This window comes from Topomyia yanbarensis, chromosome 2, assembly GCF_030247195.1.
Source record: "Topomyia yanbarensis strain Yona2022 chromosome 2, ASM3024719v1, whole genome shotgun sequence".
Classification (NCBI taxonomy): Eukaryota; Metazoa; Arthropoda; class Insecta; order Diptera; family Culicidae; genus Topomyia; species Topomyia yanbarensis.
In genome coordinates this window covers 1016888-1088976 of record NC_080671.1, presented here as the reverse complement: position 1 = coordinate 1088976, position 72089 = coordinate 1016888, and positions in this window count along the sequence as shown.

The following is a 72089-nucleotide window of genomic DNA, read 5'->3' as shown; positions in this document are numbered from 1 at the left end:
TAGTAATTTTTGAAAATCTACTATTTATTGCATATATTTACAAGTCTAGAAGCTCTAAGGATTGCATTGGTGTAAGGAAAATTGAAATTGGTTGACAAACGGTCGTGATACGATTGTTTGAACAGAAAAAGTAATTTCGTCTGTACTGACTCTCAATTACTGTTTTTACAATTACTTCAGATATACAAATTTGATTTCCATCATTCTTTGTTCACTATTTTTATAAAAGATTTACCTATCCAATGGTGAAGAAAAAATTAAAATTGGTGAGCAAACAGCTAAGATATGGCAAGTCAAAGAAGCGTTCCCATTTTTTTCTCACTGACTTTGTTATACTCTTTTTACTGTAACTTACGGTAGACAACTCTATTCTTCTATTTTTTTAATTCGACGTGTTCACAAAAGACATACCTTTATATTGGTGAAGACAGATTTAAAATCGATTATGTAACAGCTGAGATATGACCGGTCAAAGTAAGCGTTCCCATTTTTTTTACCCCCTTGGTATTCCGAGTGTTAAAAGTCGATATTTGTATGTATATGATTTATGGACTCCCAAACGGCTTAACCAATTGCCGTAAAAATTTATGCATAGTAGGAATGTGTTATGGAGCGTGGTCGTATGCTATTGGTGGGGATAATCTGCCTACAAGATGGCGCTTCGGAACAAATTGTGGTTTCCTCTTATTTCGTTGAAAGTCGCATCAACGCGCGATGGGTATTAGCTAGTATTTTATAAAGTTCAAAAACTCATAACTTGAAAAAAAAAATCAAATTCAGCCAAAGTAAAAAAAAATCGTGTCTATAATTTTCAGCTAAAGAATGCAAAAAATTGGAGAAAACTAAAATTATAGTTGTAAATCGTGGAATGACTCGCATTCTGCAAATTTAAGACTTTTTTGGGGGTATGCTAATGTTAAAAGCAAATATTTTTTTAAAGTCCCCCGAAATCAAATTTATTTTGATTACATAACTATATTAAGAAGATTATGTGAAAATTTTAGAATGGAACTCGAAGTGTTTTACGAGATATTTCAGTTATAACAGGCCTTTCACTGGGCGTTTAGTGTAAAATTGCCTTGTTTTATGTTTACAATTGTAATATCTTGCAAAAAATTCCACTGCCAAATCTTTACACCATCTTTTTAACATGATTTTTAATACTTACAGAAAATAATAAATAAAAAATTTGGTCCAACCTTAAAAAAATTCAATTTGTTTCAAGTAAAGTTTCATAAGTTATAAAACAAAAAAAAATTGTGATTTTTTTGGTAAGCTTATTTGAAAACGCAACTTTTTTATTTAATATTTTTTTCCATATATCGAGTCGTTTCCGAGTTATCAGTGATTGAAAAATGTTCAATTTATTAGACTTCAAAAGTTCAAAAGCGAAAAACGAAAAAAATAATATTTAGCCAAACCAAAAAATACGAGTTAATTATTTTTAGCTAAAGAATGTAAGAAAACATTTTGGAAGGAATTGAAATTTTGGTTGTAAAACTTATGACTTATGTATTTCAATGATTTAATCAACTAAAGGTAACTGCCCGGAATTTAATCTATTCAAGAAAATTGTCCACAAATCGAATGAAAATCACTTAACACTGCACAGTGGTCCAGGAAGCGAAATTAGCGGGAAACAATTGTTAACGCATTCATCTTTAGGTTTAGAGATTTGGTGTCTTAAAGACATTTATTGTGCGTGACAAACTGCATCTTTTGGTTGAAACAATTTTAGGGTGGTCCTTAAAATATCAAAGTTGTAGACATTATTTCGAATTATAGTTCAGAGAGAATGATACTTTCTTCTGCAATATTCTAGAACAATCAATTCTGAGCAACTTTGTTGAAGATGCTAACTTTGTATCTTAAACCGTTTTCATTTTATATTGAGTTCCATATCATAACTTAGGGTGTCTCTCAAAAATGCAGTTTTCTCCGTACAGTTTTTTAATATGATTTTTCTCACAAAAGTACTCTTCAGTGTACTTTTAGAGCATAATTAGAGGCAACTTTTGCTGAAGAAAGAAAAATTTTATCTTGTCTGGTTCAAAAGCTATACATAATTTTCACATAAAAATACGCCCTTTTCAAATGTCGATATCTCAAAAGGGGGCAAACAAAAATTGATAATTTTGATTGCATTTGAAAGGTTGTACTTTTGCCTACAATATATTGAAAAATTGGAGAACGCTTTTTTGAATTTCTCAAATAAATCAAATTTAAGTAAAAGCATTTTTGCGTATAATCCTACAGCGCTCATATTAAAAAAAATATTTGTTTTACGCTGATTCTGTGAATTCTTCTAAAGACTTTTCAAGGATCACATACATTTGCAGGCTTTTCATAATGCAGATAGGGTAAAGACCACCAATCACCAATGACGACCTATAATTTGCTTCCAATTATTGCCAAGATTTCCCAAAATCTACACAAATTTTCAATCGATTTCGTTCATTTGCAGGAACGGTTTTAGCAGGTAGCAGTATCAAAATCTGCAATCTAACCTCAAACCAAAAAACAAAATTGAACTTCATATAACAGTATTGTTCAAGTAAAAAGAAATCTGATATCCTTCTGTTATATAAACGCAACATTTTTTTTTTATTTCGATTATAGAGGTTTTAACCTTAAGGTCATTCGCCTCTTCGGGTTTGAAAAATCTCTTATGAAAAATTTCTAACCCTATGTGCGGGGTCGGGACTCGAACCCAGGTGCGCTGCGTACAAGGCAATCAATTTACCAACTACGCTACGCCCACCCCCCCACGCAACAAATTATTCAACATAGTTTTAAATATTTTTAAAAGAAATAATTAGAATCATTCAAGTACTTTAAAACGACGGTCGTAGATTTGGTGGACCACTCTGCAAAGCGCTTAATTGAGTACATCAAGTGCAATACTGAAACCCACAAACTAAGCATGATTTTGATTATCAAATGGGGAACTGATGAGAGTTCGACTCATTGCAGCTAAAGTGTTTGGTAACGATTTCCAGTATTACAAACACTAGCAGTAATCTTTAAAAGACGCGCTTATTGTGGTTTTTAAATCATCAAACTAATCTTCTACAACAAAATCAATGGGTATGATCAAAGATTCATCGACGAAGATGAAAACAGAGAATTGCGCGAATGCAACAATTCCTATATACAGATGTAAAAAATTAAAGACACCCCTTTATCGTTTCAGTAGTTTTGGTCATAGGAAAGGTTTGTTGTATTGTACGATGAGCATTCATTTAAAATTTTTGATTTATCGTTTCACAGCCAACAAATAAAACACTGAATAAGTTAGTCGTCGTAATAAAGTGTGGCAGTCTAGTAGTGGTAATGGGATTAAATAGAAAAGAACGAGGGTGTCTTTAATTATTTTACATACTGTACACTTAGGCTGCGCGCATAAAAACCGCCTAAAAAGACTTCAGTGTATATTTGCATTTTCGATAGCTTCATTATGTTTGTTGGTGGTATGGTAGGGTGGAAGTAAGAGGAAAGCTATTCTAGTTTCTATTGCATTCGTATACAAGTTATTTAATATACTGGTTCTCAGGAATAAAGCAAATATATTGACCCTAACGCATTGATCATAATTTATATGCATTTCAACGATTGTACATAGGTCGAGTAATTAATAATAGAGTGCGCCACCTTAACGAGTGAGCCCAAAATAGGGTCATCACCCTATTTGTAATATGAAAAGCCTGCAAATGTATGTGATCCTTGAAAAGTCTTGACAAGAATTCACAGAATCCGCGTAAAACAAATATTTTTTAATATTAGCGCTGTAGGATTATACGCAAAAATGCTTTTACTTAAATTTGATTTATTTGAGAAAGACAAAAAAGCGTTCTCCAATTTTTCAATATATTGTAGGCAAAAGTATAGCCTTTCAAATGCAATCAAAATTATCAATTTTTGTTTGCCCCCTTTTGAGATATCGACATTTGAAAAGGGCGTATTTTTAAGTGAAAATTAAGTATAACTTTTGAACCAGACAAGATAAATTTTTTATTTCTTCAGCAAAAGTTGCCTCTAATTATGCTTTAAAAGTACACTGAAGAGTACTTTTGTGAAAAAAATCATATTAAAAAACTGTACGGAGAAAACTGCTTTTTTGAGAGACACCCTAAGTTATGATATGGAACTCAATATAAAATGAAAACGGTTTAAGATGCAAAGTTAGTATCTTCAACAAAGTTGCTCAGAATTGATTGTTCTAGAATATTGCAGAAGAAAGTATCATTCTCTCTGAACTATAATTTGAAATAATGTCTACAACTTTGACATTTTAAGGACCACCCTAAAATCGTTTCAACCAAAAGATGCAGTTTGTCACGAACAATAAATGTTTCTAAGACACCAAATCTCTAAACCTAAAGATGAATGCGTTAACAATTGTTTCCCGCTAATTTCGCTTCCTGGACCACTGTGCACTGTTACTACTATCATCTAATTTACGTAAAATTTTACTAAATGCTTTATTTCTGACAACATAATTAGAAACTATTAATGTGAACAAGCTCAATAATTTCAGCATCTCTTAATTTCAACACATAGAAGGGAATACATCGCACTTACTTCCCCTCGATTTAAATTTGTTGATTCCTTTTCGCTTTTTTTTCTCCGTGATGTCTCATCATCTTATTCCATAAAGACCAAAAATAAAACGAAAGACTGTAATATAATGAAAACATGAAATCGAAACAATAATCCCACCTTATTGACTTATAGACTCGACTAGTTACAACATTTTAGTCGCTGTCCGTGATAACCTACTGATGTCTGATCAATCTATCGACACGTCGCACAGTGGGACGGAATCAAAAAAAGCCGGACATTGATATTTGCGACGAAACTATTGGTTATAGCACTTTGATGTCTTCGGAAAGGTTTCTTCATTTTTTAAGTAGTTTAATATAATGTTGGAAAATTTTTATTTAAGGGGGTATATACGCAGATAAAAAAAATAACTTCGCAAGTTGTTGCCAAAATTGACAGTCATGTATGGAAAGTTTGTAGACGAAATGATTTTATGAAACTTTGTTCAAGTAGCGAAATGGCTATCTGTTAAGCGAAAAAAGTTATTGGGTGAAATTGAAGTACATGTCGGAATACCCCCTTAAAAAGTGTTTTTTCATTGTAACTTTTTTATTTGATTTTTTACAATTTCTCGATGTACTAGAAAGTTGTAGATGCTTTCGAAACACACCTTTTTGCGGAATCCACCAACTCGCTATCTCTTCGTTTTTAGGGTGTATGTCTGTTTTTTTTTGGTTTTTCTGGGCTAACTTTAAGGGGCTATGGTTTGTAGAGTAGCAGGTAGTAGCAGTTATATTTATTTTTTTGATGTTCAGAAAGAAATACCCTATTGATACATATATAAATCATGGCGGGATCTAATAGGATCCTTGGAATAATGTGGGGTAAAATAGACTAGCGTTTCAATAAGTTATTGGTATTATGAAGCATGAAAAATAAACTATTATGCGAAATTAATAAACATTTGAAATATTACAGTTCATTTCATATATTCCGACATTCAAAGTTAATTGTTAAATAACATAAGTACTGAATGCCTGACAAGGTAGAACTCGTTAAAGGCGAAGTTCGTAAGCATAACCTCTATTTTCACCTTCAGCAAAAATTTCCCATCATGAAATTCGGTTATGCAAAAATTCCGGAAGTCAATAGCCTCCACGTTTGGCTGGAGCACCACTTCTTGCTTCTGCGATTCAATCATCCGATGGATCACCCCAGCAAGAATTAAAGTAACAGTTTCTTTTGTTCTTCCGACGAGTCACACAATATGAAAGGAAGTGAGTTATCAGACTTGGCATACTGAGTAGATATCGTGACCGATGTCTTCGGTGGCTCGAAATAGCAATCTTCCTCACCATTCTCCCATTAATTTGTCGAAACCAAACAAGATACAATTTTTTTACGAGTTACCGAAAAACATGTTCCTTCTTAAATTTATTTTTGAAAAATTTCGGGGGGGGGGGGCTTTAGCCCCCTAGTCCCCCCTCTGGCTACGTGCCTGTTTGATGCGATGTGATTACAAATTCGATAATAATTGAACAAGTGATGAAATCAATGAAATGAGATTACTTAATTTTTTTTTTCCAAAAATCGTTACAACCTAATAGATCAATCATTTTCTCTAAAATGTTATGCAACAAAGATTTTGATTTATCAGAATCAGAAGGCTTATTTTCAGAATCATTTTTAGGGAAACCTGGAATATCATCAGATGATGTAGGTTTAAGTGGAGGGATTTATTTAGGATTAAAATTGATCGATTTATGAGAGTTGTGGTTTTTCTTTGGTTCACGGTGAATATTACTTCTTCTTTGTTTAATTGAAGGATGATAACTACAGTGAGGTTGAGGATCAGAAGAATTAGTATCATCATCATTAGAAAGTAAATCAAAAGTATTTTCAGTAGGGATAATTAAGAAAGAAGATTTAAGTAATGCAGCATACGACATTGTACTTTTAGTTAATTCCTTTTGATGCAATTTAGTTTGGCAATTAATATAAGCAGAGCATTCTTTCAATTGAGAATGAATACCTTTGCATAAAATACATTTTTCATCAGAAGAATTGCAAGAAGAAGTAATACAAAATACTTATCCGTTTATAGTTCCTTTTCAGAAACTAAATGAACTTTTGAGTCCTTTTTCCAAAAGGAACACAATAGACCTTTCTTGTCAGACCTAACCCCTATTTTTCTTAATTTTTATCAAAAGAGTTCACATTTTTAAGAACAAATCCGTTGAAAAGATATTTTTAAAACTTTTCCTGATTTTGTTATGGTTTTTTAAAAATTAAAGAATGCAAGAATGTTGAATATTTTTTTCACCAATGCAAGAATGGTGGGACACGAAATATTCGTTTCGGCAGCACTGTTTAACATATTTCAGATTAAGTTATCGGCAACACTGCAAACGAAGTGGTGAATTGCGGTATAACGTTCATTAATGAATTCAATGAAACTGAGTGAATTTCAACTGTCAAATTGTATAGAGCAATGCATGAAAATGCTTAACCTCACTTTTTTGACAGTTTAGAGAGCTTGTTTACACGGACTTGGATTTTTCATTTGACCACAATGCGAGAAACTTGGTTCGAATCGCTTTTAAATGTTAATACCATGTAAACCGTAATTTTTCCTTCTATATCGTCGCGGTGCAGTATTCAATTATTGATTTTTTTTTTCTAGTTTTCAGTTTTATTTTGAATATTTTGCGGGCGATTAATCAGTTCCCATAATTCGGCGACGTGCAGAACGGGAACTATTTGTCTCCTCCGCAAATGCTCACATGTCAAATGGTGTAATTCCGGCAAATGCATTGCCTAAAGCCACGATTTCTTACCTTTCCAGATCGGACGCACCCTGTAACCATTTTTCAATCAAACCATTCAGAATATTATTCGGAATCCTGAATGGAGTCAGTACACCGAAAAAAAAAATCCAAACGCTAATTCTATTTGCTTCAAACCACTTAAAACCTATATGAAGAAGAAATGCTAATGTTATCACGCGCACACATACCTTCTATGTGTCAACTGTATAAACTATGCACACACCTAAGTTACGTATTTAGCTGTATAGTATGTGCGTATTGTTATAGAATTGAGTTTTATGTATCTTATAGTTATGAAATGTGAATATAAGATTAATATTTCCTGTAAATACACATTAGGTTTATGTGCCAGCAAATAGTGTCTATCTGCCTCCGCTAATTGCAAAAATCTATGTGTAAAATCAATAGGCATAACGTTTACATTTTTTTGAGTGCATGGATTCCAGTTCAAATGCAACAACCGATTATGAATCCGATTGAGTTGGAATTGGTTGTTGCATTTGAGCTGGAATCCATTCAGAATTCCGAACCGCTGTTCCTGAATAAACACTGTACACCAGCGGTTCTCAACCTTTTTCGTATCACGGACTCCTTAGAAATCACCCTATCAATATGTTATTTTCAGTTTGTTGGGAAACAAGACTTCAAACTTCAATATGCACTTGGAAAATATATTTTTCTATCCGGACGCCCAACAACGACATAACGGCCCCCTAGGAGTCCGCGGACCTCAGGTTGAGAATCACTGCTGTACACTATATCGAACCTCGATATGTATACATTGTTGAAGTATATTTTATACCCACAAAATTTTCATTTCTATGTACAGTTCCTTTGGGTACGTTGTCTGGTAGAATAGTTTGTTAATTAGTTAATATTCCTTTACACACTTCTAGACAAACATGCCTAAATGGCTTTAAATGAAAATGATGTACTGTTTACATTCTCCATCGATTATCACGGCGTCATCATAAAACTTTTACATTGTTTCAGTATATATTAAAGATATTGAAAGTCGTTGATTTCGACTAGCATGCGGAATTAAGTGATACATGAAATAGGTCTAGAACTGACGAGAAAGTAAACAGAGGCACTTGAACTTAGGACCTCTTGAATAAGTGTGCTAGATTCATAATTTTGATTTTTTGAACAATCAGATTCAAAATTATTGCACCAATTATGAATCATCAGGAAGATTTTCGGAGGTACAACAAAACCAATCTGAAGCAGAATCTTCGGTGACAAATAATCCCAAGCTAGTTCGTCACATCCTTGGTGAATCATTCGTCAGGGAGTTTTCCGAGCCAATCTACAACAAATCCGCTTGGTGATTATATCTCTTATATTACTTAATGCAGTGTAACAACAAAACTCATTAAAATTCAGAATACACCCATTTATTTGATAACGTTCATTGCCATAATATTCAAAATACAGAATTCAGCCCTTTCGTTTGAAAGTTCTTTTCTGCTTTTTTCTTCGTTTCCAAATAGCGAATTTTTCAGTTTCTGACATTTCAGGTCTGTCGGGAGCGTTTGCAATAGCAGCAAGCGGAGTAACAAATTTCGGTTTCCATTTCGATGCGCGGCCAGTACATTCTCAGTTAGATTCGGTTGAGCGTTCTCATTCTCAAGATAGAAAATCAAACACCTACTAGCAAACTTCTCACACATCATTTTTTTGATGTTTCTTAATCTTTCCTTTATTAAGTATCGAATATCTCGAAACCTTTTTTTGCGGCATTTTTCGGGATGCTCTCTCCGATATAGAGCAACACACATTCCGTCGTCGCTTTCGGTAGCCGCCGAGACTTGGTAGATAATAATGTAAGTTTGATCGGTGTCACCGAGAAACGACAAAGCTTTGATTCGCTATTTAAAGTTATCCACGGCAATACAACGGCCAATTTACGCAGCAGAATCTTACTTTATTTGCTTACACTTCGAGAGAATTTATCAGGACAAGACAAGGCGTAGTATACAGAAGGTGGAAACATTTCTCTACGCCTGAGTGCGGTTGTCATTTTTCGAATTATAAGGAAAATTAGTGAAAGGAAATACAGTCGTGATTCGTTGGTTGGGCCACAGCCTATGTCCAACTAACGAATTTAATTCGCTAGTTGGACGACTGACAAATGTTAAAAACTCTCCAAAGAAGACATTAGTAGTGTATAAGATTGTTAGATAGATTGTCAAAGTCAATTTGACATGAGATTTTGACGTTCAGATGCTTTTTGGTCCAACTAGAATCATATGACTGCATAATGATTTCTCGACAAACTTATGATTACGACGTAAAAGCCAACTGTCAAAATTTGCTTTGAGCGAAAATTCTGGACAAACCATTACTCGCCAATCACAGAGGTTGGTAGTAAACAAAAGACAAAAGTTTTCTCTCATTAACTGCTATGAACAGTTGGTCCGGAATTTAATTTCAAAGAGGCTTTTACGCCGTAATCATATGTTTGTCCAGATTTGTAGTACCCTGTCTCGTTATAGAACATTGCATGAAAATGTTTAATCTCGCCCTTTTAATAGATCAGAGAATTCATCTCACTCACATTCATCGAATAAATCCATGTAAACAAATGTTTACTAAAGGCCCTAGTATAAAGGTACGCAAAGAGCGTGCAGAAAGTGAAGCCGAAAAAAGTCTACCTATCGAGCAAAATTAGAATCCAACTTTGCTGCAGAGGTATCAGAGATGGATTCCAATTGTGCTCGATAGGGTTGATTTCACTCTTTGCGTAACTGTTCTCTATAGACTGTGATGTTTACCGCATGCGTTTATTTTATTGATGTTATACTCTGTTCTCAAAAGCAATCAAATACGACAAAATATTATGTTCACACCTTTCTTTTTCTACTTCTTGTTTCAATTTGACAGGGTTTGGATGAATTATTTTAGCATCAGGGATTCCAGGTCGATAAAAAGTAGTAGAAATCGAAAAAGTCTGCAGATTGTCACAAAACTCTGCAATATATTTGACACAGAAAAGTGATGCGATGATATTTAAAATATTTAAAAAATGCTAAAGACTAGTTGAACTGGTTTTCTTCCGTGAAATATCCGTAATCTGCAAGAATCTGCAACTTATATGAAAAATCTTAAGTTTTACTGATATATTAACAGAGCTGGCATCCTTGCCACATTTCCCCACTCTGAATTAATTTTAATGGTGAGAAAATATGGGGAATCGAAGCAAGATAGGTCATTAGTATATGGGGTTAAGTGGGCAGTTCGAAATATATTTGATTTTTTCAATAGTTAGAGGCCCCAAATCATCGCCCCAATATGCAATATCGAATCACGGATAAAAAACCAAGCTTTTGGCAATATAATTTTTTTTTGCAAGAAAGGTCTATTCGCAATAGTCTTCGTACACCGCTTGTCTTGTCCTGTTCAGAATATAATTCAGCGCTTCTTTCTTCTTCACGGCAGTCTTTCGTATTGGTCCTGGAAGGACAATCTCCGCTTTCTTGAAACTTTCTGCAGCTTTTCCCTTGATTTAACACTGTTATAAAAGAAAATTTTAGGTTAGCAGCAAAATGTTCAATATAACGCCACTTCCTTTCGAAGGCTTTCTGAGCATTGTAAGTAGAGTAGTTATGCAGAAAATATGAATTTCAAGAATGAGCGTCCTTAGTTTCCCAACTTTTAGGTGGTGCTAAACTTTTTGAGGTGTTGCAATATTTGACGTAGGTTTTACAATACTTATTGATATAATTCCAAACTTTCGACGGGTAGTGTATATACACAACTTCGCTGAGGACACAAATCTTCTAGGAAATCGAGATCACCAGATAAAACGTATTCAAAAGGTATTATTTTGCATGTATACTAGCGCCACGTCGTGACAGAGCTCCAAATAAAAACGATTGTTATGTGCATGGTCATGACCATTTGAATGAAATATCAGAAAATACGAACCTTCCAGGTCGTTAGAATGAAATTAAATGAAATAAGTTGAAGTGCACAGCTTCACATGTACACTAGCGCAATGCAGTGACATAATTCCAAACTAAAATGTCCCTGAAGAGTGCAAATATGTAAGTTATCCGGAATTCGAGCTACAACCCTATGAATTGGCCCTTCTTAGGTAATGCCAAACTTTTCGAGGTGTTGCAATATTTACTGAAGCGATTCCAAACTTTTGACGGGTAGTGTATATGCAGAGTTTGAAGTATATTTGTAGCTTCAAATTTAAATGAAACTGAAAATATTCCAGAACATTACGGGTGGCTATAGCCTCCTCCTCCTGGCACTCTCTTGCATACGCCAGTAAAAGTCTTAAACCACACTTCTCTGAATATTTGGGTCCCAAGTTCCAGCTATCTTTTTACTTCAAATTGCTTTTACTACGATCTCTTGGGGTGTTCAATTATTAAAGCATTCAAATATCTTAAACTAATTAGCAAAGCTGAGAGCGCCAATCTCCCCTTTTCTAGCCAAACCACTAATTCTGTATGATTATAACTTTTGAGTGTTCACTCTGCTCTCCGGGTAAATCTCCCCAAGCTCGAAGGGTTCGCCCAGAGGCAACTTTTCTGCCAAGGTCATAATTTATTCAAAACTCCCCAACCCTGTCATCCGTCGGTACACTGATTAATAGTCTCCAATGATTATCAAAGAGTTTGAGTTTTGCTAAAGATGGCAGTGTGTCCTGCTAAATATTTCGACCGTCTTGAGCCGAACCCCAGCAGGCTGTGCCCTGGTACCCGTACAAGCGTACAAGCGAACCGCAAACAACTCGTGCTTTGCGACTGAAAGTTTCCGATTAAAGCAAAGTTCAGCGAGGACCCGCCTGCTGCTGTGTGTCGCGTCTTTACTGATTCTTTCGTAGTGGCACATTCGGATTCATGGCCAACTTTTGATGTGAGACAGAATCAATTAAACGCTGTGCATAAATTAGAAAGTTTTGCTTGTAGTTACACCCGAAAAATTGTAATGGAAGATATGCTTCGTTCGGGGGGCTAAGTCACTTGTTACGCTCTGATTGATTTCTATATGTATTGAGGGAATTGATTAGAACAGAAAACTACGATAAATGATAAAATTATACTCTTAGGACGACTGTTTTTTAGTTTAATTCTTCAGAATTGATAAACGGAATCAACAAATCTACCAATAAACTGATAATAAACATGTCAAGTAGCCGCTCTGAAGGAAGTTTTTTGGTCACTAGGTTCTATTCTGGAAACGTATTCCTTATTGATATGTCATTATTCATTCATACTTCTGCTCGAAAATGCAACACCACTGCAATTCCGGTATTTATCAATGAAAAACGACAAAACTAAGCTCGTTTCGATATTATTTTGCTAATCCCAGAGAAGACTGTGTTGTTGTTGTTTATTTGAGCAATAAACAAATCAAAACTTTATAATGCTAGCACAAATCGATTCGGGTCGACTTGCCCATCTCGGCTGCCAGTATTATGGAAGCCATCGGTGCATCGACACTGGTCGCATTCAGTTATTGTTTTACGGCTGCCAGATTACTGCTGTTGGGTGCCGTACCGGTGAAGCGAGTGGGAGTCTGTAGAGCATTTCTGGATGCAGCAGCTCCCGAATCATACATATATTCCGGGAAAAGTTTCAAACACTAGAGTGCGAGAAACTTTTCCCCTGTCGGTTTGCTGAGACAGGCTAAAGTTTATTGTTTGTGTTTGATAAATTGATTATAGTTTTGCAGTCGATTCGAAACTTTGATGCATTTGCGAGGCAGGTGGTATATTGTTTTGACTATTGTTTTTTTTAGATTGCTCTTGATATTTTTAAAATTTTATGCAGACTATTAGAATTTATTGCTTTAAACCAGTTTAGGTACCTTGGGAGGAACACCATTGAAGTTTTGTCGGATAATTAAGTGCGATCTGGTTCGCTAATGTAATTTTATAATTCAAAATTTTACTTCAGAATGATTACCTCATTAAACTTTGCACCCCTACTCACGGTTTTTCATCTTGCAGTGATAATAATGGTTAAATATTTGATATTTTGTTTACAGTCTACATTAATTGTTTTAAATAGACTTGTTACAAGGGTGACCAAACTTCCAAACAGCAACTTCTAAACCGATCCAATGTACCAACCGAACCATGCCGGAATTACCATAATTTGCAACCTATTGTGTCACATCGAGAGTAGCAATCTGCAGAACCCATGCATTGTCTATTCATTAAACACAATAAATCTCCCGGGTCCTGCTTCCAGGATGTCCGTTCGAAGATTTTCAATTTAGATCTCGGCCCTACTCATCTCTGGTAGTCCGAGAAATGCGCCGCAAGCCTGCCGGAGGCTAACAACAAAGACATCGGTCGCTCGGTAGGCCCGGTAATCTATTCAATTTTGCCCTTCGAGACGTAAGATTTATGGCTATTTACAGCAGAGATGGACACACTGTCCACTGTTAATGCAAAGCAGCTGTATATTTTATTACTTCCGAACGGGGTAGGCTGTGAACTATCGAGGTTGAACCGTGCGTTCGGTGTGTTTGCCGTTCATTTTGAAACACTAATCACAGTATGCTTTGGTAATTCGGTTAAAGAAACTGCAACATACCCCTAAAACACAAATTAATGTAACTGTTTGACATTTCCACTCTCTTCTTTTAGGAAAATAGTTTGTATAAGAACAGATGCACATTGCAACAACTGTGATTCACATAATCGTACAAAACTTTCGAGCGCGACGGAAAAATAGAGACAAAACTTGACAAGTCGAACAAAAGGATAAAACTTCGTTCCGTCACTCCTCTCCAGAGGGGGAAAATGCATTGCTTCGGGAAACAGAGAAGAACAAAAACACGCAGAAACGGGAACAACTTTTCATTTCAACTGTTCCATTTTTCATCATCCTGCCAAAGGTGTTCATTCCCATTGGCAAGTGCAACTGAATGCCATCGCCAGTAGCAGCAGCAGTAGCATCATCATCAGCATCATCAGCGTGGAAGCTTTCCCAGCTCCGCTCATTCCGCCATACGGGTGGAGATGCTTGTCAAAGCGGAACACGATCGGATTGCGCATTCCGTTGCCACCGGCAGGTGGGGTTGCCCTGCAATTGAATGGTCTCTGTAGAGGGAAACGGGTGGTCTCGTGATGCAACAACAAAAAAAAATAAAAGTGAAACGCCTTTTGTCTCCGGGTTTTACGTACACAATTGACGCCCGGATCCGAAGCGTCTTTTTTTTGCCTTACATCCGCTTCTCGTCGCCAACATGCCGGAAAGTTTTGCCATTAATACGAAACTTTCGACAAAAGAGTCTCGGGCAAAGTTGGTTCATACGGGTGTTCGGGAAGTTTTTCCTTCTTCAGCGATTGTTGCTATTGTTCTTATTGTCGACTTTTGCGCTCAGAAGGTTTCTCGAATAAACTCCTATGTGAAATATCCATCAATTCGAAATGGGGGAATAAGGTTGAGAAACTGCACTCAATGTCAAATGGTAATATTCTCGTAGAGCTATAGAAATTTTAAAAGCAAGGAAAATCCAGATTTTTTTTTCAAACGGAACCAACGTGCCTAATGGGTTATTTCAGTGATTGAACCTTCACCAATAAGAAGCAAGTTGGTATGCGACGGTTCGCATCAAATATGCAAAACAATCCACCCTGTCCCTCAGTAAACAATTCTCAAACCCTGCAAACATCGGAGATGGTACAGCAGAGCGCAAATAAACCGCCCATAATACCTCATCGATAATAGCATGGTAAACAGCTCTGCTATTGACGGGGATCTCATGCCGAACGCGAGAACGAGGTGGAAAAAATCACAGCTCATCACTCAGTAGGCGGCTACCGCGGAAAGCAACGAAACGCCAGGAACAATAAAAAATATCACACTTCGTGATCCTGAATGATTTTAATTTAATCACGATACCCACTGAGCAATTTAATGGGTAAACATGCAGCACACCCTGTCCGCAATCGGCCGTGATTGGTGAGCGGCTGGTGGATGCTGTCGCATGTTGTACACTGTGTAAAAGTGTTGCTTCTTCGACGGTCAGCTCAAACTTGCAGCATGAATGTTTTATTTTTTCCCAGTGCATGAAATCGGCGCCCATTACCACAACGGTCGGTGGGCTTTGTTGGAGAGTGGCTGAGAACCGTACCATGTGCGCTTAATATCGGTGGCGGCACCATTCCCTATCACGTAGCTGCAGCGGTAGTAGGCCAGGAAAAGCTTGCCACCCAAAACACAACAGCAAATCACCTGCAATGAGAAGCATCGTCCAGCGTCGGTAGCGTGGTAGTGTCATGTCGTAAAATCTAGTTAATACGGGCGCGCGTGTGTGTATATAGTAGTAGCCACCAGTGTGCTTATTTTCGGACCGAGTGTGCACATGGCAACATTTGTTTCGCGCGCTGCTAGGGCAACCGTGGATAAGCAAAAACTTCCACTGCTACTGCGACGTTCCGTGTGGCTTTGAACTGACACACTGCAGTTAGTTTGTGTACCCTACGCTGTCCGTCCCTGTCGGTGATTGCTTGCATCGGGCTGCCAGGGCTTTGGTGGCAATAGCTTTCGACGTGGTGATGATAGGTGCCCAACGAGCAAGTGTATACATTTTGGCAGGCTTGTTGTACTATTATGACATGCAGTATTAAATTCGAATAATCTGTTTGTTGTGATGTTTCGGTTTATCCATCAAACTAAAAATAACCTTTATTCATATAACACAAAATTTTCAGAAATTTCTCATAGGTGACGTCAACAACCATACGTTCCTATTTATAATGAAACTGAAACCTCAAACAGCAATCATGTATAATAAGGATATGTGCAGAGCTTCTCGGAAAAATCAACATCACTCATATCGTAGCACTGATTTGTTCGTTATACACTTGGGTTTCTGTTGATTAATTTTCTTGGAATTCTTCGTCATTCACCGGAAAACTTTTTCGTTTACCACATGGGTTCATTGAAAGATGTGAATTATAATTGAATATTTTTCACCTATGCACCATACAAGGTCAGCAAACTAGACCGTTTGGCGAACGAACTCGGGGAACTTTCTACAGTCTAAAAAAGACTCGTTTTAGTCATTTACCTAACTTTTGTATTGGTTTGAAAACTGTTGGTAGCTGCATATTAAATCGCTAACAAAAATTTTAAAAAAATGTCTGCGGATGTCCTCAAGGTGGTGTGCTGTCACCACTTCTATGAAACCTTGTCGCGGATGACTTGTTGAGGAAACTTAATGAGCTTGGGTTTCCGACGTATGGTTTCGCCGATGATTATCATATAATGATCACCGGTATTTGCATTAACACACTTTTTGATTTGATGCAACAAGCCTTATGTGTTGTTGAGCAATGGTGTCTTCATGTTGGACTATCAGTTAATCCTAATAAAACATCAATGGTGCTTTTTACGCAACGAAGGATCACAACCGGAGCTCGTCCATTGCAGTTTTTGACGCTGAAATTGGGGTAATTCTTGACTCAAAACTTAATTGGACAGCTCACATCGATTTCAGGATCAACAAAGCTTGCATGGCCTTCGGCCAATGTGGACGGGCTTTCGGCAAATCTTGGGGACTCAACTCCAAGTACATTCAGTGGATCTACACAACAAATTGTTAGACCAATACTGGCATACGGGTGCCTTGTTTAGTGGCAGAAGGGAGAAGTCATGACAATCCAATCAAAGTTAAACCATCTTCAGAGGATGGTCTTGATGGCGATGACTGGTGCGTTCTCGACAACACCTACTGCTCACTCTTGAACATAAAACGACTACATGTATCTCTGAAACAAGAAGCACTTTCTTGTGCATACCGTCTTAAGGTTACTGGGTTTTGGAACAGTAACCTAATAAATGGTGCAACTAGTCACACAAGACTGTGGTCTCAAATGGTTACTTGGGATGAGTATACACTTGCTCCCAGTGACTTTACACTCACATGTAGTTTTCCTTTTAAAATTTTCAATGTGAGAATTCCTCTTCGCGAGGAATGGCTGTCTGGCTGGATGGAGCGACAACTTGAACAATACGTAGTTTGTTATACTGACGGTTCTTTGTTGGAGAGCCGAGACGGTGCTGGTGTCTATTGTCATGAAATGAGATTAAACCAATCTCATTCGCTTGGTAGACACTGTACTCTTTCAAGCAGATTTTTTTGCGATTCTGTGTGGCGTAGAATCGGCACTTCAACAGGGAATTTGCGGTAAGAGAATCTACTTTTGATCTGATAATCAGGCTGCCCTGAAAGCACTTATTTCGGCATATTCGAGATCGAAATTAGTAATCGCATGTCGAACTCAAATCGAAGAACTTAGACTTTCAAATGCTATCTACCTTCTATGGATACCTAGTCATTCCGGTATTTCTGGAAATGAATGGGTGGACGAATTGGCTAGAGCTGGTGCTGAGACTGACTTCGTTTGTCCATAACCAGTTCTACCACTGTCGATAAGTTGGATAAAGCACAAAATTCGCTCTTGGGCTGCTTCCGAACATTCCAACCATTGACGCAGCTTGCAAACTTGCGTTCAAACAAAGAAAAGTCCGGATGTGAGTCCGAAAATGTCAAAAAATTGTTGCATTTTTCCAAGCACAACTGCAGTATTCTAGTCAGGGCACTGACTGGACATTGAAAACTCAATTATCACATGGCTACTATTCAGCACGCTGAGTATTATTCATATGATCTTTGTGAATCCGACTACGAAACACCACATAATTTGATATGCAACTGCCCTGTGGTAATTCAATTACGTATCCGTATATTTAGTTCTCCATACATAGATAGGTACAGAAAGCTGAAACTGAAGGATATACTAATGTTTCTAACCCAGTTTGGTCAAGAGCTATAGTTTTAGCCGTATTTGAATAACGATATCCCCTCGGGGGTGTTCAGTGGTGTAGCCAGAAATTTGATTGTAGGGGGGGGGGGGGTGATGAAAAATACTAAAATTTAATATTAGTTTGATAAACTATTGAAAATCCAGAAACATAAGTAGTCTAACACATGTCGTTCGAGGCTGCAAACAAGGAGAATCAACAGTTTTCAAACATCTATAGACACATTCTTTCGTGGCGTTTACAACGATTTGACGATCGTCGTAACGTCACGAAAGAATGTGTCTATAGATTATTTTCTTGCACAATATGTCAATAATTTAATTTCAACGTTCAAGATCACCTAATTTAAAAATCCTTAACTTTGAAGGTTTGACACGTGCGAGAAGTTTTCCAACATAAAATAGCGCATACTTTGATATAAACATTTTAGTGATTAATTCGCATAGAGGTAATTATGGAGAAGTAACTCTTCAAAAATAGCAAGAGACTTGGCGCCTTCAGTAAAGTTAATGATCTTGTCATTTTAAGCAATTTTGTTGAGAATATGAAGGCTACATAAATGCAGCATATCGAGATATAAACAACATGCTATATTTCTACTTAGTGGAGTGAAATTCAGGCGAAAACTATTTTTTCTGAACTTTTAAGAATTTTTGCCTTTCTCATATAAAGAAAGGCTATGCAATCACTGTAAAAATCGACTTTTTAACGGAGGCCCGGAGGGCCGAGTGTCATACACCATTCGATTCAGTTCGTCGAGATCGGCAAATGTTTGTGTGTGTATGTGTGTGTGTCTGTATGTGTGTGTGTCATTTAAACTCACACAATTTTCTCAGAGATGGCTGAACCGATTTTCGCAAACTTAGTTTCATATGAAAGGGATAACGCTCCCATAAGCTGCTATTGAATTTGTAGTTGATCTGACTTCCGGTTCCGGAGTTACGGGTTGAAGAGTGCGGTCACCCAGCAAATTCCCATATAAACTGGTACCACCATGATGTTCAAATGATGTAAAACATATTAAAATTGATGTAACATTACTCTAGTTTGCGGGTCTGGATCACTAATGATCAATCAAAGCAGCTTTGACCACATTGGCCACCTATGACGGTTCATGACGCCCCCGGGGAACCCGCCAAGTTCCTAAGCTAATATCACACCCATTCCCCAACGAATTCTCTACCGATTTTTACAAACTTGATTTGAAATGAAAGATACAGTAATACCATTGACTGCTGCTGAATTTCATTCGGTTCTGACTCTTGCTTCCGGAGTTACAGGGGTGTAAGTAAGGATATACTGGAATTTCCCATATAAATCGGTACAATCGTAATACCTCAGAGGCTAAAATGGTCACCAAATTACTTCTAATCGCAGATCTAGATCACTGATTGCCAATCAAACATTCTTTGAATATATTGTCCACTATCGACGATTCCGGAAGTCCGGAATTCCGGGCATATTCCCCATTTAAAGTCACATCGGTTCTTCGGTGATGACTGAACCGATTTTCTCAAACCAAGTCTCAAATGGAAGGCAAAATATGCAGCTGAGTATTGCATCAGAGCCCCTCCGCCCCCCCCCCCCGCCTTGCCCTTACATCTCCCTCCTTCATCACTACCGTCCCCTTGGACCACCCTCACGCCCGCATTTCCTTCATCCACCCCGTATACCAAAATAAGATGAAGGATTTCTGACGCATCCTCCACTCCCACTCTACTAACCCCCCATTCCCTCCACTTTTATACCCATTCCACCAACATTTCAAAATATAATCACATGAAGATAACATTGAACTCATGCTGATTAAGCTAATTAAATACTATTCTTTTGCCTTTCTCATATAGAAAGGTTACGCAATTGCTCCAAAAACCGACTTTCTAACCGAGGCCCGGAGGGCCGAGTCTCATATAACATTCGACTCAGTTCGCCGAGATCGCAAAATATCTGTGTGTATGTGTGTATGTATATATGTATGTATGTATGTATGTATGTATGTCTGTATGTCTGTGTGTGTATGTGTGTGTATGTGACCAAAAATGTCACTCATTTTTCTCAGAGATGGCTGAACCGATTTTGACAAACTTAGTCTCAAATGAAAGGTGCAACGTTCCCATAGGCTACTATTGAATTTCTAATGGATCCGACTTCCGGTTCCGGAATTACAGAGTGATAAGTACAAACACGCAGAAAATATCGATTTTAATAAATTCTGCAATGAATGTATAAAGGTGAAAATTTTTCCAAAATATGACCACAACTGCTTCGATTTGTAGTATTCAAAGTCCATTCAAAGTCTATTTGGCCACATTGGCCACCATCATCGGTTCCGGGAGCCCCAGCGGAAGTATCTAAATTCAGAATAACAGTCACATCGGTTTCTCGGAGATGGCTAGACCGATTTGACTAAACTTGGCCTCAAATGAAAGGTATTGCGTCCCCGTAAATGGCTATTCAATTTCACCCCGATCCGACTTCCGGTTCGGGAGTTACGGGTTGTGGCGTGCGATCACATAGCAAATTGTGATTCAAACCGATACTCCGATGAAAGCAAAAAAGGTAAAAATTTCGCTAAAATGTCTCTCAAACAACTTAAATTTGCTGTTCTCGGTCACCGACGGCCAACCAAATTTTCGTTGACTACATTGACCACCATAGATGGTTCCGGAAGTGCCCGGGAAAAGCGGCCACCTTTCAAAATTGACGAACTCACATAAATTTCCCGGAAATGGTTGGGCCGATTTTCACAATGATAGCTATAATATCCCCACAGATGTCTATAAAATTTCGTACGGATCGCTTATATGGGTCCGGAAATATAGACTAAATCGTCCGGTCACATATGAAATTCCCATATAAGTCGGAACTCTATTTTTTTTTTCAAAGGGGGGACCATGAAATTTCAGAAATCGAATTCGTATTTTGATGCCAAACATCTTTAAAATGCATGAAACGTCGAGATTTTATGTTATCTCGAAATTATTTTTTTTTTATAAAAATCGACTTTTTGGGACTTTGCCGATTTCGCACCTTTTTTCAGTTCAATATTACCATGGCTGTTTTTTCTTTTTCAAAATTTTAGAACTCGAATAATGATTTATTTTCCTGTATATAGTTGTCATGTGATGTATAATAATAAAATGTAATATATGCATTTAAAAGTTTTTAATGAATATAAACAACGCACACATTCTCGTGATTCATGATTGAGAAAGGCACAATTGCACCGCTAGGTGGATTAAAATAGGTTTTTTTTAAACCACCATTGCGGGTTGGGAAGACAAAACCTATAACTAAATTAGTTATAGAATTTGCGTTTCGACGGACTTTTCATGAAAAACCGACACTAACTTGGTGACAGGACTAAGCTAGCGTCGAATTGATGCTATCTTCAAAATACAGAAACACTCTTTTTGTTTCTGGGCAAACCCCTAATTAATATTTGGGATTTTTTAAAGCTAGTTCACTTAAATATATCTTCTTTGTAAGCTTCAGAGACTCATACCTTGAATGCAATGTGAATTTTATTCTTTATAAACCGCAGAAGAGATTTTTCAAATACAGTTATATCAGAATAACTTGTTGTAAAGGTTTTCTACCAATATATTTCGATACTCTGAATGTATTTGGTATTCATGTCTTCAACAAAGTTGTTTGAAATAGCATTTTCAAAAACTTTGCTGGAGACATTAAATCTCGACCTAAATTTGCTAGAAGAGTAAATTCTCTTTAACTACTTCTAGGAGGATTAACCGCCAAAATTATTTTATTAGAAAATGGGCAGTTTTACGTTTTGAAGTTCTTCAATGTAACTTATCATTTAAATTTGACAGTTTCGAATGAATGTGATCGTGACCGTTAAAAATTTATCGAGCATTTATTTTACTTTTCTTCATTATTCAAGCTCACAACTTGACAACGAGTCCTAGTACCTAATTTACGAAATTTTAGTACGACATTCAATTCAATTCAAATTTCATATAATTGATAATACAACAAAAATCAAATGCTCATAAAAACCGAGCCTAACCTAACAAACTATAAACGTCATTTTTCAGCATGTTCCAACTAGTTTCCGTTTTTCTTGTTATTATTATTGTTATTCTTGTTATTAATCATTAAATTTTGTCTGAGCTCTACGCAATCTCAAAAAAATAACACATTTTTAGCAAATGTTTAAATGTATGCAAATTTTCGGTGAGCAAGTTTATATATTTCATAGATAATCAACCTTTTCAAACTTAGCTAAGTCCCATTCGAAAAATTTTCTCTAATCCATATTTTGCAGTATCTTTCTAAAAATGAACTCATGATAATTCAGGGAGTTATTTTATTTTATTTTGAAGTAAATTGATAACTATGGGATTTCGGCTAAGAGATAAGTTGCATGATCCCCTTCCTACAATTTTCCAAAAGTCCTCATGACAATTTTTTTTAATTCAATTAATTTTGGTTTAAGGGGGGGGGGGGGTGTTTAACCCTTGGCAAGGCATAAATCTCCGATCAGCATGGGTAACGTGCCATTTGAGCCAGATGCTACTGCTTCCTTGTTGTAGCTTGTTTGCAGGACAAGAAGTTAGATTATGTGGTCTCCCTCCGTGAAAAGGCAAAGAATCAGTCTTGGACGTGTTGTAAAATTCATATTTGAATCCTTCAGTGAAAAAACTGTACATAACGTTAGATGATGCATTATTATCAGAATATATTGGCTCAAATGGCAAAAATAATGAAACGTCAAAAGAAACTTTATTTTTTCCTGTTTACGAATCCTCCCAGTCTCAAACTCGTCCAACTTTTAGTTTTTCGATACAATCGTTTCGAACTCAATTATTTATTTTGGGTTAAACATGTGTAATCCTCGGCGGCGGCAGAAACTCGGCGGAAAATCGGCAGCGATTTAATCATTAAAAAATGGTAAGTGTTTCAGAAACTTTTTTCACATCTTTATTTCAAAAGTGAAATATCCGGGATTTTTAGGATTTTGATTTTGAAAAATACACCGAAAAGATTGCCATGTATAAGATCCTTTGAAAATTAAAACATCAGTAATTGATGTTCGGTTCAGTTACTACCAGTTCATGGTGCTGGACCCGAATCCATTCACTGGGCATGCAAAGGATTCTGTAAAAGGAATGGAGGCTATTTTGTACTTCAAAAATGGTTTGGTTAAAAATGTGGCTGGGAAGAAAATTCAGAATGTCTTCATTATCCACGGAACAGTACATCACTCATTTTCGTTGAATGAGCCTCCCGTGGATAGTCGTTGAGGAAAAACGGACGATATTGGCCGCACATTGTACATGCGCTATAGGCATTCTCGATTCTTGCAGCCATGTTGGAGCTACGTTTTTTGCCTTAGATGGTATTAGAACCGCAGTTTTAGAAAAAAAGGGTAGGTGAAGTAAAGATGCGTTTGTAAGTTTGCTTTGTAATTTGTTTACTCTTTGCACTTTATAACAAGGGCGATCGTGCCTAGTATAGAATATTAATATACTAGACAATAGGCGTGTTTCGAAATTCAACATTGCTCAACAATTGGTCATCGATGACCAAATTGTTGAGTTAAACATGGCCGCCGCGATTTTTTTCGGTGAGCAAAAGAGAAAGTTTTGCTCTGTTGTGATACAAAACTTCGGATGCAACATTGCACGTTGGAGAGCTGCGACATCCATTTCCCTCTCGCTGCTGAGCAGCAAAGAGAAACTAAAATAAGCTGGTACCAGTGATGCCACATTTTATATTATTTACCGGGAATAAAAAAATCGCACTACTTTTTCAGAAAATTTGTACCGAAATTTACAGCAATAAGTTAATGCAAACGTTTTGCTAGTTGAATAATATTTCGTTAATTTGGGTGTTTTATACACCAACCCTTCCAATCTCGCTTTATTTTTCCGTCAATAATAAATAAAAAAACACTGAGTTTTTAGTGCAAAAATCATTTGTTCTATTGATAAGGTTTCAATAATAAGTTCATTCGCCAGCAAATCATTTGTTTGGAGTAGTCAAATTACAAAATATATTTGTATTACACACCAAAGAAAAACAGTTTCCGTAAATTTATATATCCTATATACACTTTCTCAATATTACTAGGTATTAGAAATGTCAAATAAAACTATTGTTTTACCATTTTATCTCCAAAAATATGTACCATGCTGTAGTTTGCTTAGACATCATTTTAATCTGTACCTATACAATTCAAAGAATCTGCAGCTTTATAGAAACATCTGTACTTTTGGTAGCACTGCGCGGTACGCATACAGATCTGTCAACCGCGCTTCTCATTCGTTCTTGAAATGATGGTGGGGGCCACGGCTCACAGAAAGGAGGCTTGCTATTCCGAGAATTGACAGTTTTCGGTGACGTCAGAGAAATCGTTGAGATAAACAAACGGATTTCTCGAAAGTTGTTAATTGACAATATTCGAGCTCTTACGGTGGAAAAAATAGCGTGGAATGGATTTTTGACGTAAATTACGCCATAATTACACTAGACACAGTGGATAATCAGTGTATCTATGTGATTATTAGCGTAAATCGGGAATTTGGATGCATGCCATAGAAAACATATCCCACCGTAATTTTCTGATCATAGCAAAGGTTTTGGACATCCGCATAGCTTCCTTGTGATTTACCAGGTGCCAATCATTCGTTAGCAGCAAACAATATATGAATTTCATGTAATTGTTTTCGCCGACGATTTCTATGACGCGCTCTCGTCAAATGTTTACACTCTAACGAGCTAGCCTAATATATCTAAGCCGTGGGTGGGGGCATGCAGTCGGCCGAAATAAATTCCCATTCTCACAACATGTGGTCGGCACCCAGCATGCTATCTCTTTCGCTTCTTTTACCTGTTGTATAACCTTCTTTCAAGAATGCGTGTACCACCGTCAACAAAGTTTTGTCGTCAATGTGCTCTTGGACTCGCATCTGGTAGGATGGTTGATGTGCGCAGTTGTATGATAAATAGGGCATTCAAGTTTTCATTGCGCTCAAATACAGTTTTTCACTATTCTCGGGTTATTTTTGCTATTATCAGTTTCTCGGTGATGGTTTGGCCGATTATCACAAATGCCTCAAATTAAAGGTATGTTTTCCTGCTATAAAATTTCGTACGGATCCGTTGTATGGTTCCGGAAATATAAACGGTTAATCGTCCGGTCACATGAAATTCCCATAGAAGGAACTAAAAAATTCTAAGAAATCGAATTTGAATTTGGGATGACAAATATCTTTAAAATGCATGAAACATCGAGATTTTAACCAAACCATTTTTGGTGTTTAGATCATATGGGCATCCTTCCTATACATTATGCGAACATTATCCTGTTTCTCCTACCAGCTGATCAAGACGACCAAACGCAAACCGCTGATTACTGGTTCAAGTTATCGATTTGATCGGTCTTTTCTTTTACAAAATTTTAGAACTCGAATATTAATTTCTTGTATATAGTTGTCATGTCATGATAATGAAAATGTATTACACTCAGGTTTTTTTACGCGGGGGATACGTACCGCGTTAATTGGAAAATCCGCGTTAATTCGAAAATCCTCGTAAAAAACCACGTTAATTCTTAGAATATTAGAATATTTTTAGAATATATTTAGACTTAGAATATTTTTAAAAGTTTTTTTTTGCACGGATTTCGCAATTAATACGGTTTTTGCAAAAATAAGTCCTTTTGAATGCAAAAGACTTAGACTTTTTCCTACAAAAATGCTGAGTTCTTTTAAATCCAAAGAACTTAGAAGAGTTTTGGCAGTTTTTTTGCGCGGATTTCGCAATTATCTCGTTTTTTGCAAAAAAAATATGCCTAGTCCTTTTGAATGCAACAGACTTAGAAGATTTTCGGAAAGATGGAAGAGACGGCTCTGGATTCCTTATGTCCCGCACCTCAACAATATGGGTATTTTCTGAATGGTCTTGACGAGTAGGTGGCAGAAATTGATTTTTGGTGTCATTTTGAAATCCAAGATGGCAACTTCCGGTTTAGCGAAATTCGCTGTAACCCAATCAATATAGGTATTTTCGGAATGGTGTTAATGAGCAGGTGCCAGGAATAAATAAATAAATAAATCAGCATCTTCAGCCCAAGGTTGTCCATGAAAAATTGATTTTGGAAGCCATTTTGAAATCCAAGATGGTGATTTCCGGCTTAGCGAGATTCTCTACAACTTAACTAATATGAATATTTTCGGAATGGTTTTTGACGAGCAGGAGACAAATGTCGATGTTTGACGTCATTTTGAAATTCTAGATGGCGACTTCCGGTTAACCGAAATTCCTGAATGGAAAATCTGGGCGATCATCCAAAACATCCTCGAATATAAGATCTAATCATAAACCAGCGAAATGTAAAATATTTTTATGTGTGCATCCTGAAGAGTGCGGTGAGAATGGAAATGAGAGAAGAAAGAGATGTAAGTAATGTGAGTTGGGGGTTTTAATTGATTCAAATTAAACACATTGCTAAAATTCAAGTAAATTCAACTGCTTAATTAAAGCTATTTGTACATCTCATACTGATTGGGTTATAGCGAATTTCGCTAAACCGGAAGTCGCTATCTTAGATTTAAAAATGGCGTCAAAATCAATACTTCAAGACCATTCCGAAAATATCCATATTGTTGAGGTGCGGGCCATATGGAATCTTCCAGACCCGCGTCTTCCAGCTTTCTGAAAATCTTCTAAGTCTTTTGCATTCAAAAGGACTCAGAATATTTTTTTGAAAAAAAACCGTGTTAATTTCGAAATCCACGCAAAAAATAAACTGCCAAAATTCTTCTAAGTTCTTTGCATTTCAAAGGACTTAGAATTTTTTTTTCAGAAAAACATCTAAGTCTTTTGCATTAAAAAAAGGAAATTTATTCATTTCAACTACCATCAAAGGCATTTTGAACATCATTCTTCATTAGATGCACAATATATGTACCTATGTGAAAAACTGGTGCAAGTATTACGTACTACTATTGCACTGGCGGATCGCATTCATTGCAATTGAGTGAGTTTCAGGCAACCTATATTTTAACTAAAGATTAGGACAAATCAGACTTAAGTCCACGCTGGCACGTAGCCAGAGGGAAGGAGGGGGAGTCTAAATGGTAACTCCGCTCCCCCACCACATTTTCGGGAATAATGATAAATGATCACAAATAAAAAAAATAATAAAAAAATAATAATAAACAAGCGTGTTTTCTAATTGATGTGAAAATGATATAGAATAAATTTAAAAGTAGAATGAGCATTGGCAAAATCAAATTCTTACATTGGCGATCCTGCCGGTTATTGTAAAAATAATCCAGTTAGAATCCCCCACGCGGTTAAATCAAGTAAGGAAAGAGTGAAAGCGTGTAAACTGAAAGGCTTCCCAAAACAATATGGCGACTCGAAAGAAGAAGAATTGTGAAAGCGTGTAAACCACGTGCCTTTTCATATTAGCAAAATTGCTGCTTGGTCGCCTGTCATGAAAAATGGCTGCTTTATAGCCTGCAAAGAAAAAACTCAGCAGCCGCACGCATATATTATATTTCGCAAAAATCGCCTTAAGGGCCATCCATATACCACGTGGACAATTTAGGAAAGGGTAGAGGTCACGAGAAAGTTCATGCTTGTCCATTGGGATGGGGGTGGGGGTATGGGTAATGTCCACGTTGTCATATTTTTGTCTTTTATATAAAAATGAAACAAATTTGTATTGTCATTGGTGTGAGCGGTTATATTCAAATTTTTTCAAGATTTTTAAATAGTCCAAGTGCTTATAACAGCATAGTATATGCGTGTGCATCACGTGTGAAAATTGAAAATATCTATGAAGACTGTCATCGAAAAAATCATAAGAACTCGCACGAAAAAGAATCAGAATTTTTTATCTAGGGTAACTGCTCCCTAATTCATCTTAGCACCTCTATTCATCTCACCCATTTGAACACATTAGTTAGAGCAGTATCTGCTATCTCTATTCAACGCATTAGCTCAAATGGTAGGATGAATAAGGGTGCGTTGTGCTCGACTTTTCGCTTCGCTCAAACGCGAGTATTTTACATTTCCCAGGAAAATTTTTTAAACTGTACTGCTTCTTAGGAACGAAGCAAAGATGATGATGATACCTATTTAAGCGCAATTCACTAACTCAGTGACCGCTGGCTTATTCTTTGTTCTGGAACTCTGTGGACTCTCGAAAGTATTTTCAAAATAGCATTGCAACTATTGCGCTTTTTATCTGTTTTGCCTAAACAATTTCAAGGTGCCGAAGAGGGGCAGTAAAGCAGTTTTTTCATGTCGCTAAATATTGTATTTAAACACTAAAGTGTGTTTTTAACCACGCAAGAGACCTCAATATATTTTACATTCTCGTGTTCGATGATTTTTTTAAGACGGGTCAGGAAACGTAGAAAAACATCTATGGTCCCTTAAGTGATTGGTATACATCAGCAACATTGAACGTATTATTGTTTGAATTATTTTCCAACAGTAAATATACTGTTTGTTTAGGCTTAGGTGCTTTTCTGATTTAACAGATAGGGTGATAATAGAAACAAGGAGAAAATCTGCTCATTACCTTATATTTTCATAAAAATATACAGGCATTTTTCAACGTCAACGAAATAAGCAGATTGGAAGCTACACCACTGATTTTGTTCTACCGACTCTCACTTTTTCCGCAACTTTTTACCAAGTTTTATGCAGCCGAGCTAACCAAGATCTCAGTACAAGTGACGTTTGTTTTGCTCAAACTCGGAAAATATATTACTGAAAATCAGTAAATTGAAGCCACGTTGCTGAACTATCAATTGAAAAAATTAACTGACCGTTCAGCTGTGCGGAAAACACCGAACTGAAGATGAGATATTCAAATTTTGAATCTTCAAAAGCGCGAACAATTTTGAAGAAACTACTTACCACCGAATCAAACTTAAATTATAAATGCTAATAACACTTTTGGTTTCATCTCAATTAATGCCTGAAGCATTGAGACGAGTACATATAGACCTTTTTAGTAGACCCAACACGGAAAACACTCAAATAGCTATATAATTAACTGTAGGAAGCTAAAAAAATGCATTTAAAGAATAGTCCATAAAGGAAGAGTATTCTGATTGCAATTGAAAAGCGAGATAGTGAACTTGTTCTTTGTTTATTGTCTTATTTTCAGAGTGCGCAACTAGTGTTTAGGATAAGCAATTTATTAACTAAAATGTACATAAGATGCGCATAAGTTGCCCAGGCCGAAAATAGGAAAAAACGACAGGCGCAAGTCCAATCACTTTCTAAACTGCTCACTCGACTGACACGCAGAAGTGAAACTTATTCACCAGCAATTCAATACTAGCGCATGCCAAATAACTGGTGTATTGGTATGTGTACTTTAAAAGTCTCTTTCCTCTCGATGCCGTTTGTTGACCAAATCATCGGCCCTCACCGTACGATGGATTGTTGAGCTGTCTGATGTGATGATCTCTCTCTCGCGCAACATAATCAAGCTTTGTTTATGTTGCACACTGGTGTCACAGCGCGTCGCTTTACTCTCCCGCAACAAAAAGTCATCAAAATACCGATGAGTTGCTGGTGGATTTTAGAACGTGCCTAATATGAAAGCAATAGCTTTAGAGCAGAAACAAAAATTATTGTGAGGGATACCGGTTCAGGTCGATGCGTATGTTGCCTTTTAGGAGGGGCCAAGGGTAATAGAAACCTTGCTTGTTTATGCAAGCTTTTGAACAACATTTCTTTCATTATTCTGATTCTGATTCTAGATAGAGGAGAATATAGAAAGAAGAAGTAAATGGTGAGGATCCGGCGTGTTTAACCAAAATTTAGTTTTTAGTATAATAATTAGGGTAGACGTGCCCATATTCACCTCATTAGGCATGATGTCACACTACTTCGCTGATCACTCGGTTTACACTGATTGGATTGCACTTAAATAGGTATCAACATCTTTGCTTCGTTCTTAAGAAGCAGATCAATAAAAAATCTGACTTGAAAATGTAAAATACTCGCGTTCAGGGCCGGCGGAAAGCGTGGGTAGTATGGGTAGTACTACCCACTCGAAAATAACCGAGTGGGTAATTACCCACTCGAAATTTTGAACTATTTCAAAAATTTAGATGTGCAACGCATGTATCTCGCACTACACACATTTGAAAACATCGATGTACCATAATTACATTTGCATAAACGAACGTGACTTAATGTGAATGTAATGTAAGCGTGTGCATTGCGAAAAGGGAAAAATCATAACTAATGCACCCCTCACCCTATGCTTTCTACCCACTCGGGCGTAAAGTGTTTCGCCGCCCCTGCTCGCATTAGAGCGAAGCGAAAAGTCGAGTACAACGCAGCCTTATTCATCCTACTATTTGAGCTAATGCGTTGAATAGAGATAGCAGACACTGTTCTAATCAATGTGTTCAAATGGTTGGGATGACTAGGGGTGAACCCTATATTATATATTATTACATTCTAATTTGTTTCCGCGATAACTGCTACTACAATAGGTAAAAATACTTCTAGTTTGCAAAAAAATATTTTAAAACACCTTGATGCTAACATCCTCCTTAATAGGTGTTACGATAAAAGCTCAAGCTAGAGCCCGTAGCGCCGAAGGTGATTTGGATTCACACTGAAAAATTGTGAGTTAATTGGGATTATTATTATTATTATTATTATTATTATTATTATTATTATTATTATTATTATTATTATTATTATTATTATTATTATTATTATTATTATTATTATTATTATTATTATTATTATTATTATTATTATTATTATTATTATTATTATTATTATTATTATTATTATTATTATTATTATTATTATTATTATTATTATTATTATTATTATTATTATTATTATTATTATTTATTTATTGGGGCTTTAACCTACAGGTCATTCGCCTCTTCGGGTTAGAAAAATCTCTTATGAAAAATTTCTAACCCTATGTGCGGGGTCGGGACTCGAACCCAGGTGCGCTGCGTACAAGGCACGGATTACAATTAATAAATGTTACATTTCATTTTGTTTAAGTTTTGTGGTGATTTTTACTTGGTGGTCTCCAGCACCCTGTCAGGGTGTGGTAGCGGGCCCACGGTTGAGTGGGTTCGGCAGCGGTGTCCTGGAAGATGGTGCCTTGTAGGAGGTTGGTTTGTAGATAGATGGTAGGATGGGCCGCGAGAAGCCTCCCCACATCTCCGAGGAGTGTGGCGAAGGGTTTGCGAAATCCATGTTATTGTTTAAAAGCGGTCTTTTAGGAAGAGGAGGAGTGCCTCCTCCCGAACCGGGTCATTGGATAGGATGTGTGCGTGGGTTACTCGTGTGTGCCCCACGCGGAGTCGGGAGAGTATTTTTTGTTCCCTCTGGCTGTCTCGGTCGGTCCAGGTGTCGGCTGAGTCTTTGATTTTTTGGGTGTGATTTCGAGATCTCCGCCAGTGGTTGGTGAATCCGTTCTGTAACCTGGTGTTGAACTCCCTGATGATGTCAATGGTTGGAGTCTCATTAGGGAGACGGGTCCGGGCTCGTCTGCCGATGAGGGCTAATCGGTCAGCATCTTGATGCCGCTGTGGCCCGGAACCCAGCAGATGGTAACCAATGGGTCTCGCAGTGTCTCGATGGCCTGAACGAAGGGATGTTTGGAGGTCCCGCTAGCGACGTCCCTCAGGACCGAGAGCGAGTCTGTAAAGATGACCGTCGGCGTATCGGTGGTGGCGATGTTGAATCTAGTGGCGAGTGCCTAACGGCCGACTGCGTTGACAGCGGCCTGCAGATATATTCTTGTGCGCGGGATCGTCTTCCCGAGGGCCACCAATATAATGTCCGCGTACACGAAGACATAGACGCCCCCGGGTAGCTCGGTGAAGAGCGAATTCATCCCCACTAAGAAGAGGGTCACGGGTATCGATTCTTGCGGCATTCCGTTGGCTTCGCGGAATTCGACGGAGAGCGTGCCGCCTATGCATTCCCGAAAGCGGCGGTTGGTTAGGAAGTTTTGGATGAAGACGCCTACGTTCCCCTGTATGCCACATCGTTGGAGTTGTTGAAGAGACTGTTGTAAGCCTTTGCTACGTCGAGTATGGCAATATCGGCGTGGATTCCTTCGGACCTTGCTCTGTCTAATACTTCTCCGAGGTAACCCAGGTGGGCTCCGGTACCGAATCCCTTCCGAAAGGCAAATTGGCGTGGGTCGAGTAGTTTCTCATCTTCCAGCCACGTTGTCAGTCGCCGGTTTACCATCCTCTCCAGTGTCTTAGCGGTGCATGACAGCAGGCTGATTGGCCTGAAGTCGCTCGGGGCACGGGTACTCGGGTAATTTTAAGAAATGGGACTACGTGAGCCAGTTTCCATTCCTCTGGGAAGGACCCGCGTTCCCAGGTAGTGTTAAAAGAGTCTAGGAGGGCTCTTTTGCCTCCTGGAAGAAGGAGCCTAAGCATCATGTAACCAATCCTGTTAGGGCCGTCGGATTTTCCTCGAGCGACGACAAGTTCAGCTCCGGTAAAGGGTCTGTTGTAGGTGGCTGCGGAATCTGGCGTGAAGGTCGTAGGAAAGGCTTCGAGTCTGCTTTTTTGCTGAGCGAATGCCTCTCCAAAGCTCCGTGGTTGAGGATTCCGTGTGGATACCGCCCACGAAGTTCCTCCAGCTGGTTTCTTTAGCCGCTTGGATTGCAATTGTTTTCCTTAATTGTTATCCGCTCTTTGGTCCCGAAGGGGGTGATTGGGTGGTGCTTTGTAAGGTGCGGAGAGCTTTCCGGCGAGCTTTGACGGCAGCGGCCACTTCCGGATTCCACCAGTGCACGGTACGGTGTGGTGGTACCCCGCTTGTTCCGGGGATGGTTTCTTTCGCTGCGTTGACGATAGTTTCCGAGAGTTCGACCAGTGAGTACGTACGGTATCGATCAAGGTGGGACTGTATGGCAGCGTCGTAGGGATCCCAGTTGGCGTTAGCCAATGTCTTCGTCGGGTGGTTTTGAGTTGGAGGCGATTTATGCGTAGCACGATGGGGAAGTGGTCACTCCCGGCGGTATCGTTGGAAGTGGACCAGCCGCATATCCCAGCGATGGAACTGGAGGCGAAAGTGACGTCGAGGGCGGAGGAGGCGTTGCCACGGATGAACGTGGTACTACCGTCGTTGAGTATCACGGTGTCGATTTCCTCGATGAGTTTGACGATCTCGTTACCTCGGTGGCAGCACTTGTCCGAGCCCTAGGCTGTATGGTGGGCGTTGAGGTCCCCCATGACGATGAATGGGGCGGGAACCTGGTTGATCAGGCTGGTTTGTTGGCTTCGTATGATGGTAACCCCTTGTGGTAGGTAGATGGATACAATGGAGCAGCGGATGGGGGTTGATATCCTCCTGGCGACCGCTATTAGTTCCGTGTTGAGGGGAAGGTGCTCCGACAGGAGTTCCACTTTGATGCCTAATCAGATGGGTTGGTGGTTGCTGTCTCCTCTGGCCGTCTCCTACTCGTATCTGTTTCCGAACCATGGGGTGGGGTCAACGCCGGTGTGCAAGTGGGTTTCCTGAATGGGAGGCAAAGTGGTTCGGTGCAGGCGATTATGTTCTGCAGGTCCCCTAGGTTGTTCCTTAGGCCGTTGATGTTCCACTACACGGCTAGCGTGGAATATTCTGAGCCGGTGCTGTTGGTCACCGAGACGCTGTTGAGACTGTGCGGTGGGCTATCTGGAAATTATTTGGAGCCATACGACTGGTCTTGGTGGGAGTAGGGTGTGGTTAGACTTACCCGTTGGTGATCCGGGCCCCCTGCACCAGCAGCCGCCGAAGGCTCATCGGTGAGGGACGGTACGTCCGCGGATAGGGCTGGTGCAGGGGAATAGGCTTTCTCCCTCGGCAGGCAACTATCGGTTTCGTGCGCTTTGTTTGTGTTGAGCGGGTGATTTTTGTTGCAGTTGTTGATGGGTGGTCTGGCGAACGTCTTTTCCAATGACCGCGGGAGGTAGGGCAAGGGGTCCGCAGGCGTTGTGTCGGTGGTTTTTGTGCGTTGCGTTGTTGGTAGGTTTTGGTATCGTTTTCTGGAGCGTGTGGTCAGCCAAACGTCGGCAGTTCGATCATTGATTGAAAAAGAGTTTGTGGCGCTGAATTGTTCTTGTTGGTTAGAATGGTGGTATGAACTTACCCGTGATGTGCCCGGGCCTCCCGCACCAGCAAGCCGGCACGGGGAAGTGGGCGATACGATTGGTGACTACTCGATTCCTGGATGGTCTAAAACGTACCGGATGCCAAGAGCAATCGGGCTGAGGTCTCGTCGTACTCGTTGCTGTTGATGAGTAGAAGTTTCCCGGCTGAGAGTTCTTTCCGGTGGTCCGCCGGGTGCGGGGATATCTTTTTCATTATATTTCAGTCTCAATACTCCGTCATTTTGACTTTGACGCGTACTCCATATTCAAAAGCAAATTTTTGAAATTCTTCAGGCGATTGGCCGAAATAATTGTCCCCTGCATTGACGAGAGACACAACAAAAAGTTTCTCTTACTTTGGAGTGAATTCCAGAAATGAAAATATTTGATGACTATTTTTGCACTGTAAATAGTACCGCTAACTTGCCCCGTGTGCGTCACCCCAACCGCACTTTTTATAAAAAAGGATTAAAAAATTGCTTTTGTGTATACTGAAAGCTCTTTTCACGCTCTATCGAAAAATATAATCATTCGGGGAATATATTGAAAACCACCTTGTGGTATACAAAATATTTAAAATTAAGAAAATTTACAAAGTACACGGGTACAAATCCGTTCCTCTAAATGAGAAAACTGACTCATGATTTTCGGAATATAGTGTTTCTTCATGTTATGAAAATACACCATGAATTATGTGCATCTTATCATGAACTATTTGTTTGTAACGCAATATATGCGTTACTCTTGTTTCGTCGACGAGCATAATTTCGGGCGTTTTAAAGATGGTTATGATTCCAGGTATCATGAACTAAATTTCTCAAAACTGGCAACTTTTTTATTAAAATTGAAAATAAATTAAATGATAATCATTTCAATAATAATTTTACTAAAATCACTAAAATTGGTAAAAATTCTCTCGTTTACTATTATTAGATTGGCGGAATTTTCATAAAGCCTTAATTTCAAAGCGATACATATTTATTCACCAGGATTTTTTTTTCCAAAAGCGAATTAGTACCCTAGTGGAGAGATTATAAAATCGTCAATGAATTGATTATTGCAACGAATAACAGCAATTTGAGCATATTAGGACATGATTGGAGATTTTTTCATGTTTAATCAAACCTGTCACTATTAAGGAGATCTGAGTGAGCTTATTAACTATTCCGCGCAAACAATATGCAATACTCGACAATGTTATTTTCTTGATTTTCAAATTAATTAGCAAATCATCCATTATTGACTGTCGTCATTGTCAGATTGCAACTGATTTCCAATGCACAACAGGACAACTATGGTGTAGTGCAGATGATACTGGCAATATTCCCCCAACGAACAGCTGTTGAGATCAACTTTAACTCCTGCACCACCAGAATAGGATAGAAATAATCCGAATATGGAATTTATGGTTTATTTCCTATTTGGTATGCGATTTTTTTTTTACTTCAAAATATCATAAAACACCATGAAGTATAGTAATTTTTAAACCAAATTTGTCATTTTTCTGTAAATTACGGCTCCGAATTCACGTTAATTTGCCTATGTTCAAAACAGGACATTGGTCGTTATATTAGGTAGTTAAAAAGTTTTAAGGGTCTTTGTCGTATAAAATAAACATGAGATTTCTAATGCCCTGAACAACTTTTTTCTACCAAGTATTTGCCTTTTTATTCGACTACCTTGCTAACTTCTTAAAAAAAATGTTATACTACCTTAAATTATAAAATTCATAATATTAAGCGAGTTTTGAAGTTATTTATTGAAAAAATTTAAGTGTATTGTAATGAACGAAACAAACGATGGTCTGCTGGCACTATATCCGGGCTATAGGCAGGTTAAAACAGTTCTTCCCAAAAAATGATTGCACATAGACGACTGCAAAATAAACTTTTAAATCATATCTTCTCAGAAATACTAGAAACCAATTATAGTTATTAGACTCGGGCTGCATTTGTTCAATTCGACTCATCCAATATGATGTCCTGAAGGAAAACAGGTAAATGATTGCCCCTAAATAACGGCAACCAGGCTCTCACGTGGCAAAATTGCCAGTATGTGTTACGCATGTAGCAGCCATGATCAGTAATCATGGGAGTGCTTGTTATAGTTCATGATGTGCGCCTTTTTCATCATGATATGATGAACCATTATCATGATTTCTAAATATGACAAAAGTTTTGGTTTCATGATTTTTAATTCATGAAAACGATAAAGGATTTGTTTCAGTGTATGCTCAAAAACACAATATTGTCCACAGCTTCTACAAAACAAAATGTTTTACAACAAAAACACATTGGATTATGCGTTTCACATTACTTGAGATTCACAACGAGAGACAGCGCTTTATGTCTAATAGAAACGGAGAAAAGGGGATTCCGCCAACTTACCCCAACCGCCAACTAGCCCCGGGCTCCCCTACTTGTAATTGAATAATGATTTTTTACTTTCTCTCTCTCGCGTTCTTTGCAACCTATATCTTACCTATCCATATCGACAGGCTGTGTTCGATGAAGGTCCGTAACCCTATATATTGAAAAACAAATTATTACGCATAAGGAAATAATGCACAAAATATGCGGAATATGAAAACCGTAATATATTATAATATATTAGTTAAACAAAATTTCGAATGAGTTTTAGTCCGTCATTATGCTTGGTTGGTCGGCGAGGCCTCTTATAGCTATCTTCCAACAATAGTTCCTATGTGGAACGACGCCCATCTCGCTCTCGATCGTCTAAAGTGCTGGAGAATAGTTGAAACCAAATAAATGCCACAACTAATGTGTTTCCATTCCAAAGAATTAGCAAAGTTTGGTACGATGAGCCTAAAGTAGTTTGTAAGTGTGTGTGTGTGTTTCTCCTAGGTCTCGGTAGATCGGAGTGAATTTAACTTTGCCAGACGAACATTGAAACCAAAAGCTGCAAGTTTATTACATTCAGCACTTCTTCACTGCATAGTGGGCCATGATTTATTCGACTTTGGCTTTAATGCCATCGCACGAGTGCTTTCGAGAACAAAATCCTACCTCGGCGCGAAAGCAATCAATTTCCAGTGTGGCAGAGGATATTGGAAATCAATATTCTTTACAAGTTTGCCGTTCTGAACCAAAATAACCGAAATATCTCCGGGAGTAGGTTCAGTTAGGTTTCTTACTAGTAGTATCATCAATTTTCAACAAACAGCCATCCGCCGCCGAAAACGGAGCAGCGCCAATAAATCTGAGCCGTTTTTATATCCGCTGAGGAAGTTTAAATTGCTTTCATTTTTCAAAAATTGAGCACGCATATGATGCTAAATGGTTGTGTGAGTATTCCGAGAGGTGCCATTCATTCGCACCTTAAATGGGGGAGGCTGGAAGAGATATTAATTTCGGATGCTCCAGCATTCGGCGTCGGTTGCTTTGTATAAAGTACGAACGCTCTTCATCTTGTTATTTTCGGTTTGCAGTACAACACTCAAGACCGGATCCGGATTTTTACACCCACTATTCCATCCAACAACGAACGGACGCGTTTCCCTTTACTCAGCTAAAGGATTATGTGGGGGCGGGAATTAAAATTGCATCCCGAGATACTAATGCGTTTCGGGCTAGCAATTTGTTTGATTTATGGGTGTTAGTTTTGGTGGTTGCACACAATGTGTAAATTATGGTCTGGAATATGTGGCCCTGCTTGCAGTGAGAGGGCGGGCGGATGGATTTGCTTGGAAGCTGGCGAAAATTTAAATGCATATCCAGAATTTCTCTATTACATTGAAGCTTATTTTCTGAGAATCTCCTTCGATGTGAACCGCTGTGAATAGACACTGGGCATAGAAATTGTAACTGTAAGGGTTTATTGCAGTAATTCAATTACAATAGCTCAGTTGTTGATTTTTATCTGAACTGTTTCAGTTAATTATTTCGAAGGTTCTTGAGTGCTTGTAAAATTTGAGTTTTTTCGTTTATTTGCCCCTGCTGGCTAATGTGACAGTAGTTCAAGGCATTGCCAGTGGATGCAGGTAGACTGAATTTGTTTATCAGGAAACTCTCACATTATTACTTTTAACGAAGAACCAAAATAAGGTTGGGCGTATCCGCGCATCCGAATCCTGACTAACAACCCACCCACTGTAATTTCATTAATAAACTTTTCGTGTGGTCGACTTGCAAGAGCTTAAACGACTTTAGTCTTAAAAATACAATGTAATCAATTAATCATAAAGTAATCGTAAAGTAATTCGAAACTACAAGAGCAATTTAACCTTTTTGTTCCCATTTTTTAAATATTTTTTGGTTATTTCACATATGAATTTCATAGATCTTTATCTTTAGCGGTTTAATAAGTCTCACATATACTTGAATTTCAGTCAGATTCTGTAATTCTGAGTATATCTAAATGGTAAAGCCACAAACCCGAGAGTAATAACTAGCGAGGCATCACGATCCTCAATGCCGCTGACAAGGGTAAATTTTCGAATTTTGGAAAAAAAAACGCATGTGCCCTTACATTTTTGAGAGGGTTGAATTCAAGGTCAAACAACATCGAACCAAAATTAATAGAAGAAATATGTTAAAAGCTCATTCGCATTCATAGTTCTCCCGCAATTTATCTACAAAAATTCGTTAAAAAGGCATTATTTGTGGATGACCTAATCAAGGGGGAACACTTGAACGCCTCATGTTGCTTTTAATAACTCGTTGTCGAAAAAATCCTTATAAACTGATGGTGTAATTTGAAAGTACAATTATAGGGGGTGTTAGGGGACAACAGGGTAAATATTATATCTCCTAGTTACCTTTGCCTTCATCAGGTATCCTGCATTATTTCAAATTTCAGAGTGTGACTTTGTTCCGCGAATTCCGTTGCAGATATTTTTGAAACAATTCGGTGTATTTAGATTTTCAAGCTATCACAAAAAAAGTGTGATATTGCTGCATAAATCGGCTGGATATTTTTGAATATGACATAGTGCAGTGAATGTAGCTATTTTATGCATCTTTTTTTATTTTGAAGCTAATATTCATACGATAAGCCGGACCGAAAGAAGCTTTATATGCATAAGCCCGAGAATATACGGTTAACCAAAGGCCCATAAACATGGGCACACGATCATACTAGTTGTACCAAATATGACGACTCCTTTCTAGAATTCGTAGAACAAATCATTAACAACTTTGTCACCAGCATTAAGCGCTCATACTCGTTCTGTGACTTTATCATCTCTATAACCCTTCCACCTGGATATGTGCTTGTCTCACTAGACGTTATCGCTCTATTTACATCAATCCCTAAGTCGTTAGTGATTCACAACATCGTCATAAGATGAAATGAGATTAAATCCAACACAAACATAAATCTAGACTTATATCTAGAAATTGTAAAGTTTTGCATCGCTACTTCAAATAAGATGATAAATATAATCTACGGATTTTTAACAGCACTAGCCGACTTGATTATGGAAACACTACTCGATACAGTGAACAGAACTCTCAATCTCAAACGAGGTTTAATTAAAAAATTCGTCGACGACCTACTGCTAGCCATACCCATAGATCAACTAAACCATGATCTACAAATATTCAACAGTTACAAAGAGCACATCCTGTTCACTCATGAAACTGAAGGAGACAAGAGAATACCTTTTTTGAACTTTCTACTAATTCGAAAAGACAACCAAACCATCAAAAGTGAATGGTACATAAACCACATTTGGACTTCTACTCTTTCCACCTGCTTCATCAAAAACTAAATATGGCCCAATACTTTATTTGAAAAGTCACTAACTTATACACCAATCTACAGGCCAAGGACAAATCACAAATGATACACCAACAGCTGAGCTTGAACAACTATCTAAGAAACCTACGAAACCGACAAATCAACCAAATGCACGAACGGAATGACAGCAACATACTCACCCCACCAGAAAATGAAGAAACCCTGCAATTTACCTACCGATCTATAGCATATTTGCCTCACATCCACAAACACTTAAAAATAACAAAAACATACTAATAGCACACCACGACACGACAGTAGTTAAACATTTATTCACAAAGTTAAACGATCCAGTACCTAACGATCGGCAAAACAACATAATATACAGCATTCCATGTCAACACTGTCCAGAATGTTACATAGGTATGACGACTAACAAATTGAAAACCAAGATCTACGGACACCAAACTCACTACAATGCACTGGATAAATACAAACAGCAAGGACTCACCGCAACCGACCCAGAAATCTAAGCACTGCATTGTTAGAACACAGCATCGCCCAGGATCATAAATTCGACCTAAAAACACAAGAATTATAGACAAACACGTCAAAAAACATGCACTACCGTTCCTCGAAGTTTATCACTAATGAAAATAGTATCACCAGACGTATCTATACTGAATGCTTAAACACAATCTATGCTGAAATAATACATTCTCTAAAAAATCAAAACAATCGTAGCATGAATAACAACAACTGTCAAAATACGACTATGCCCCTCATATTCACACACAATGAACACGTCAAAAATAGTAAACGCAAAGGAACCAAAAAAATATTCGTTCTAACTAGTGATTTTATATAGCGGGCAAACTTTTTCATTCTTTGAACAGTGAATTGCGTAAATATTGCTTTACATGAAACACTATCGGACGCCATTACAAATCATACACCATAGACAACTAATGTAGGACATGCAAACATACACAACAACAAAACGTATAGTTGCTGTAAGTATTCACTGATAGACAAAACAAACAGAAACACTAATAATTATAGAATCCTTGAAAAAGTTGAAATAGAGTAACCAACCTAATTTGGACCCCTACATATTTTGGACCCTGTTAATGTATTTTGCCTCCTGTACTGCCAGGTTTCTCTGCATTTGTTTGGTTTGATGCAGCAATTACATTCCTTGGGTTGTCTATTAAGTTTTAATATCATTAGTTCATCTCTAATTGTTTAAAATTAAACAGAATCCACAGTTTTAAAAAATATCACCGAAAACGTTTCATATTTCAACGATAGCCAAGAGGAACCGGTGGAAGTGATACATTTTCAAATTGGATTTAAATGTACAATTGTAATATTTTTTATTGATTTAATTAGTTTGGCTGATCTGGAAATATTCATGTTACGTGTTTGAAAAGATTTCTTCGTAATGTTTTATCTAAAAAGTCTTAAATAAATGGTGTCCACAATATGTCTTAAAAAATTAATATCAACAAGTGAGAATAATCAAAAAGTGAAAGTTTTGTAACTGTAGGTCGCCTGCTTTTTTTTGGTCAAATTTCAATATGTTCAAACCAATGGATGTCGAAAAACAAACGATTGAGGAACATTTCGTTGAAGACCATAATATGACCAAAGAGGAGACTTTTGAAATCCATGTTGAAGAACATTTGCAGTTCGAATTTGTTGAATTCCGCGAGCTATATGTTGATAAATCTAAGCGGCACATCACAGCAAAATAATGATAATAAGAGTGTGCTTGCTGGAATTCCTAGAATCGCCTGAAACACTCACACGAACAGGAACATCACGATTCAAGCGACGTAGTCCTGCTGTTTTAATATTGCGCCGAGCTGTTGAATACCACAAGGCGAAAAATGAAGAAAAAAGGAAAGAAGAGGAAGAGAAACAAAGAAAAACTGAGCTTAGAAAGAATAACAAGCAACCACCTTGTAAACAAAAGAATTAAAAATTAATATTTAGTACAAGAAGATTCCTGACGAACTTTGAACCTTGATTTACCATCCACTTGAGGATGTAACTCCATAATACTGTTACAGATGAATTGTTACACGAAATATATTATTGGTAACTCTATTGCATAACATTTAATGCTGCTTTGTTAAGTCTGCAGTAACCTAACTGTACCGAAAGGTTTTCTATTTCTCAAAATGATAGAACTAAAAAAATACTTCAAGCAGTCAGCCTTTCATATAACGATTAATGTACCATTTTTGATTGGCAGTCACTGATTTGCTTATGTTCTTCTTTCATGCATTAAAAATACTGCAAAGAGAAAGAGTCAGTGTCCAAAATATGCTTGGAACACTGTCCAAATTAGTGTGGAAGGGTCCGAAATGTGAAAAAACTCATGCTGCGAAGAAATGTCTCTTTCGAGTGTATGTCAATGTATAAAACATCCATTGACAGTTTTCTTTCAAGAACAGTAATTTTGGAGCAGACTCGTGCGTGTATTGCATTAAAAAATATAGGCAAGTAAATATTTTTTGACGTTAACGTAATTTCACTTCCTCTAGGGGTCCAAAATTGGTTGGTTACCCTACATTCACCGAAAGTGTCGGACATTGTAACAACAAACCGATTTTGTTGTTTTATTGACTGCTTTGCCGAAACCCGCCAAATAATTATATACCCACAGGCGTTAAACATACACACTTAATTTTTTCTGTCGAATCTTAGCATTTTTTGCATCTTTTGCCGAAATTTGAACAGCCAATAGTTCACATTTCGCCAAAATCTCAGCAAAAGTTACAAACGTTTGCTGGGGGAATATTTCGCTGAAACTCAGAAAACCAAATACCATTTTCCCAAATTTTAGTATAAACATTTACCGATAACTCGGTTGTGCAGGAAAGTTCCGAGCTGAACTAAGTGTGTAGATCTATAATTTATAACATAATTATAATTTTTGCCCATGGTGAAGTTACACGGGCTAAAATAAATTCACCATCAGCTTTACAAAGTATTCACAGCTCTTTGGTCTCTTCGGGAGAGTTGGGTTTTGTGATGATGACAAATTTCTTCGAACATTGTTAACGCGAAAAATCTGAAACATAAAAGTTATACGGAAAACTACGAATTTAGGTAGTTCATCAAGGATACGTCTTATAACGTTTTATAACGATTATTGTGAGTGACAGAGACAACATGTCTCCCATTAAATTTATAAAAATAGTTTCCTCTACAACTTTATGGAAGATCGCCAAGTGCTATCTTTCTATAGCCTAGTACGACCAATTAAAAAAAAAATATTTCTAAAGGAGAGCGATTTATACATCCACAAACATTTTAGAATATATGGTAAATCGCTAATGGGGACATTGAATTAAGTACCTCCAAACGCTGTTTTGAACCACTATGCTCTGTACTCCTTCTCTAGTAAACTTAATTTTATTAAGACTAAAAGAGGCAATTAGGAACATTTTTGAAGACTTAGAATACATTTCTGCATTTTTACCAAGAAAGATCCTTTGATTTTACAATTAAGATTAGAGGAAACACTTTTCGGCATTTTGTAAGCGGGGGATTAATTCTTTGGAAATCCGTTCACAACAGGGTCATTCACAAGAGCAACATCCACAATGGGAACAGGGAAGAGAATACAAACTTGCACCATTATGGCACACGGAAGATCACTCGGCTGGTCTTTTTAGAGGTCAGGAATCAGGAATCAGTAGCGTCTGGCTCAAATGGCACGTTCCCCATGTTGATCGGAGATTTGTGCCTTGCCAAGAATCGTCTTTTCATCATTTTCCTGATGGGAAGGATTGGGGAAGTGGTAAGGTTAGGGGTAAGGAAAACAACGACACATAACAATTAAAACAGAGCATTCTGCACCCCAGGAGTGATGCTGAACGATCTGCAGGTGCTACAACAGCAGGAATAAAACTTCCAACCCCCGGAGGGATTTAGAACCTCTACTCAAACAGTGAGCGGATATATCAACATCCCCAAGGGGATATTGATATAACAGAACGACAACACCCCCGAAGAGATATTGTCATTCAAATACGGCTAAAAAACTATAGCTCTTTACCACACTGGGTTAGGAACAAAAGCATATCCTTAAATTTCAGCTCTCTGTACATAGGTTCATCTATGTATGGAGAACCAAAAAAACCGGATGCGCAATTGCATTAATACAGGGCAATTGCATATCAAATGATATGATGTTCCGTAATCGGATTCACAAAGATCACATGAATAATACTCAGCGCGCTGAGTAGTAGCCATGTGATAATTGAGTTTGCAATGTCCAGTCAGTGCCCTGACCAGAATACTGCAGTTGTGCTTGGAAAAATGCAACAAATTTCTTGACATTTTCGGACTCACATCCGACAGAAAAGCCTTTGTTTGAACGCAAGTTTGCAAGCTACGCCAATAGTTGGCATGTTCGAATGCAGCCCAAGAGCGAATCTTGTGCTTTATCCAACTTATTGACAGTGGTAGAACTGGTTCTGGATCAACGAAATCAGTCGCAGGTCCAGACTTCCAGGCCGTTATTGGCATTCGGTTTTCAAAAGTGCAGCATTAGATTTTCTGACAGTCTTGTAGTAGATATTAAAAAACTATAGAACAATTAGAAAAAAAACTAAATTTTGGATATTTATCGTCAGCACATCTAGCACTCAAAAGAAATTGTTCAGCTGAAATCTGGTACCACAGGCAACATGTTCGTTGTCGTGATAATCTGTCGTGACAAGCTCAAAAACCATTCTTCACAAGCCCAACATGCCGGAAATGCGCAAATTTAATGATTTGACATGGGCATCACCAGAATGAAATCTCAACCCATATTTATGCTCTCGAAAAAGACTTCACTTTTTTCGAGTGTTCCTTGACGGGAAAAATAAATGTAAAATTCGTTGAAGTTAATTGCTCTTTCATAAACATCACCTTCTAATGCGCTCACCTTAGCTAGAGTTTGCTCTCTCTCTCTCATTAACCTAAGAGACCAATTAAAAGGGATTGGTATGATTTTTCCGATAAAACACTCAGGAGCTTCCATGTTTTCCCCAGAAAATACGAGGAATGCTTTCCACTCTTCACTGAACTTAGACTATCTGTAATGATGAAGTAATGTCCCTTGGGAAGGATGTCAATGATTTCAAGGATGTACTACATTGCTACTAATCCTGAGACATAAAATGAAGCAGTTTGTAGAAAGTCGTCAAATTTTGATTGAATATTGAATATGTCAAAGCACCTCACTATATTCTTGTTATGTTACGGAAAAAATGATCCTATGTAGCCATTTCTGTAAGAGATTCTTAATGTGCCTTTCAAGTCGAACCAGATCACGAGATATTTTACTATGAAAGATTGAGCGATTGTTTAACGCAGTAATAGAAACTGTAGTTGTGCTGGATAACGCTTCCTTGGAAACACGATACCCAGTTGAAAAGTCCTAGCTGACAAACTGTTCAAACTATATTGCGGATCGATGGTTTTGAACCCTGTAACGCAACTGCCTTGGCGTGCAAAAATTGTCAAGCATTCATCGATGTTGTTTATATACACATCGTACAAAAGGTGGCTAAAAGATGAACCCTGGAGAAGACTCATGTAGCTAAATTGTAATGTTTGTGAATCGTCAAACAAGTTGTTTAATATCTGTAAAAGACCATGCTGAAGCAGCTTTTCTGAAAGCACATTTTTATAAACTGAATCAAAATCCCCCTTTATATCTTTACGAGCATATGACATTTGACAATATCTGTTGCAATCGTTGTGTATAAGAAATGATAAAAAACAAGCCAACAACAGCTTCCTATTTATCTGAATCGTTGTTTTGAATTTATTTTGTCAGTTCATATACGTTCTGGTTCTTTTAGTGAAAGTAGTCCAGCAGAACAGGAATGTATGAATGATTCATTTAATGAAAGAGCGAAAAGTTTGCTAAACTTTAACAGTTTCCGTTTTAAATCATCGAATAATCTGAAATATTTCCAATAGGAATTGGTTTTGATTCCAAGTAATACAGAGTAATCGCGGATTTATGCAGTAATGGAGTAATCAATGATTAATCTAATTTTCGAAGGAATAATCTTTGTAACTATGAAGTAATCTAGGTAATTTTTTCGAGAGTGCCATGTAATCAATGTTGTTGGAAACCCCTTGGGAAACTCCCTCATTTTCTCAATGAAACTAAAAGATTTGATATACAAATTATACTTTTTGAGTTGAGGTATTTAAAGACAATTCAGTTCACATTCACAGAAAAAGTTCAATAACTTTGTAGCGGTTGAGATTTGATAGTACGTGTAGAACGATTTTTTGCCCAAATATCTTCTTTCGCTCCTCTAGAGATTTTTAACCATGAACCATACACCCTGTATAAAATGTGCCATTGGTAACAACCACGGTTTTAGTAACTAAACATACAATGAGAGTTGCTTAGGGAATCCTTCTGTATGACCCTCTCCCTGTGTGTATTATATCCCGGAAAAACGCAAAAATCCGAGAAGTCTTAATGCCAAAAGGCAAACGCATTTCAATTTCCGAAACCCGAACCTAATATCCGTTCCGAAGTGGTTCGTTAAAATTCACTTCAACCTGCTCTACGTCTAAATGGATTCCTTATAATTTTTATCTACCAACCTCAACCCCTTCATAAGTCAGTTCTCCGCGTGAAAGAAAAAAAAACCTCCATCCATTGCCCAGCTAATAAACCGGAACGACAATCCTCACCCCTTTGTTCATTGAACTGCACGGCACAAAAACACAATCCATTACACACTTGAGCATAACCTCATCAAGTGCAATAAAAAATTGCCTCACTAGACTGCTCGCTCGTATTGGCAGTGACATTTGTTCATCATCATATTTCGCTCTCTTTTATATCATATAGCCCCCCCAATCGAAACCCCTTGTCCTTTTTCGTTTGTCCCTCGTTTGTTTTTTTTTCCTCCCAGAACCGAAGCGAAGCATGACCAACAGCCATCACTTTGCGAGGATGTCACGTACTCTCGTATACTATATTTTTACTGGCGGCATCAGACCCCAGTCGCATGAGGTTTGAGTCTTTGATGTTCTGGTGTCATGATATTTTTCTCTGACTCCTCATTTTCCTCCTCTTCAGCGACTACTATACTGGACCCCCTGATCGGCATAAAAAAAAACCCCGCACTCAAAATACATATCCAGGATATCGTTTGCTCTCGGGCGAGGGACTGAGTCACTGACTGCACATGCATGATTCCGTCGTAAATCACTACATTTATGGGAGGCCCCCTGCCGCTGCTGGTGGACGCATCACTGCAGGGAGGACGGTTGATCGTTGTTTTTGTTTTGCCCTTTACCCAAGTCTGGAACTCGAGTTAATGGATGTCATGGGCTTGTGTGGCAGGGCAAAAAATAACATGCGACAGTGGTTGGGGACAATAATAATGGCATAAAAACACGCGTATGATTGGAGTGCATCCAATTCATTTCACTCCACTCCAGGATGCTTTCTCCCCGGTGACCGGGGAAAAGGGCAGCTGTTTCGGAAAAAACAATACATGAAAAATGTGACCCGAGGATAGGGGACGTAAATCGGAGGAGTTTTTCGATGAGCTGGAAAATGCATTGATTTATTATTGATTTCGCAACAAAATATTTAGTTTTTGTTGGGAATGTATGTTTTTCTAGTTTTGTTTTTCTCATATAGAAAAAGCTTGTACTTACTCCAATAGATATTCTTTAATCATAGTTTCGGGTATTTGAGTTTTACAGTTGAATGTACAATCTTTAGCGAATAGGTTCGTTCAAGCGTTCGGAATATCATGAAAGGTTTCAAATCGTAAAACCTTTCCGAGATTTTATTTATTCACGTTATAGCGCTTGTATGCCTATCAGCCATACTAAATCACGAACTGAAAAGTACTGTTTCTAATCCAAGGATCTAAGCAATCAAGGTTATAAAAGAAATTCTGACTAACATAAAACAAATTTGAATAATTTTGCAAATTAAAAAGCGTCATGACATATGTCCTGACAATAATGAATCGTAGAACTTCTAAATAAATGTTGTGATTTTTTAATTGTTTTGGATTTAAATGCATACCATTCAAAGCATTGTATAAGCATTAATACTGTATCGATTTTGTTGGCTATTTTCGGCAAATTTGAGACTAAGAGAAACGAAAGCAATGAAATTGAAAGACGGATAGGTATTCTAGAGCGAATCAGTTATAAACTTAGAACGGAAAACTAGAACTAGGCAGGCTCATATGGGCATGATCGAAAGGAAATGTGAAGAATTTTTTGCCTTCTGCAGAGTAGGAGTTGGGCGTTGCACCCAAGTCTACCGCATGGTCTATGGTAGAACATAACTCATCATCATGTTTTACCGCCGACGTCCGTTCTAAGTTTATAACTGATTCGCTCTAGAATACCTATCCGTCTTTCAATTTCATTGCTTTCGTTTCTCTTAGTCTCAAATTTGCCGAAAATAGCCAACAAAATCGATACAGTAGAACCTTGCGGCAATTAAAACATAGTAACATAAGCATTAATTAAAGATGGGAACAGATCTTTTAATTTTGATCATCCACAAAATATGACCATCGTCGATTCGAACGAAACTTTGAAGTTGAATTCGGTTTATGAATCTCCTTGATTTTCTCTGACAATTGCAATGTTTTGATACAAGAGCAATTTTTTAAAAGGGCGTAGACATTTCTACGTGCATTCATTTCAAAAAAAATTTGTTCGATTACTGTATCTTATACAGCAAAACTTTCTGAGAATGAGTTACAGGGAATGAATATTTCTGTGCGAAAAAAAAATGTACACTGAAAAAAATGTTTTTGTCACTTGTCATAAAAACAAAAATTTGGGTTAAAAATTTAAACTGCAAAAAAATCCATTTTTTCTAAATTATTATATTTTGTTAACAAAAACCTAAAGAGAAAAGGAACATTTTAAATATTATTGTATGATGGATAACTTATCCGTAAAAAAGTTTCTCTAGCAATTACTTTATACAAGTTTTTAAATCTCTGTGTTTATGACTGTCGGGGTTTTATGGGTAAGGTTGTTCGGCATGCAGTCTTTAAAGTAATCTGGACAGATTTTCACTTTCTCTCCTACGTTTCGACAATGTATTTTTGTCTTCCTCAGGGATTGCTACAATTGATCGCTTTACGCGTTTATCAACAAACCAAAGGGACAGCAATGGAAAAAGGAAACGTGGAGAGTATTTATCCTCCGGAATGTGTTGCACCTGGTGGAACATCTCTCTAATACCGCCTCCAAATGCGATTGGTCGTTCTCGAAACGTGCAAATGACAGATGGCAGCGATCGTAACAAATCTGGTCCTTTCATCAACTGCGAATTCAGCGACACGCCTTCAACTCGGGCTGCTGCGTCCCATACAAGCCGCTTCTTTTCTGGTTTCTTGGGATGTGTGACCACGTTAATCGGCAAATACCACACGCGTTTAGGGTTAGCCGCATCCAACTCCCTTTCAGTTGCTTTATGTGCGTACCCTTTCGCCAAGTATTCTCGAATTTGCTGGAATACGTTTTCGCGTAGTTCTGGATCTTTTGTCAGCTTAACTTCAAGGCCTTTTAATCTACGCACTGCCATGCCCCAACTGTCCGGAAATTCGAAGTCGTCGCTCTTCCAAATAAGTCCAGTCTCGAACCTGTTACCTATACGTCGTGTCGTTTGCTCCAGTATCTCTCGGGCTCGGATGTCGTCCGTTGATTCTGGAAGCGGGAGGGTGCACACCACGGTCTCTTCTAACAAGTATTGCTGTCGCATTAGCTCATTGAGCTCGTCGTCAATTACTCGCTGGCAATCGTGGAGCCCGTGAAACCCGCTTTCCATCAGCACGCTCTGACTTGGACCGTACACAGCCCAACCGAGTGTACTTCGAACGGCCACGGGGTCGCCAGGTTGACCAACGCGAGTTTCGAGTGGCGCAAACAGTTCTAGGTTCTGTAACCCAATCAGTACTTTCGGTTCTGCATCAAAGTACGAAAGAATTGGTAGACCTTGAAGATGAGTAAAACGTTCAACAAGATCCAAGACTGCTAGACTTTGTTTTGGTAGGTGTAAGTCTTTAACTGTGTGAGCCCCTTTTAAACAGTGTTGCTGGTGACTACCTCGAGCCGAGATTGTGATATCCACTCGTTTGGATGACCTCTCTGTACGCGCTACATTGGATGTCCAGATCAGTTTCAACGGTTCGGGTTCGCCTTTGTTACATTTGTCCATGTCCCATAAAATAAAATAAAATAGAAATAAATTGTTAAATCAAAATTTGTGAATAGGAGATAGGGAGAGGAAATATCATTTAGGGAAAACAACCGCCGTTTCAAATCTCGAGTGTCGCTACCAAGGCAAAAACGCATTTTGCCAGCAATCCCCTCACACAGTGCGCCTCGCTCTTGGCGTTCGGCTCCATCCGCCCCAATTGGTAGCGACCAGGGCTAGAAAGGGCTCATCGTAGGCCGAAAAGGAGATCTCGCTCTCTTCGATTTTGGCTACTGGACAGTGCAGACGTTTTCCCGATAGAGTGATACCGCTAAAAAAAACCGCGCGTGTGGCCGAAGAGCCAATACCAAAGTGCAGATCGCGAGATAAAAGGTCGTGTGTGTAGCCGAAGGCCTAATACTAAAAGGTTTAGTGAGACGACATTAATAAACCAAGAACGAAGAACTCCATATTAAATTTACAAAAGGGCGAATAAGATTTGTAAACAAACTTTCATTTTGATGGTTTCTCTTAATTTACTATAATTTCAACGCAGAAAACAATTGAAATTACTTCTACGAAGGGTAAAAATTTACATTAACGCATATTTTTCATGAAATTCCACTCTGTAGCAGACTAATGAGCGAAACAAATTTGTTTACAAAAAACAGTTTCGCCCTTTTGACGAATTAATATTGAACTGTTCCGTAAGACCGGAGTGCAAATACCGGTCCGAATAGGGAAGAAAAAGTGTCGCGAGTGGCGCCCAGACGGGAGCATAATTCCGCCCGTAAAAGTAAACCCTATAAAGGGAATAAATTACCTTGCGCACGAGGCCGGCCATCGAATCATCCGCCGGTAGTGTCTTCCCTACACCTATTTTCCACCCGTATAATTCGGAACATTCCGTCCCGAAAACCCTTAAAATTAACCGCTCGGCCTCCCCAAACCGCCTAAGGAATCAGAGCAGTACGCGGCATAGTGCGAGAGTGAGTGACGCGATCGAGGAAAGTGGCGCGAACTCGGGCCGGCGCGAAACGGCGGCCGACGTAGAAGAAACAAAGCAGATAGGAGCACCCCGAGGTTATAGTCAAAGGTAAGTCGCATGCTTGTGCTAGCCAGTAACAGTCATAGTTACATATTTGTCGATCCAACAAAATAATCTGCTTCCGTTTAAAACGAGAGTTAATTTTTTGTTGGAGGAAAGGGAAAGCTTTTCCGGTGTTTGATCACTTGACGGTAACGATATAAAAAATTAACTCTCTTCTAAAGTGATTTCTTCTCTGAGTCCCTTCACACGATAATGTTCTTAATTGGATTGTTCTACACCACTCAATCTTGTGATCACCCGAGGTAGGATAGAAGCACGTGCCAAGCTATAGTAGATCGATATTTTTACCCGCACGTTTCTGGATTAAAAATGCACAGTGAACACAATAGCCGATTGAGTATCAAATAGATTTCATTTACTTGCGCACAATGCGTATGCCTGTGCCTTGAACATCAGATATATATTTTTTTGCCTTTTTTGCTGCAAGTCAGCCGAACTATTTAGCAGCGATAGTTTTTTTTTGTTTTCGGCATCAGAGTGCTCTGGCCAATTAGTAAATATTATCAATCATGAATTTGGATAGAGCGTATTTGGTTGAAATGTCTATCACTTACCTAACAAAAGAGGAATTGGGTTTTGAGTTAGAAATTCGTAACCTTGTGGAAGACAAGGATCGTAGTATGAGTTTAAACCGTAGGAAATTGAAAAATGCTTTACGCGAGGAGGCAGAAGGATATACTCGGATTTTTTCTTATAAACGTGACGCGAGAACAGAACTGATGATTTGCCGTCAAAGGTTAGAAAGAGTCTGGGACAATCTTGAAGACAAGCTGCTCGACAGAAAAATGTCTAAGACAGGCCTTCTGCATCTGTATAATCGAATGAAATTATTTAAAAAAATTTACGGTATTAGTGAGTTTGCAAATGACGCTAACTGGATATTTACGAAAGTAGTCTTTACATACACTACACATTTCGACGGAGGGGTATCTTCCATCCTTACCTCTCATACGTCAGCATCAGAAATTGATTTACAAGGGGCTACCAGTCTTAGTGCACAAGCAGAAGCTCAATCTAGTGATTTAATAGGTTGGTCTCAAACGACATCAGTTGCTGTGAGTAATCCAACTGCTCCAGCACTTTACACACAGGATAGTTCTGTGATTTGTCCCACCAAAGAAAGTTATAATCGCAATTTAATATGCAATATCGAAACCATTTCCCGTATAAGTTCATTGTCGATCGCGTCAACATCGGTATCAGCTGCGCATGGGACTGTAGTTACCACCTCTCCCACGTTCACTAGTGTTAATATGAATAATATACCGCCAATTTGGACGACCCCACGATGCCAGGTGACGTCACGTGTGCAAAATAGGCAGGTGCGGTTCGATAATGCTCGCGATTTTACGCAATCGCCCGTGGATTTGTCTGCTTGGAGATCATCAGAAGCAATAAACACAACTGAGTCGGAACCGCCGGCGATGCAAAACAGTACCAACATAGGGTCTGGATCGTGGAATCAATTAACGGATGTAATCGGTAGTGGTGATGCAGTGTATACGTCGTACCCTTCGTCACTGCCGCCGAGGCCCTCAACCTTTTCGATGGGGCCTCCGCCAGTGTCTTCTCAGTGGTCAGATCCTTATGAACCATTGCATTATTCCAAACACCAACACCCCGCTACAGTATTTCCTAATGAGGGTTATATCCCAGCATACCCCAATCAATATCCTACCCGTTTAAACCCTTTTCAGTCTCAGTCCTATCCGTATCAATTACCCAACCCATACGAAGCGCGAGGCTATCGAGAAGCTGTGCGTAACCCAATACCAAGATTAAATACCGCATCAATCCCCAGCAGACCCGATCCTCCAACAGCCGACTTGCTAGGGATGGATTTGCGACGAACCCATACACCAATACCCACGCCGAATCTTAACCCGTTCCAAGATTTTGATTTCAATCCTATTGACAATCGCACCAAAACAATCCCCGTCGTTAAATGGCCTATGAAATACGCAGGCGAGGATCGAGGCATCGGTTTGAACAATTTTCTATGGGAAGTCAATGATTGGACGAAATCGGAACAAATTCCTGAGCCAGAGCTATTGCGGTCCTTCGGAAATCTACTGACCGGAAGAGCAAAGTTATGGTTCACAAGCAATAAGCATAGATTTGCAACATATTCGGAATTAATATTTAATTTGAATGCCACTTTTCGGCACCCCGATCTGGACCACTATGTTCTTTTGGAAGTCTTTCAACGCCGACAGCTGAAGAATGAGAGTTTCTTGGAATTTTATCTAGATATGGAGCGAAGGTTTAAAAGCCTGACGAGACCGGCAACCGAAATAGAAATTATTCAAGCGGTGTGTCGAAATCTACGGGCAGAATATAAACGAGCGTTAATCGGAAGAGAATTCCAAGACTTATTCTCGCTTCAGGTAGCGGGTCAGGAGATCGATGCTACGAATACATACCTTTTCTCCAAGCCCTTTAACAATGCACAAACGAACATGGTGCAGACTTCGGAAAGACAGTCTCCTCCAAACAAGGATAATAGTTTCCGCGGCAAAGGTCAGTGGAACAACCGTGGACCTAACACTCGGAACCAAGAGGGGCGCCAAAATAACCATTCTAACGCGGGAAATTCTAACGGTAAGCCTAAGTTCAATAAGGATCAAACCCGAAAGCAGTATGACAACAAGCAATCAGGGTCGGCAAAGCAGGAAAACGCTAATGGAGGTGAAGGGGAATCGTCTCAAAATTCCAAGAATAAAAACGGAGATAGTTGCCCTGAATCCCAGGTACGTTCGCATGTACCACTGAATGATAAATTTGTTTGCTTCAATTGTCGTAGTCAGCAACACTTGACAGCACAGTGTACTCAGCCTTACAAAGTTCATTGTCAAGTCTGTGGTTTTCTTGGTTTTGCCACTCACAGATGTCCATTTTGTTCAAAAAACGACCATCGCCTGAAGGAGAGCGGCCCTTCAAAGTAAGCGAATCACAGGCCGCTACGGAGAATATTACTAACATTGATGAAAATTTAATTGCCCTCGGGTATACTCCCTACCCAGATTGCATTCAGGTACTTCCAACAAACCAGTCTGTCTTATCTGTCATCAGTGACAACCGTCCATACATCCACCCTTCCATTTTCAATCGTCCTATCAAGGCCCTGCTTGATAGTGGTAGTGAGAAAACTCTGATTTCAGAAAAGATTTTCTCTATTTGGAAAAAGCCCACCACCCATGTGTTTTCATCCGATCTTAAACTTACCAGTGCTTCTGGGGACCCACTCGTTGTAGTGGGACGCGTTTATCTTCCATTCGCGTTCGGAGGTAACACTAAAATAGTAGAAACTACCGTTGTTGCCGACCTACCTGTCGAGTGTATCGCAGGAATTGATTTTTTTCATGTCTTTGACATTCATATTTCGATGGACGAGTCATATATTTTCCAAATTACTTCAGAAGAATGTCATGAAAACACCCCGCCTGATCTTGTCGAGCTAAGCTCCGAGCAGGTTGAGGAAATAGAAAGAATTAAAACCCTTTTCAAACCAGCTATGCCAGATCAGCTTGAGGTCACCTCACTGATTCAACACACTATAGAACTGAAAGATGAATTCATCAATACCCCTCCCATACGCATTTCTCCATTTCCATTTTCTCCCGCCATTCATAAAGCCTTGAATGAAGAGCTGGATCGATTAATCTCACTCGGGATAATCGAAGAATCCAACTCGGACTGGGCACTGAATGCAGTTCCAATTAAAAAACCAAATGGGTCCATACGGCTATGTTTGGATGCACGAAAGCTTAACGCTCGTACCAAGCGCGATGCCTACCCTTTAGCCCATGTGGGAAGAATATTGGGAAGACTAGGGAAAACTCGGTATTTGAGCACCATTGATCTGAAGGATGCCTTCCTCCAAATTCCGCTGAGTCCCGAGTCGAAGCATTTAACTGCCTTTTGTATTCAGGGACGAGGCATGTTTCAATACACACGTCTCCCCTTTGGTCTAACCAACAGTCCGGCCTCATTGTCCAGATTGATGGACAAGATTTTGGGAGCTGGAGTACTGGAACCCAATGTCTTCGTCTATTTAGACGACATTATCGTGGCCAGCGACAGTTTCGAAGAACATGTCCGGCTTCTGGAGGAAGTGGCTCGTCGTTTGAGGGAGGCAAATTTATCTATCAACATACAGAAATCACAATTTTGCAGATCCGAAGTTCCCTTTCTAGGATATTTGCTATCCTGTGACGGACTTCGGCCAGACCCGTCAAAGGTTCAGGGCATTCTTGACTTCGAAGCACCTAAAACCGTTCGCCAGATTCGCCGTTTTCTCGGGATGGTGAATTATTATCGGCGGTTTATCCCCGATTTTAGCGCCATCACCTCACCCATATCGGATCTGCTAGCCGGTAAACCCAAGATTGTTCGATGGACCAAAGAAGCCGACGTCGCTTTTACTACCATAAAAGAGCGACTAATCACTGCCCCTATTCTATCCAACCCCGATTTTGAAAGAGAATTCACCGTGCAGACTGATGCGAGTGATCGAGCCGTGGCTGGGGTTTTAACCCAAACGCAGGACGGAACTGAAAAGGTAATCAGCTTCTTTTCTCAGAAACTGAATTCAGCCCAGCAGAACTATTCAGCAACCGAAAAGGAAGCGCTGGCGGCTTTACTTTCGATTGACCAATTCCGAGGTTACATCGAGGGAAGCCACTTTACGTTGGTGACTGATGCGTCAGCTCTTCAGTACATAAGAAGTAATAAGTGGAGACCATCATCCCGCCTCAGTCGCTGGAGCCTGGATTTACAGCACCTGGATATGACTATCGTCCACCGCCGTGGGGTTGATAATGTGGTACCAGGTGCACTGTCACGGAGCATCTGTACGATAAAAACAACAACATCTTTCCGCGACCTTGTGCGAAAAATACAGGAAGAACCTGACCAGTATTCCGATTTTCGCTACGAGGATAATCAATTGTGGAAGTATGTCGCCGTTGATGACGAACCGTATGATGTGAGGTTTGAGTGGAAGATGGTACCGCCCCCGGAAAACAGGAAAAAATTAATTGAACAAGAACACGAGAGTTGCTTCCACCTAGGAGTCGAGAAAACCGTAAAACGATTACAGTTACGGTACCATTGGCCTCATATGGCCTCTGAAACAAGAAAACTTATTCAAAAGTGTACGGTATGCAAAGAAAGCAAACCGGTATCGGTTCCAACAATACCGACGATGGGTAAACAGAAAATGGCTGACCATCCTTGGCAAATAATAGCCATGGATTACGTCGGTCCTTTACCCAAAAGCCGCGCTGGATTTATGCACCTACTAGTAGTGCAGGACATCTTTAGCAAATGGTGTCAGCTAACTCCGATGCGCCGCATCGAGGCGAACAGTCTTTGTAAGACACTTCGCGAAAGTTGGTTCCTGAGGAACTCAATTCCAGAAATTGTCCTTACAGACAATGCATCCACCTTCCTCTCTAAAGAGTTCGAAACCTTATTGGCACAATATGGTGTCAAGCACTGGACAACATCCCGACACCATAGCCAAGGGAATCCGGTCGAACGCCTAAATAGGTCCATAAATGCCGCCGTCCGGACGTATTGTCAGAAGGATCAACGCTGCTGGGACACTAATATTGCGAATATCGAGCACGTCTTCAACAATACCGTGCATTCTGCAACTGGCTTTACACCGTACTTTATTACGAGACACCACGAGATCGCCACATGTGGTGATGATCATACTCGTTTAAGACGAAAGGAGGAATATTTCCCCGAGGATCGGGCTGAAAATTTAAAAAAAATAAGCGGAGATATTTACGATATAGTTAAAAAGAACCTGCTGAAAGCCTACGAAACTGGCGCAAAACACTATAATTTGCGAAAACGTGCACGCCCTGAGGACTTTCAGCCGGGTCAACATATATATAGACGTAACTTTAAACAATCGAATGCAGGAGATTACTACAATGCGAAGCTGGCACCGATGTACCTTCCATGTCGTGTCATCGCAAAGCGCGGATCAAGTTCATACGAACTTGAGTCTCCCGATGGGAAAAATCTTGGGATCTGGCCAGCCGAGCATTTGAAACCCTAATATTCTAACAATCGTTACGCTGGCACTCGGCACTCTTTTTGCACTGTTCTCTTTTACTCCGATCAATAACTCATTGAAATATTCGGAGAATCTCAGCTCGCTTCTTCAGTTTAGCTCCACAGTTTCATTCCCTCTCCGTAGAGCGGAGAGTGATTTGCACGCTGGGTGGGCATTTTCTCTAAGCTGATGTTTATTAACCCTCTCAACGGGAGATGGGTGGAAAAAGACGTAGCGTAGGAAAATTACGAATCTTTCCGGTTAGGGTAATATGTTTTCACCGTTGAATTGCTTTTAGGAGTCGATGGATAATGCGGCAATGAAAATGTTATCTTAGCCGAATCGATAATCTTTTAACGGCCGGCCGAATTATATAAGTTTTATACGAAACATCGTTTATTTTCAAGATATCAATCGTTAGAAAAGGACTAATGTGCGTCTTTCGAATGGAAAGACGGTTCAAATTAGGAAATTCTCGAGTGATCAAACGGATTGCGAGTGTGGAACAGTTCTCTCTTCAATGTTTCGAGTGACCGGACTGGAGGCCGGGACGAGTAAATGAATGATCCACCAATGATTAGCTTTTTCTTCTTACGATAATGAAGAAGCATGTTGACATACCGGAGACGGTTAGATGGGCGAAGATAAGTAATGTACCAGAGCCACTTTAGTAAAGAATGCGCAATTGTAGTTCTCTTACTGAAGTATTCCGAAGATTCAAATCAAACCGATATATAAATCAACCGATTCACCGTGATGGCGTGCCAGATCACGGGGGTCACCCCAATGCGCGTACCAGATTTGAAACTTCTGCTAACTAATCAATTCTTGTTATTAATTGGAAAACTTAATATAGTTTGTCTATCTTTGTTTGCATAATATGCGTTTCGTTTATTATAATAGTTATTATTAACTTTAATCAATATATTGTTGTTTAAAAGTTGTTTATTTATTTAATTGGAAAAAAATGTTGAAATTTGTTTAGTAATTATAAATATCGTTCATTTAGTTCATTTGTATTAAAAAAATATAGTTATGCCAAAAAATTTTTTATTGTACCTCGGGGGAAATGTTACATTTGTCCATGTCCCATAAAATAAAATAAAATAGAAATAAATTGTTAAATCAAAATTTGTGAATAGGAGATAGGGAGAGGAAATATCATTTAGGGAAAACAACCGCCGTTTCAAATCTCGAGTGTCGCTACCAAGGCAAAAACGCATTTTGCCAGCAATCCCCTCACACAGTGCGCCTCGCTCTTGGCGTTCGGCTCCATCCGCCCCAATTGGTAGCGACCAGGGCTAGAAAGGGCTCATCGTAGGCCGAAAAGGAGATCTCGCTCTCTTCGATTTTGGCTACTGGACAGTGCAGACGTTTTCCCGATAGAGTGATACCGCTAAAAAAAACCGCGCGTGTGGCCGAAGAGCCAATACCAAAGTGCAGATCGCGAGATAAAAGGTCGTGTGTGTAGCCGAAGGCCTAATACTAAAAGGTTTAGTGAGACGACATTAATAAACCAAGAACGAAGAACTCCATATTAAATTTACAAAAGGGCGAATAAGATTTGTAAACAAACTTTCATTTTGATGGTTTCTCTTAATTTACTATAATTTCAACGCAGAAAACAATTGAAATTACTTCTACGAAGGGTAAAAATTTACATTAACGCATATTTTTCATGAAATTCCACTCTGTAGCAGACTAATGAGCGAAACAAATTTGTTTACAAAAAACAGTTTCGCCCTTTTGACGAATTAATATTGAACTGTTCCGTAAGACCGGAGTGCAAATACCGGTCCGAATAGGGAAGAAAAAGTGTCGCGAGTGGCGCCCAGACGGGAGCATAATTCCGCCCGTAAAAGTAAACCCTATAAAGGGAATAAATTACCTTGCGCACGAGGCCGGCCATCGAATCATCCGCCGGTAGTGTCTTCCCTACACCTATTTTCCACCCGTATAATTCGGAACATTCCGTCCCGAAAACCCTTAAAATTAACCGCTCGGCCTCCCCAAACCGCCTAAGGAATCAGAGCAGTACGCGGCATAGTGCGAGAGTGAGTGACGCGATCGAGGAAAGTGGCGCGAACTCGGGCCGGCGCGAAACGGCGGCCGACGTAGAAGAAACAAAGCAGATAGGAGCACCCCGAGGTTATAGTCAAAGGTAAGTCGCATGCTTGTGCTAGCCAGTAACAGTCATAGTTACACCTTTTATACCCAATTTTTTCGCCACGCTCATCTCGACAAGCGTCAACGATGATCCTTCGTCAAGGAAGGCGTAGGTGTCGAGTGTGTGTTGACCACTATACAGCGTTATAGGAATTATCTTAAACAACACTGATCTGCTTACATGTCCGTGTGTATTACACTGCGCTGTCACGGTGCGCTGCAAGACTTGCGAGCCTTCCTTCGCTTGATGTAAAAGTGGATTATGCAACCCACGACAGCCATCCACATTACATCGTATTCTTGATCTACACTTCCATTTACCGTGATTGAACAGGCATATCTCGCAAAGTTTTGCCTTCTCTGTAACCTCTAGGCGTGATAACATGTTCATTTGATGAAACTTTTCACAATTCCATACACGATGATCGACTTTCCCGCAGGCCGAGCAGGGCTGACGTGGTGGATTCTCGCCCCCGCCACTGCTACTATGAGTATGAACGTGCCCTTTCTGAGCTTGCTTTCCCCTCTCTTGGTTGGGTTTCTTCTTTCTCGCGTTGATCACCTCGCTTGCGTCCGCGACCAAAATGTCCATGAAACCGGCGAATTCCTTAAGCGTTGGCTCTGTATATGCTCGCTGAAATCCGACCCACTGCATCTTATACATGGCAGGCAGTTACTCAACAAGATCTTCCATCAATGAAGGATTTGCCAAATGACTGTGGAGCTTAGCCGCTACTAAATGGTCGCACAACTGAAGCACGGCTATACCAAAATCTCTCAGGGCATCCAGGTCTTCTGGATCCGGTACGTCCAACCTGCTAACCTTTTCCAAGAGGCCCTTCACAATCATTTGTGGTCGACCGTAGAAACGCCTCAGGTTTTCTATAATTGACGGTACGCATTCGGGGAACATTAATTTTGTAGCGACTCTTTTTCTGGCTTCTCCTTGAAGGCAGTCTCGCAGGCGAATAATGTTATCCACGTTTGTAAGGCCGCATGTTTTGTTCGCCAGCTCAAAGCTACTATAAAAGATGGGCCACTCCTCCGGGTCACCGGAAAAGGTGGGTAATTTCTTCGGCCAAACTTTTCTTGCGGCGATCTGACTCGCAGTCAGAACAATCTCGGTTTCTTCTGTTAATAAAGGTGGCCGTGGATTTAGGCGCGGCAGTACTGGGCTTCGTGGGGAAATTTCGTTCAATTGCCCGTTTTCCCCTGCATCAGTATCGTTTTCACCGTCACAGTATTGGTTTACGGCTGAATGGCGTTGCGAACGTCGATTCGATAGCACCTCATGATCTGTAACCGATTCCTCGTCGACCAACAGAAGCCCTCCTTTTTGCCGTTCACGTTGGTCTTTCAGCCACTCTTGCACCAGCTCTGAGCCGTGCAACGAACTGCGTTCGCTATTGCGTTCGTCCACAATCACTGTTTCTTCCAGCAGGAGCAATTTTTTCACGTACTGCTCTTTCAGCTCTATCTTTTGTTTTCTTAGCTCCCGTTCTCTGTCCTGAATTGCCTTATCTTCCGCCAGGCGTCGTTCCTCTTCCTTGAACTTTTCCTCCGCCAACTTGTTCTCCTCTTCCAATCGCTTCAACGCTAATTGATTTCGAGCACGAGCTGATGATGGTGTAGATCGCACCGAACTCGTAAGCTGGCTAGCGGATTTCAGAACAGACGGATTTTTCAAAGGGGTTTGCGGATTTGGTGGGATTTTCTCGACAACGACAAGTGGATGACCGGGTCGGGTCAATTTGCGACTTGTATTGCTCTTTACATCCGGATCGATCTTAGGTTTCGGTTTGGCGGACTTTTTTTCACTCTTTTTATTCGCTGGGATGGTAGGGCAATTTGAGCAGTACCATGGGCGGTTCGATACCCCCGGAGACACTCCGGCGCACATAAGGTGGTACCAGCAGGGCCGCCGAGAGAAAATACGGGCCCGGGGGGTCCAACGTACGGGCCCCCACCACTGAGTATTGCCTGAGTACAAAAAAGTCAATGTTTGAAATCCATTGGAGTTCACAGATATTATGTATAGTACACTGAAATTTTATGTTCATGTCCCATTTTTTGCTCTAGTTGTTTGTAGTGCCAATGAAGGAAAAAAACGTAGAGTTTTTTATACATTGGGAGTTTTAAATACCTCTTCGACAGTTTTGGTGACTTTGAAAAGCGCCATTTTTGTTAATAGTATTTATAAAAGTAAGGAAATGGCAAGATTAAAAATGTAGTAATTACAAAAATTAAAAATATCTAAACGGCGATTAACAGCAAAAGATTAAAAAAGCAATAGGAAAACTAAATATTAAAATATACAAAATAGCTAAAAACAACAAAATCAACCAAATAAAAAAATTAATGTCATTTGACAAAAAAGGTTTAATCGAGAAAAACCAAAACAAAACCTATAAAAAATTGATAAATGAAATGGAAAACTAGAAAAGCATATTGCGAAGATTAAAAACCTGTTTTAATCCACCTAATGGTGTAATTGTGCCTTTCTTATTTATCCAATAGCAAGTTATATTCAATATATTTCTGAAAACGTCTATTACACTCTTATTACATTTTGCACATATTTTCAAGGGCACGAGTGCCACTAACCTGATGAGCAACATGTTGACGATGACGTCCTTGGAACAAAAAATATAATATTAAAGTGGATAAGTCAACATGAATTGAATGTTGTCTTCGTGTTAACACAATTTTGAGAGAGGCCTAGTTGGTGAAAATGGATTCAGTCATCACTGAATCCGACGTGATTTTAAATCTGGAATATGCCCGGTACCTTATTTCGGTTTAAACTCCTATGTAACCGTCGTAACTCCGGAATCAAAAGTCGGATCTCAATGAAATTCAATAGCAGTCAATGGCTGTATTGTATTTATCATTTGAAACCAAGTTTGTAAAAATCAGTTAAGAATTTGCTGAGAAATAGGTGTGATATTATCATACGAACTTTGATAGTTCCCCGAGAGTATCAAGAACCGTCATAGGTGGCCAATATTTGTTTTGTTTTGATTATAGAGGTTTTAACCTTAGGGTCATTCGCCTCTTTGTCGGGTTAGAGAAATCTCTAACCCAATGTGCGGGGTTGGGAATTGAACGCAGGTGAGCTAGGTACAAGGCAATCGATTTACCAACTACGCTATCTCCACCCCCCCCCCCCCCCCCCCCCCTAAGTTGGTCTTTAGGGATCTAGGCCCGCTAATCCAAGTAATGTTAAATCCGTTTCAATATGTATTGCATCATTTGGACATCTTCATGTTGCAAGGATCAACAAAAATACAATAGCAGCTTGTGGGAGCGTGAGAACCGTTCATTTGAAACTAAGTTTCAGCTATCTCTAAGAAAATTGAGCGGCTTTATTTGATACACACTTGCACCCTCAGACATTTTGCGGTCTCGACGAAGTGAATCGAATAGTATGTGACACTTGGCCCTCTTGGACTCAAATGGCAGGTCGATTTTTGAAACGATCCTAATATGTATATAAGAAAGCAAACAATCATTTATATTTCCAAGCCAAACTAATTTCATATCGGTATTAGAGTAGATTTGTTTCGTAATGACGTATTTGATAGGTCGATTGATTTGAGGTATCAACTAATGAAAGTAGTACTGTTCGTGAAATCTTTGTTCTGGTTGTAGCTTCGCCAAACGGTCGACTGCTCATCATTTTAGTTTAGCTGTGTAAATATTTTTTCAAGAACAAGGTAAGCATGTTTGGTTATATTCAAGATGATGCTGTTTGAATAATACTTCTAACATTGATAGTATTAATTCAGCAAAAATTATTAGGTGACAATTACTAACGTATATATTTTCGAAATCTGAACGCATCTGATTTTTTCAGATTTGGACGAATCTGAAGCTGACTAGTCCATACAAGTAACAAATAATGTTATAACTAATGTATTAGGAAAAGATTGAAGAGTTAAAATAACTCATTTGCTCCTTTTATAAACTGGCTGTCCACAAATGGACGAAAGCAAACAGAACAAAATCGAATATGATTTTTAATTATTCGAGTTGTTTGAAACACCCAAAGAACATCAATTTGAAAGTGTGACAAAGATCTATTTTGCGGAGAGCACAGTCGCAATGGGACGAGACGGTATTTATGGAACATTGTTGTGTACCATTACATTGCATGATTGATAGATTATAGTGAAGACCCGATTTTATCAGCCTACGATTTTGTCAGCCTCATATGAAAATTTATAGTTGGTAGTTTGATGAGCTCTAGCTGACGAACCAAGTCGAATTCGAGTAAATTTTTTCTTGCGCATATTTTTCTTATCTTAGAGATCCTTAATATGAAAAAATCCAAATTTTAATTTTATTTTAAATTTTGCGCTGTCTGACCCTATTAAGCGAAATTTATACTAAATACAAAGGTTAAAAACCTATATCTAGGGACTAAAGAAGAATATTTTAAGAAAGAATAATATATGTCCCGATTTTGGCAAAATCCCCGTTTTAACAGCCTAAAATTCATCAAAGGGCTGTTAAAAACGGATCTTCACTGTATTAGAATTGTCTAAAGTTGATGCAAGTTATTATGAAAATTCTGCTAGTTAACTTGAGTGCTACAGAATTTGCGAAGTTAAAGGATGAAGTACTATCTCTGATAGTCGACACTAAGCTAACGAGGCATCAATACTTATTAATTTGCGCATAAGTAGTAGAAAGGCGCCTTTAATATTTGGCTAGATTATAAGAGAAGCGCTTTTTCTAAAGATACTTTTAGTTTTCCGATCTGTATACTTCACTTCCTTGCTCTCATTTGAGTACTATGGCTCTAAATTTTCATAACTTTCCCTACCCAGTAATCTCTAGCTAATTAAATGTCGTTAAAATGTAAAAAAGTGTTATACCTAAATCGAAAATACAGCTAAGAAATCAACTGAATTGAGGCTAGCCTAAACAAAAAATTAATAAAATCGTCGATTAAAACCAACAAACGATACCGAGTTGATAGCTGAAAGTCATAGTAAGAAGGTCGATAGATTCTCTCATCTAATATAAAATTTGTAGTAAAAAAAGTTACAGTTCACTAAAGTACGGTGAAATCTAAACCACAAGAACCGAATTGACGATAATGAAATCGGATAGTTTATTTATGTCCTCATTCGTATTCATTACCAACTATTGGCAAAATTTATATCATAAAATGTGTGACAAAATCAATTTATCACTATAAGATGAATTGATCTGATCTTTTCGATATCAAATTTGAGCTGAGCGACTCCAAATTCACTTGTAATATATGGCTATAGGACAAGATTCTTCAAAAATGTATATGGCGGTTGAAGAGAATATAGGTCAAAGGGGAGGGAGGGGGAGGGGGGGGTTGATGTAGAAAGAGATGGTGTGAGGGGAAGTTGAGAGGGGGCTGATGGAGTATTCAACACCCAACCGCATATTATACCCACCATTTGAGATTTGGTTTATGAAAATCGGTTCAGTCATCACCGAGTAATCTATGTGACTAATTCTGGAATACGTCCAGAACCCGAAAATTTCGGAACTGTCGATAGTGGACATTATATTCAAAGAATCTTTGATTGACCATCAGTGATCTAGACTTGTAAATAGAAATAGATTTTTAACCTTTGAAGTATTACGATTGTACCGGTTGATATGGGAAATTCCTATGTGGTCGCAAAAAAACAACCTGTAACTTCGGAACCACATGCCAGCGTGACGAATGAATAAAAATTTAAAGTCACGTTAATAAAAATAAAAAAAAGGAACCACATGCCAGATACGAATGAAATTCAATAACAGTCCATGGAAGTATTGTATCTTTCATTTAAAACCAAGTTTATGAAAATCGGTCAAGAATTTCCTGAGAAAAATGTGTGAGATTAACTTACGAACTTGGAAAGTACCTGGGGGCATCAAGAACCGTCATAGGTGGCCAATGTGGTCAATGCTGCTTAGAATGATCATTAGTGATCTCGACCCGCAAATCCGAGTTATTTTGTACCCTTTTTGATATGTATTACACCATTTGGACATGATGGTGTTACCATTTTATATGGGAATTTGCTGGGTGACCGCACCCTTCAACCCGTAACTCCGGAATCGGAAGTCCGATCGATAAAAAATTCAATAGCAGCTTATGGGAGCGTTATACCTTTCATTTTAAACCAAGTTTGAGCGATTCGGTTTAGCCATCTCTGAGAAAAGTGATTGAGTTTTGAAAACACACACATACAGACATTTGTCGATTTCGACGAACTGAGTCGAATGGTATATGAGACTCGGCCCTCCGGGTCTCGGTTAAAAAGTCGGTTTTCAGAGTGATTGCATATCCTTTCTTTATAAGAAAGGCAAAAAGTCGAACATTATTGAACAAATGGTGAAAATAATGAAAAATCGATAGAAAAGTAGGAATTTTTTTTAGAATCAATGAAAATGAAAAAAAAAACTACTAAAAAGAATACAAACATTAATATAAAAATGCATAAAACGTAAAAACTCGATAAATCAAGAATAATTAAATTTATTTAACATTAAAAATAAGACATATTTAAAGCAATCGAAAAAATAAATAAAACATTAAGAATGCATAAAACTAGAGGAGTATATATTGTTACCGTTGATAAACCGGTCACAATTTCACCAGATCCACGGACAAGAAATACTTGTAACTTATAGTTAGATTCATATAAATGCCTAGTTTTTGTCGTCTCATTAGTGTATTAAGGCTCATAAAAATACTATAAATTAGAAATGTTCTCCTTTCCAAATTAGTATGATTCAATGTTAGCATTAAGTTAGGCCACCTAAGACACCTTACCCTAAACCACACGTTTAGCATCCCGTCGATGAGGCACTGTGACAAACTTGACAGAATACGGCGAAGAATTTTGACACGCAACACCACTACATCCGGTTGAGAGAGAGCACGAGGGAAAGAGAGAGTGAGAAGAGGTTAAACAGGAGTTAGAAAAAAGAGGCGAAGGCAGTTAATAGAAGACAGTTGTAAGATATACACGTTTTTGGATTGCCAACCACCAACCGAAAGCAAGTGCGAAGTGCCCGGAAGATACAGATCCCAGTACGGTGAGTCGACGACAAAAGCAGCCAGTCCGAAGTGAGCACAGTCGGCCCGGAATATATACACAGTTCATCCGGAACTTTCCATCAACTGTAGTCCGGATACAAGCGGCATCCGTTCGATATACGCTCCGTCCGTTCGGTACTAGTCCGGATCGCCCGGAATATTCACTCTCCGTCTGTCAGCCCGGACTAAGGCACCATCCTGTCGGTAGACGCTACACGTTATACCCGTACGGAAACAGTCCTCTTCGTCCGGAATTCACACAGCTCGTCCAACATCAAGCAGAACCATCCGATATTTATCACGTCATCAGCGACTCACGTAACCACGTGACGGATCTCCACGCAGCGACGTCTCCATTCATCTGCCTCGAGTGGTGCTGGTGGCCGGTGAGCCCCTTTACGATATTGCCGAGTCACACGTGTGCGTTGATTGGTGGGAACGAACGTTTTTGAGGCTTGAGTCCGGTGAGGTCTGGTTGAGCCTGGCCCCCGCTCATCGACACTTGGACCGATGAGTTCCTCCTCCGCACATGGGCACCAGGGATAGAGTCAACAACATCGGCTACTGTGGCGGAAGCAACCCACCGAACCCATAAGACCCGGCGTGGTCCCGTATAGCCAACGGCTCTATTCCCCAACGAAGATCATCGAACCATCCCAACACACCAGGTATGATTGTTCCCTCGCTCTCTCTACATGTTCCTGTCGCCCGTGCCCCATCGGTTCCAGTTCGGCCGCATCGATACCCTCTTCCCTATTTCCTACATGTTAAATTCCTCAAATAAATAAGTTAAATGAATGTATGTTAGTCAACTTTCTTTTTCTACTGAGCCTTAAAGTCTTTCCTGTTTGTCGATCTGCCTTGTTGTCTGGTTAGCGGTAAGTAATCGGTTGTGAGTCCTCCTAAAGCAGCAGTGGGAAAGCCGACCTTGAGAAGTAACACCGATTGAGCTAGTCAGCTGTTACAATATAAAAATGCAAAAATAAGAAAAAAAGGCTACTACAATAATAAATGTAGTAAATAGACAAATTCTAAAGATGGAATGGCAAAAGAAACAAATAAAAAAGCAGGGTATTAAAATATGAAACAATAAGAAGAAAAAAATAAAGACAGCAGAATTTTCTCGAAAAAATGCGAATGAAATTCAATAACAGAGAAAAAACTATAAATTAAAGTAAGTAATAGTGATAGCAATAGAAAAAAATCAAAAGTAAGGAACGTAAAAAGATGGATAAAATAAAAATATGCATATAGATAAAAAAAGACAGAATCTTACAATTGTAGAAATACAAATACAATCTACAACTTGAAAAAATAGATCAATGAAATTTTAACAAAATAAAAAAAATCCATGTAGGAATAAAAAAAATGAGAAACATGGATCAAATTTCAAATAAGGGTTTTGGTTGGATTTTACGCTATGCTGGATTCGAAAACATTCATAATCCTATAAAAACACGAATTATTCTTTTATTTGTGTTGGTGTGTTAGCATACCTTAAAATATTTTACAAGAATGTTGTAACTGATTTCTAGAAAATAGTTCAAAAATAAAAATATAATCGTTACGTTCAGGAAGCGACGTTCAAAATCTCACGCTCGAAAAATTTGAGTATGACCCCTTTACAAAAATATTTATGTATCATCTCGTTCAATTCGTTTATTTGATAAGGATGTATCATCTCGTATCTAAATATGATTTTTTATAAATTTTGTATCAATAAACAGCAAACCAAATATATTAAATTTTAAATTTAAATTTTTGGATTAATTTCGAATTCTTTTGGTATATCAAGAGTTTTTGATGACTCATTTGACCAATTGAGCTCTCAAATAGAGGTAGGGTTACCGCCTCTAGTGGTACTTTGACCAGCAGAATTTTACTGAGCAGGGGATAGACTTCAAGAGACACATGGGTATGCGTTGAAATCAATTGGAATTTCGAATTAAAGTGATCTCGACTCGGCAGAATTTTGGAGCCCTTCCATTGCTTTTTTTGTATAAAACGCATAAAAACAAATAAATATGCACTGTTTTTTATATGTAGCTCGTAGCACTAGGAGGAAAAATATCTTATTTTTTTCACATTCACCGCAGAGTGTAATGTTTTGGTAAAGCACACCACCTTTCTGTGCCGTTCACATTTAGTTGTATGTTTTTGCATTTGTTAACAGTTTTATTGGTTTAGTTGGATAGTGTAACTGTTGTTGCTTACTAGGATATTCACAAAGAATCCAAAAGCACCAACCACTCTCGCTGTGAAGGATAACCTTAGCGAGCTTTGCTCTGCTCCTCAGTAAACAAACACGGGGTGTGAAATCACACTTCAGTTTCATTCGAGAATATTTGTGTGGAACAATAATCCATTGAAGCGAAGGTTCAATGGTTCAATAATATTTGTCAACGACAAGAGGGGCCCTCCTCAACCATTAGGGCCTGCAACCCGAGAATGATGTTTATGAGGACTGGGTGCTGGGCGATTCCTGATAAAAAAGGGCAACGAAAAATTGCAAAATAATCCAATGGATTCTTCCGAGCGAATTCGAATTTACCTGAACGAAGACACGGAATTCGCCCCCAAAACCGCTGTGGCAACCCTAAGCAGGGTTTTCTTCTTTCAATAATTACTTTCGATACTAATCCAGCGACAACCTCATGACTTCTACCATTTAATTGTTTAACCCTTACAAGTCTGATCATATTTTTGTTTCGATTATAGACATGTTAAGTTTAAGGTCATTCGTTTCTTCATTCAGGTTAGGAATTTTCCAACAAATCTCTATTCCTGTGTGCGGGGTTGGAATTCGAACCCAGGTGAGCTGCGTACATGACATTCGATGTACAAATTCCGCTATGCCCGTTCGAGTCTGATCTTGTTTCGATACGAAAATTAGGTTGGTATTAGCATAGTTGATATCAAATATGCAGGAGTTTAGAATTTTAGCTATTTTAGTTACCTCATACACAAGATATTGAATTTTTAATTATATTCTCAAATTTTTTCTTCGAAAAAATATTTGTCAAAAGTTTATTTTCTGTTAAAAATCCGGGCCCCCTTCAAAACTCCGGGCCCGGGGGGAAACACCCCGGTCCCCCCCCCTCTCGGCGGCCCTGGGTACCAGACAAGGCATTCGTCGCACTGTACCATACCCGTGTCGGCAGAGTTTGGCTCTAGAGGTGTGCGCCGATGCATTTTTAATCGGCGGCGGCGTAAGCGACATATTTGGCCGGCGGCGGCGGCGTTGGCGGCGTCACGCCGTTGGACCCTATTGGCGGCGGCGCGCCGGCGTGTGTCGGCGTGACGAATATTGACGCCTATGTAACAAAAAACAATTCTTGGCAGTAAAATTCCTTTCCCAAATTGGTAACAGACTTCGCAGCACATACAAACAGACGTTACCAGCTTGAAGAAAATTCTAAAAAAAATCATCGCTTTCGATGTACTAGCGACGTCTGTTGAACACATTGCACAAAATGGAATCCTTGCAATCATATCAAGTAATTTTTTTTTCAACTGAAGCCCCAATAGTGCCCACCTAGTGGCAGATCACTTTCAGAATGTATTACAAATTTGTTTCAAATTAGAAAAAATGCATTTAATTTCCATTTTTGCAACAACTTTGCACTCCTTCGCAGAAAAGATTGGTTAACAATCGTCCTACGCTGATCCACTTTGTTAGATGTTTTGTTGAATGTAGGGCTAGTTTTTTGTAGGGTTTTGACGTCTTACTTGCAACGCAAAATGCATTATGAATTTCTATTTTGATGGAAAGACATGCATTTAATTTCGCTGATGCGTCACAAGTGCCCACCCTGCTTGCCAAATGCAAGATAATAAATGAATGGCGGGACTATTTTACAGTTGTAAAATTTAAAGAACGAAATAGAAAAATTGTCGATGTCGCATACTACGACTTCGCATGAAATAATGATTGCAATGGACAAATTTAAAGAATGCAGAGTAACGACTGTATTTCAATAACCCATAATAATTATTTATAGTTCTATGTTTGGGAAATTAAAACGGTAAAATAGTTTTTGTTTTGTTTGAGGAAATTAATTCTTGTTGTCGTTTCATTGTTTTTTGTTTCATTTTAGTCTTCTTTACCGTCGCTCTTTAAGAATCCCACAGATATCGGGTACCCTAACACGAGGTGTTACTAATGGCATTACTGCGCAGAAATGTCACTTTTAATGGTCGTGTAAGGACCTTTTACTTCATTTTCCTGGTTGGCATTTACTTTTACTTCTTGTAAGTACAAAATAACGCATACGATTCCGTGACACCACATTTTCTTTCAACTTAAGATTTGCTTCTATCTAGAGTGCAAAGTATGCTCGATGTGCTGGAGTCATACAGATCTACACCATAACGAAACCTAAATATACAGTTACTATCATTCATAATAATTCCACGACTTGATGTTGGGTTGAAACTGATTACTAAACAAGTCTGATTGAAAATGGTCTGAGCGTATCTCTAGTTTTCGTAGCACCTGCACTCCGCCAATTGCTCCAGCAGATCCGGGGACCAACAAATTCGAATCCATTGCATACACCTAGTCAGATTCGATACATCGAATCAATTAAATTACTAACATCCTATTAAGTGCTTACTCGGCGATCGGCATCGTGTTGTAACTTAAGAAATAATTGTGAAAAACTCCCGCCTTGGGCACTTCGACAAGAATGAATTTCACATTTCCGGCCCATTTTGTTTGTTTTGGTTTGCATGAGATTAAAAAGACGGCAACGTTTTTGGGTAGGTTCGGAAACTAAGTAACTCATTTAGCTCTGTGTCAAAATCTCTTCACTAACACCACGCTCGCTGATATGGCGCATTTTTTGTAATTTAAAACGACCGTTTTTTCTACGAGTGATGAAAATTCATCTCGTGTTACGTCTTTTTTGTTTGTGATACCGGGTTGATGCAACTGACACTGAAAATCTTTCCTGAGTGGGACTAGATCACACGATGAATAATTTTTGAGACCAGAAATCTTACCCTCTGCATCGCCTCGGCGATCGGCATCGTGTTGTAACTTAAGAAATAATTGTGAAAACTCCCGCTTTGGGCACTTCGACAAGAATGAATTTCACATTTCCGGCCAATTTTGTTTGTTTTGGTTTGCATGAGATTAAAAAGACGGTAACGTTTTTGGGTGGGTGCGGAAACTAAGTAACGCATTTAGCTCTGTGTCAAAATCTCTTCACTAACACCACGCTCGCCGATATGGCGCATTTTTTGTAATAATAAACGACCGTTTTTTCTACGAGTGATGAAAATTCATCTCGTGTTACGTCTTTTTTGTCTGTGATACCGGGTTGATGCAACTGACACTGAAAATCTTTCCTGAGTGGGGCTAGATCACACGATGAATAATTTATGAGACCAGAAATCTTACCCTCTACATCGCCACATCAGT